The sequence below is a fragment of the Topomyia yanbarensis genome, chromosome 1 (assembly GCF_030247195.1).
Source record: "Topomyia yanbarensis strain Yona2022 chromosome 1, ASM3024719v1, whole genome shotgun sequence".
Taxonomy (NCBI): domain Eukaryota; kingdom Metazoa; phylum Arthropoda; class Insecta; order Diptera; family Culicidae; genus Topomyia; species Topomyia yanbarensis.
The window spans coordinates 84,051,440-84,123,528 of NC_080670.1; the positions used below are offsets into that span (position 1 = coordinate 84,051,440).

The following is a 72,089-nucleotide window of genomic DNA, read 5'->3' on the forward strand; positions in this document are numbered from 1 at the left end:
CGCCCGCCTTCCCGTCGTCGCCAGTAGTAGCAGATCGAGCATCAGCGCGCAGCGAAGTGAAGAGAGAGTAGCGGGAATAAAAGTCGGTAAATCTATTAATTTATTTGTTTGTTTACACTTTTTCTTGTGAAGCGAAAATCCGAAATTCTGTGGAAGCACCTAGGCCGCCCTGAAAAGAAGGGTTCGCCGGGCAAACAAGAACCCGAGTAGTGGGCAAACCCCTACTTACACTTTGTATCTCTCTGAAGACTGCTTGTGCCCTTGTAGGTGCTCCATGTGCGCGTAATTGATTTTTTATGCTCCAGTCAATTTTAGGTTCGTTCATGTTCCAAGCCCGGTCCGTCGTTCTGTTTAGTGTACTGATTAGAGGTATTCGGTGTTCGGTAAGTTGCTGTAACCATTCGGATGCTCTCCTGACCATAGGGCAGGCGAGTGGGTCTTCGACAGGGGTTTTTTTCCAGCCAGCTACACGCTTTAGTGACGAGACATCCAGTCATCACATAGTTGAGCGAGAGTTGACCACTTTCTGCGAGCAGTGATGGATATGGGGTATGGGGCTAGTTCTGAGTGCTCTCGAGATCGTCCGGATAGCCGTGTGATATATTGGTGCAATTCGTTTTATAACCTTTTCTCCTCCTCGACTATATAGACCAAATCCATGTTGAAGTTTCGATAATAGTATGCTGTTAGATACTCTGAACAGCGTTGTGCGGCTGCCACCAGCGTATCTACCACTAACTGCTTTGATAATTCGCAGTCGACTCTGGCATTCCTTAGCCAATCCATCGGCATGCTTAAAAAAAGTCAATTTCGAGTCAACTACAACTCCAAGGATTCTTGCATTTGTAACTTTTCTAATGATCACTTCTGGAGTGATTAGATCAGGCATTTTTTTTTGTGTTTTCCTCCCTGACATATATGGAGAAGTTTCGATTTGGTAGCCGAAAAATCTGCCCAAGTGAGTGCACCGTTGAGTGCAGTTTGAGCCTTTTTCCTAGCGTAACGTGGAAATTTGCTGAATGTGATGATTATCAAGTCGTCGGCATAGAGGATTATTTCAGCATCTTCCGGTACAGCTTCACAGATTGAGTTTATTGCAATGTTGAATAGCGTGGGTGCAATGACTGAACCTTGAGGGATTCCGTTTTCAAGCGATCGTTTACTCGAGAGAGAACCATCTACAAAGACGCGAAAGCTTCGTTGGTCGAGGAAATTATGGACATATTTCAGCATTCTGCTGCCAATATTCCATTCACTAAGAGTGGAGCTAATGGGGTGCCTCCAGGTCCTGTCGAAGGCCTTAGACAGATCCAACAGCACCACTTCAGCATGCAAACCGGATTCCATCGCATTTTCAAGTACCATTTCAAGTTGGGCTAGGTGACGATCAACTCCCATTCCAGGACGGAAGGCATATTGTTGATTTCCTAGTCGATTATTGGTTTCTATTTCATGTACTAATCGTCGATTAACCATCCGTTCAAGCACTTTCTAAACACAGCTGGTTAAAGAAATTGGTCGATATTCGTCTGTTTCGGTTCCATTTTTCCCAGGTTTTTGTATCGGTATAATGGTGGCTTCTTTCCATTCCTCAGGGATGGTGCCGCTCGCCCAAACGTTGTTGTATATATCAAGAAGAACAAGCTTTGCTTCAACAGGTAAATACTTTAGTAGTGGGTATCCAATCCGGTCGGGGCCTTCAGAGAGTCCCGCGGCTTTATTGAGTGCCCAGGACAATTCGCTGTAACTAAAGTTGGCATCAAGCGTCGAGGGTGGGATGTTGAAATTTGGGACTGTTTTTTCCTCCTTGGCCTTTCGATCCTGGAAAGCTTTAGGGTATCCTTTGGTTTCTGAAACAGCAGCAAAATGGTCTGCCAGGGAATCTGCCATTACAGCTGGCTCATCGGTGAAAGTTCCGTCTATTCTCAGATATCTTTTGTTTTTCCTCCTCTTTCCATTCAGGGCATTAATTTTGCTCCATAGTTTACGTGAAGTGGTATTCGGGTTTATCTCGCCTGTAAATTTCTCCCAACTAGATTTTTTAGCTTCTTCTATGGCCGTTTTTGCTTCCCATCGTGCTTTTTGGAAATTTACCAGTGCTTCAGTCCTTCTTACATCATTCGCATCTAGCCGTCGTAGTGTACGTAGTGCTTTTCTTCTACATTTGATTGCCTTTTTCACGGTTTCGTTCCACCAAGGCACTGATTTCGGTCCGGGGAATCCACTGGTTCGCGGGATCGCTTTTTTGGCAGAGTCAATTATTAGCTTGTTGAAATCGATTAACGTGTAATTTTCCCTCAGTTCCAATTTGCCACTAATTTCTTGTTGGTATTTTTCCCAATTTGCCTCATCATAGCGCCATCGCGCTCTGGAGCAGACGGTCGGAGTTGATCGGTTAGTTATTAGTCGAATCGGAAAATGGTCACTTCCGTGGTTATCATCTTCAACCTGCCAGCTTAATCTTGATGAGATCTGCCAGGATATTAGCGAGAGGTCTATTGCTGTCGTAGTACCATCGGCAAAACTGATCCTGGTATGGCTGCCATCGTTAAGGATAACTAGTCCATGGTCTTCACTGAATTTTTCAATAGTTTTCCCTCTTTTATTTGAAGATTTGGATCCCCATATAGTGTTGGCAGCGTTAAAGTCACCCAATAGGATGACTGGTTCGGGTAGTTGACGAAGAAGTTCAAATAGCTCTTCTTCTAATTTATTGCAGGATTGATGTGGGGGAAGGTATATATTGGCTATAGTAGTTTTGGATCCAGTGTCTATTTGTACGGCTATCGTCTGTATTTCTGAGTCAATCCGCAATCGATTGTGGGGAATACCTTTTCGTATTCCTAGAGCTACACCACACACCTAGAAAAAAAATAGTGTAAATTTACGTCTCCTGACCATGACATATACGAGCATCAAAAATGACTTAGTTTTACGTTTGATTTTAATTTTACATGACGTTTAATTTCGTAAATCATGTAATTTTACTCCACATACAGCGTTTGTTCTGAATGGTAGGAAGTGTAATTTTATGTCATTGCGCATGTAAAGTATATGTTTCATGTAAAATTAAATGGAACACGGTAATGTTCTGTCATTTCGTTAATTACGGTTTGTTGAATTGTATCATGTTTGCAATTACGTCAACGATAAAATTCAGATTTTTTTGGTGTGCATGTTTGTAATTGTGTACTGGTCCTTAAGCAAGATAAATGTCATAGTTCTTAATAAAGGGGGCAGAATTTAATGGGGTCATGGTTTCTTGTAGGGCTAGTATATTGGGAGAGTATTGTTGTATCAGTAGTTGCAGTTCTGGTAGTCTGTGTCGTAGTCCGGCTATATTCCACTGAAGTGCGAATGTGTTATCAACAGAATTTTCACATCTTTTCCTTCCTCGATTATTGATTGGTGTGGCCATTGGTATGCCGCTGAATTTTCTTTTTGCCTTTCTTGGTGATAACGAGAGTTTCGGTTTCCGATTCGTCTGTTATGCTCATATAGTCGTTGTTCGTATCCGAGTTTATAGTCCCTGATGTTTCCATTATTGTGGTTTGCGCAGCAGTCAGCTGATTTTTATTTTCCTCAGTGTTTCCAGAGTCTCCGCCAGTCACCTTTTTCAAAGGCGGTTGCCGAAAATCAGATCCGTTTATTGTTTCAGGAGATACCTCTTTTGCCCGTTTGTTGCGATCCTTTTTCTTGTCTTGACTTCCTTCTTTCGTTTGACATTGGCAGTAGGTGCGTTTTTTCAGCTCGTTGAGTACTGCTGTTAGTTGGTTCTGTAGAGCAGCTAGTTCTACCTTAAGCCCAGCAATCTCCTTGTCCTTGCTGTCTAGTTGCACATTTAATCGTTTGCTAACGTTTGAATATGATTTTGCACTGTCGCGGCTGTCGTAAAGCTTTTTAGCTTCTGCGAAAGATAGGCCTTGATCAGTTTTCATCCTGACGATTTCATTCTCCCGTTGATAAATTGGGCAGTTACGATCGATCGGCTTATGGCCTTGCTTGCAATGGAGACAGTTAGAAGTTTCTTTGCATTCATCGCTTTTGTGTTCTTGAGCGGAGCAGTTTTGGCATCGAGGTAAGCTTTGGCAGCGAGCCTTCGTGTGTCCGTACTCCAGACAACCAAAACACAGCATCGGTGTGGGATAGTAACATCGCGTTGCTACTCTGAGCGCACCGAAGTAAATGTACTGTGGCCAGGTGGTTCCTTGTATCGTTAGTACCATTGAAGGTGTATTTATTCTAACCTTGTCAACCATTTTAGTAATCCGACGCACAGCAGTGACACCTTGTGAAGCTAGTTCAGCAAGAATCTCTTCCTGTGACATTTCGTTTACTTCCGGGCAATTTACTATGCATCTACTGTAGTTTAAATTGGGATGTAAAACAATTTCGACCAGTGTTCCATCAAACAATTTTTTCATTTCGATCAGTTTGGTAGCATGAATTTGTTTTCTCACCTTGATTATATATTTGCTGCCTTTTGCTTCAGTAGTGGCAGTGTAACAGTCTCCAATTAATGATTGAATAGACTTACCGACAGTGAAGGGGTGATTCTTCGGTAGAACTCCATCATTGGCGGCTTTGAGAGAAAGTACAATCACCTTCCCATGTTTTCCCTCCGGGTCCATCCATCTCGGGCAACCAGCACCATAATCATCCGGCGAGCGAGGTTGCCCGTACTCCGCGGACGAGGCCATTCGGCCTGGCAGCACTATTTATTTGGTCTAATCAGTAACGCACTACACCGACAGACTTACGCGGGAAATTTCAGTATCGAAGCGCACACAGACAGCAACAACAAATTTGTTTTACGATTTTGCACTACCGGCAGCACTAGAGCGCAGCAAAAAGCTTTTCTCGAAATATTAACTATGTATTCGTACTTTCCTCCTCAGTTCTCTTCACTATGCTGATTGTCACTACACCAAAATCGTATCGAGTTTGTAGTTTTATCTGCACTTCTTCACATTCACTTATTTGGCGGTTTTTTCTTATCCCGGCAGCGTCACTTTTTTCGCATTCACTTGTGTTAGCAGATTTTTGCCCTCCCGGCGGCGTCGCCCGCTTGAAAGCGGGTAGCGGAGGCTTTCCCGGTCTATGCCGGTTGTCACACTCGCGGGAACCGACTTGAAATCACTACAGCTTTACTGCACTTCACTTCCGAAAGAATATACTGTCCGACCGATTAAGATTGGTTTGCTCGTATAGGCTGATTCAAAGCGTCCGTTCAGCTCGCTATTCAAACAAACTCTGAATAATCATAGAAACAAACATGTAGTGGACCTATATATAAACTTTTCATTATTTTATTGTTCATTTGCTGCACCATTTTGACGGCTCTGTGCGGGATGGGCTGAAAATTTTCACTTTTCCGAGTCGTTTTCGAAAGATTTTTCAAAACACTATTTTTCCGTTGATGATGAATGTCCTACATATTCCAAAATTTAATACAACATTGGTACAAATATTTTCGACAAAATGCCGAAGAAATTAATTAAATCCATTCAGTACAACAAAAGATATAAGCGTTCAAAATCTTACATCATTTTTCTTCCGAAATTTTGAAAAGGGATCCCTATATTGAAAGGTAAGTCGTTAGTCACGACAAAAATTGTAAATGAAGCCATGCCATATAGCCTAAGTAACACTTTTAAATATGACGGCAAACAAACTGTTACAAATATTCTCATTTTGATCGTTATTTAAATGTTATCGGAGCTTGCTTGTATTGTTTCGTAATTTATAATTTTCTAGCATATCTTGAACGATTTGCATTTCCGCTGTAGTACAAAATTTCGTTTAATTCTTTATGATAGAATAGATATGCACAGGGTATGAAATAGCTGTGAAAGCTGAGACAGATGACTTGGCAAAATTACGCAAAAAGTTGAATACGGAAAAATCGCTCAAATCGTGTCGGAAGGGGGGTTGTGTAAGGTATTGGATACTATAATTTTTTTCGATGCAAAGATTCTTTGTCTTTTCAGTCAGGCGCCACATCGAAATCTTGTTTTGTGGTATACACCATAACTCAAGATCTACTGGACAAACGTTGAGACATTTGCACAGTTGTTTTTCACAGCATTTCACAAGTAATTAAGGGAGCTTTTATTTTTTGGTCGATTTTCGATTTTTTCGTAGTACTTTGAAACCAAAGTCCGATTATTGCTAAAACAACGATTAACATGTTATTGTAAAATAATACTATTGTGGCGTTTTCTCTCTTCCTAAATAGAAAGACGTACACCCGTTGTTGGTTAGACAGTGAATGTTTTATTCAATTACCTTGTCTACAATTCTTCCTACTGGAGGCGCTTGGAGTCAGTTATGTATATCTATTATGTAAAGAATGGTCAATGCAACGTAAGAGAGAATAACCTGAAAGAATGGGAGAGAATTCGGAGAAGGCAGTTTGCGCGGAATGTGCTTGGGAACTAAGAGTTGGAATATGAGCAGGACACGTTTTTGTCATGTCAGAATTCTTGAGACCTTTGGGTCTTTACCCCGCTTGCGCGTGCATTTGCATTTGACGCGTAAGCAGTTCAATATTGTGGGAATGAATTATTTTCTCACAGCGTGGTTCAGCTAGTGAGGTCTTTCAGGATGTATGGTTGCTGTGGGTTCGGGAATATGTGCTGTGCACATATCACACCATCCCCCTAAAGGAATTTGTTCGTAGAACAAAGAATGTTCATAACTTAACTCCAGGTGCCTCTCACAAAATTTATTATGTCTCGGTTAGTTGGGTACAGAGTTTAACCTTTGGTTTGTTGAAAGTTCTATTGTAGCATTATAATTTATTTGTCGTTCGATCACTGTTATCTGTAACGAATTTAAGGCTTAAGGTTTTCACTGTATTTTTACAAGTCGTCTGATGCTCCATCCCCCTTAAAGGAAAATTTTAGCTTTTAAATTTTAAAAGTCGGGATTTATGTACTTCGGAACATTTGTTTTGACTATTGATAATTGTGGCATTTGATATAGTTGTACTTATAACTTTATATGGACCTGAATTAACCGGATCAAGTTTAGTTCTATTCTCTTGTGCCAAATATACTATATCATTTATCTTTATATCAGTTGATTGAACATTTTTGTTTAAATTGCGAGTTCTGTTTTCTTTTACTTTTTTGATTGCATCTAATACTTGTGCATGCGCTACTTGTAATCGATAATTCATTTCATTTTTGTAGGATTCATAGTTATATAATGGAGCTATTTCTGTCGATATTGATTCAAAAATATTGACTTTACGGGCGAAAACTAGTTCGAATGGCGTGTAATTGTGATCAAGATTAGGAGTTGTATTATAGCAAAAACTGTAGTAAGGTATCCAGTTATCCCAATCATTAGTCCTATCGTTGCAGAAGTTTCGTAGGTATTCGTTCAAACACCTATGATTCCTCTCTAACGCTCCTATTGTTTGTGGATGGTAGGCGGCCGAGCAAGTATGTGTTATTTTTAGCATGTTGCAAACTTCATCAAAGATCGCTTTGAATTCTGTGCCTTGATCTGTTTTAATTTTAGGTATCGGTCCAAATATTAATATACATTGTTCAACTAAAGCTTTTGCCATAGTTGTTGCTGCTTTGTCTGGAACGGGTGCTAGTATGATAAATTTAGTAAAGTCGCATTGCATTGATACTGCGTAGCGATTTCCATTTACTGAAAGTGGAAATGGTCCGATAGTATCAAACGATACTACTTCGAATGGTTTTGTTGGTGTTGTTGTTATTACAGTATGTGTTTTTATTTGTGGAAAGTGTTTGTTCCTTTTACAGAGTTCACAAGTTCCAACATAGTTTATTATTGATTGTTTCATGTTTTGCCAGTAAAAAATTGGTCTTAATTTTTTATAAAGTCGATTTATTCCTAAATGTCCCCCTAGGGGAGTGTTATGGTACTGATAAAGAATCTGATTTATTTCACTACCAGTTTCAATAGTTTTAGGCTTTTCGAATAATAATATGGCAACATTCCTAAGAATTTTGTTACCTATTTCCTTAAATAACTTTACGTCGACGTATTTAAAAATCACATCATTTGTTGCAATAGCGAAATGTTTGCCATTTTTTGAGCTAAATCTAATAGCATTTCTTGCATTTCGCCTCGTGGGACGATTTTTAGGGATCCCTTTATCGATAATTTTAAATGCTCTTTTTAGCATGGGCATTAAATTTAAATCGAGATCTAGCGCTAGAACTAGACTCTTTGAATAATTTTTGTTGAATAATAGTAGATTAATTGTATTTGTTATTTGATTAAATGAGAAGCTTAGCTTAGGTAAATCAAAGGTTTCTAAACTATTCATGGCGTCATACACACGAAATTGATCAGATTTCGGTGGAGCGGGTTGAACGATTTGTGGGGTCATTTTGTTTTTGGTCATTGACCTGGTAATTATGTACATATTTTTTAGCTCATGTATATCAACGTTCACTCTTGAAAGTGCATCCGATACAACGTTGCTCTTTCCTTTTATAAATTGTACTGTGAAGTCATACTCTTCCAAGTCTAGTCGCATTTGCGTAAGCTTGGATGATGGATCCTTCATAGTAAATAAATAAACGAGCGGTCTATGGTCGGTTTTTATGATAAATTTTCTCCCATACACATATGGTCGAAAGTATTTAATTGCCCAATGGATTGCGGCTAGTTCACGCTCGATTGTTGATTTGTTCGCTTCACCCTTTGTGAACGTTCGGCTCGCAAACGCCACAGGTAAGTCGACATCATCATACTCTTGAGCTAATACTGCTCCGCAAGCCAATTTGGAGGCATCAGTCGTAATAATGAATTCTCTCTTAAAATTTGGGAATTTTAGGATTCGAGGTAACAGTAGTTGTCGTTTGAGTGTGAGAAATGCTTCTTGACAAATTTCGTTCCAGATAAATTTTGTATCTTTCCTGGTAAGTTGATTAAGCGGATGTGAAATTTCTGCGAAATTTGGAATGAAACGCCTGTAGTAGTTGCAAAATGCAACGAACCTTCGCGTTTCGTCAGCATTTTTCGGAAATGGATAGTTTTTTATAACTGAGTACTTTGCCTTATCAGGTTGTACTCCTTCGTGTGAGACATGATGTCCGAGAAATGTTACTTCCGTTTTGAAGAAACAACATTTCTTCGGGTTTAGCTTTAAATTGCAATTTCTCATGCGCTCAAAAACATTTGATAGGTTCTTCAGATGGTGGCTAAGTGAACATCCGATGACTATTACGTCATCTACGTATAGGAATGCGCATTCAGGTGGTAGGCCACTAAGCGCCAGCGTCATCATTCGCTGAAAACTATTAGGGCTAATGTTTAACCCGAACGGTAGTCTATTGAATTCAAAGTGACCATTACCTGCGGTAAATGCAGTAAATTTTTTACAATGTTCTTGTAGCGGGATTTGATGAAATCCAGACATTAGGTCAAGCGTGGAGAAGTATTTCGCCCTGCCTAATTGGTCTAGTATTTCATCAATCCTGGGCAATGGGAACTTATCTGGTATGATTTTCTTATTCAGTTGTCTAAAATCGACAACTAGTCTCCACTTTTTATCATTAGAATTAGTTTTCTTGGGGACAAGAAGAATGGGAGAATTGTACGGCGATGTTGAGTTCTGAATAATGTTTTGATCTAGCATATTTCTTACTTGTAGATCAATTTCCAGTTTTTGTGACTCTGGAGTTCTGTAATTTTTAATGTAAACAGGAGATTTGTCATTTAACAAAATTTCTTGTTTATAGAAATTATTCGTGGATAGGTTATCGTCTTCTAACGCGAATATGTCACTATATTGCCTACAAAGACGTTCAAGGCCAGATCTGATTATTGGGTCGATATTGTTTAGTTGAAGTTCGCGAACTAATCGTTCGTTCCTTGTATGGTTTCCATTTTGTAGAATAGTTCGACTATGGAAACAAAAATTTCGTAGAGGTGTCATAGTCGGTATGAAATTTTCTGGGATGAGTATATTTTCGTTTGTTGTGTTTATGAACTTTACAAACTTGTTTTCATTATTAATAATGCAGTTTGCATACACTAATCCTGGAGTTAGCTCGTTTGATATGGTAACCATATCTTCTGGTAGATAAGGTAGGTTTAGATTTTTAATTATTTCACGTCGTGGAGGTATGATTTGCTTGGTGCGTGATTTTTCGTAAATTGGTATAGTAATGCGGGTGTTAAAAGCATTCATTATCAGGATCCAGGTATTATAATCGATACAACACTTATAAGAGGTAAAGAAATCCCTTCCTAAAATACCGTCGGTGGGAATTGGAAAGTTGTCGCTTACCATATAAAATTTGTGTTGAAGCGAAAACTCATCTATTAACAGATTAGTGGTGAGTCTTCCATAAGTGGTTATGGTACCGTTGCCTATTCCGGAAATAGTGCATGTGTCATTAGGGTTATAGTTTTGCTGATATTTTAATTTTGAGGATTTTATAACTGAAATATCTGAACCACAATCTATTATAAAACTACTACTTGGTTAGCCTCAAAAAGGTTTTGGAGACGCTTCGCAAATACAATTTTAAAATACAACTCGACAAATGCGAATTCCTCCAAAAGGAAGTAGCATTTCTCGGACACGTTGTCACCCCTGATGGAGTGAAACCCAATCCGGAAAAAATAAGCGCAATAAAAAATTGGCCATTACCCAAAGATGAAACAGAGCTAAGAGGATTCTTAGGAGTAGTTGGTTATTATCGCAAGTTCATTAAGGACCCTATGTATATATATATATATATATATATATATATATATATATATATATATATATATATATATATATATATATATATATATATATATATATATATATATATATATATATATATATATATATATATATATATATATATATATATATATATATATATATATATATATATATATATATATATATATATATATATATATATATATATATATATATATATATATATATATATATATATATATAAGATAACACCTTCGGTTCTTCCGAGTTCTTTTTAAAAACGCTGCTCACAACTGACTGACTTTATTGTTCATGAATTGATTACTTGAAACCTATTAAAATAACCCTAAACTCCTAACGCAACACTTCCCAAAGTGCGCGTGGTTGCTAACGTCGTCGTAGTCGTCGTCTCATGCTGAGCCGGCAGGCCGGTTGTCGTCATCCATGGCCTCGATAAATCTGCTAGCAATGAAGTTTTGTTCCGTGGTTCGCGTGGCTGAATAATTTGGATTTCGTCGTTAACTGCTTCCCCCTCAAGATTGGATCGTCTCGATGCAGTTTCGTTGAGATTAATTTTCTCCGGATTGTTTGTTTGTTGCTGTTCCAGGTTGATGGTTACGTTGGTTTTGTAGAGTTTTGTTCGTTGCTTGTTCCAACTATAGACTGCTATGCAGATGCCTAAAATGATGGAAAATAACCCCAAACTAGCAGATGTTTGGAGGGAATGTCGGTATTTGATAAACTGGAGTTGCTCTCGGTTTTTGAAGTGCAACTTCTTCAATTCCTGTAGGTCCATTTCTATTTCGAAATTGTCTTGTTCGATTTTGACTCCATCTATAGGTATCATTGTTGGCAATGCTTTCGTGGAGAATGCGTAGGTGCTAAAGTTTTTTGCGTCTAGAGAGATTGTGCAGTTCGAATAGAAAATCAGTATTGCTCCGGAGAGCTTTCTGTTATTCTGCACACAATTAGATGACAGGGTGACTGACGTATTTTTGATAATAACGTAATTGTCGGTCAGTCGCATCATACTGGTCGAATTCCGGTAATTCGAAAAAGGACATTTTCCCGGTAAACCGCGTATGATTTTGGAAAAACATTGGTCATCAGAGATAGTTTGTTTTCGTCGCAAATTGTATCTTCTCCGATTTGTTGACAATCATCCGTAAGAAAATAGGTGAGATTTCTGTAAATAGCCGCTTGATGCCACGGTAGTTTAATGATTCGGCCATTGGTTGGAAGTGGTTCTAATAAGAGATTGCTGAACGAGTACGGTAAGACTTGCGGAATGCCGATGATGAAGTAGAGGATTGGTCCTTTAAAGATGGTTCGCACGTCGAGATAATCGTAGGCTTGGTCTGGGTGAAGAATGGTTATATTCTGCTCTTCTAATCTATCTAAAATGAATTTCAATTCTTCTGATTCTAAAAAGTTCTTTGATATTACATTAATTTTCGCAAGTTGTATAACTTCGAAGATGGAATCAAAATGTTTTTGTATAAGTTCAATGTGGTATGAGATCTTGAATGCTTGTCTTATTGCCGTGATGTTTTGATTTATAAAATTATTGATAATTAACGATTGCCTAGCTGCTATTAGCTGTTGTTTAATTATTTTTTGCTCGGTGTTAACAGAATCTATAATTTTATTAATACGTTTTTCTATGTGTTTGTTCAATGTTACTTGGATGTTGTTTTGTTTAACAAGATCTTGGTTACTTTCTCTCAGCTCTTTAATGTCGCTATTGATTTCGATAAGGTCATTCTCATCTAGATTTCCTGATACTGCTTTGATAGCTGTTCCTAACAGATTAAATGCTCCTCTCTTCTGTCTGATTAATTTACTTGGCAATATTTTCTTGTATGATTTTTTTACATCTATTAACTTTGATTTCAGCATATACGTCAGGTCTGTGTAGTCAGTGAAAACTCTAAGTCCTGCGAGTAATAGTTCGATGTTGTCTAATAGTGGTTTGTACTTGTCAAGGTCGACGACGTGGTAAACACGATGTCGTCCTGTTTTTATGAGTGTATTGCCTGTCTGGAGAGTCAATAGTCCGGGATTTCTCGTGAGGTCGTAAAGTTGTATGTTTTGTGAAGTCGTTGTCACAATAGTCAGGGTGATTAGGGTCATAAGGTGAGTCAACATTCTGTAATTTATTAAGAGAAAAGAATTTTGTGTGAACTCAAATGCGCCGAATATTTTCTTTATGCAGCTCTCGGCCAGAGTGGTCCTCAAAGGTTTTTCCCTTATCTTGGACTACTGTGACTGGGAGAAATCGTTCCTGTCCCTTATTTCTCATACCTAGTACTTTATTGTACACGGTTGCATCCTCTGGTATGATTGGTGGATCCTCTCTCCCCCTATAATGGTAGCCCAAATTTTTCGATTTTGTTTTCTTTGACTGTTTAACTACTTCGTCAAAAAATTTATTTCTATTTTCCAACATTTTGTGAATATCCAAAGGCCTTTCCTCTCCATCCTGTATTCCGTAAAAGATTTCTCTTGGCTTTAATTTCGTTGCGGAATGCACAGTGTTGTTATACGACGTGCATGCAATTCTGAAAATTTCTTTATCGGTTAGGTCAGGATATTCCGGTTTAATGCATCGGAAAATTTCACCCAAGGTTGAGTGAAACCATTCGACTGTTCCATTACTAGAACTGTGGTTTGGAGGGGTGAAATGAATTTGGATATTTAAATTTTCGAAAAGCGATCTGACTTCGATGGATTTCATCGAAGGTTCATTATCTGAGATCATTAAATTTGGGGTACCATAAATGGAAAAATATTTCGTTAGTCCGCTCCTCACGTCGTTGATGTTGCGAGATTTGATGGGTACGATTACAGTGAATCGCGAAAATTTGTCTATGAATGAAAGAAATATGTTAGGCTGTTTAACGAAAATGTCTAAATGTACTATTTCTAGGGACTTTTTCGGATTTGGTGTTGATCCTAATTTTATTTTGTATGGATGACGTTCATACTTGTTTTTGTTGCAGATACGACAGAGCCTAACAAATTGTCGAATCTTGCATTTCATCGCAGGGAAAAAATAACGGTTAGCGATTTGTTTGTTATTTACCCAGATGCCTCGGTGGCTACTAGAATGTGTCTGTTCGATAATTAGGTTTTGGTCTTCTGCTGTTTGAAAATCGATTAAAAATTTCTGGGAGAAGAATATCTTGAACGGTTTGCCTCGGCTGAAGTAATTTTTGTAAACTATTTGAATTGTTTGCATCAAGTTTTCGGGACAAAAGATACAGTTAGATCTTTTTAGATCCATTTTTTCTTTAAACATTTTGATGAGGTATGGAACTCCGAATGTGATTTTCGTAATAGTTCTTCTGAACATTCGAGGGAATATTTCCTCATATTGCTCATCTTAGTTATCGCCAGTTTTCAGAATAATTTGAATGCTGAAACTATTGATGGGTAATTTGGTGCAAGGTATGTAAGCTGAATCATCTGTGTCAGTGGAATGTACCTTTGCATCGTCCGAAGAAACGTCGTGTTGGGAATCAGATGAGGTATCAGTTTCAGCGTCGTTAGCGTTCAATTCTTCTCGTACTCTCGAGAGACTGTCGGCTACAATATTTTGTTTTCCTGGCCTGTATTTGATTTCAAAATCAAATTCACCCAGGGAAAGACCCCAATGAATTAATTGGTTACTGGTATCTTTAAAATTCAAGCCAAAAGTTAGCGGTTTATGATCAGTGTAGAGAACAAACTTTCGGCCATAGAGGCACAGACAAACAGACGCAACAGCTCGAAGAAAATTCTAAAAAAATCATCGCCCACGGTATACTAGCGACATCTGTTGAACACATTGCACAAAATGTGATTCTGGCAACCATGGGACAACATTTTTTTCAATGGAAGTACTGGCAACAATGCCCACACCGCTTGTCAATTGCAAGATAGTAGATGAAAGGTAGGAGCACAGACAAACAGATGTAACACGAGATGAATTTTCATCGCCCACAGAAAAAACGGTCGATTTAAATTATGAAAAATCCGCCATTTCACCGAGCGTGGCGCTTGTGAAGCGATTTTGACACATAGCCATAATGTGTAACGTCGTTATCGCAAGCACCCGAAAACCAAGATGAAGGAAAAGAAAGGTGGGAACATTTGTCACTTTTAAGTGTATTAGTTTTATACATGTCAAATGGAACAAAGTGTCCGCGACCCATAAAATAAGTTAACATCGTAAACTAGACACCCAGATGGTGCTAGTTACTGACGAGATGAATTCGAAACACAAAAAATAAAACTTAATTTAAGTTAGGTTTTGTGCCTTTAACGCGCAAAGTGGTTTAATCCAATTTTCCCTTATGGGAATTAATATTGCATAATGCAAGGCGTTTGGCTCCCGAGCCATAAGACAAGAGTTCGTTTTCGTTTTCTCGTCAGCAAACCTGAGCCTCTGTGCTTGCTTCCCGGGACATCACTCGGGACAAGTCAGTTGCTTTGAACGTTCACATGTGTCGTGTGAACTGTTTGGAATTTTTTTGTGTCTAACTAGTGCTAATTTGGGTACTAGTTTAGATACATCGTCTAACTAGACACCCAGATGGTGCTAGTTATTGACGAGATGAATTCGAAACACAAAAAATAAAACTTAATAAACATAAAGATCCGAACGAGCGTCCTGATTCTTTAGCGCACGATGAAAAGAGAGAAAAGGCCGAACTTCACCACGGATCTTCCGATTCGAACACTTAGGGACACTTTAAAATATAAAAATAATTATGACTGAACCGAATCAAAACCTCTGGCAACAGAAGAGCCCACTACCGTTTGTTTATGTTTTCCGTTTGTTTTATCGGTTTTATCGAAGAAATATGGCAATAGTACTTATACTTGGAACAATGTGACATCTTGTATCGTCTTGCCCGAAAACATAACCGCCATTTTCATTTTATGCAAACCAAAACAAACAAAATGGTCCAGAAATGTGAAATGCATTCCTGTCGAAGTGTTCAAGGCAAGAATTGTTCAAAATTATTTCGTATTTTCCTGCACGACGCTGATCGGTGAGCAGATACATTTTAGGATCTTGCCAATTTAACTGATTCGGCGTAACGAATCTAACCGGATGCATGCAATGGATTCGAATTTGTCGATCCGCGGAACTGACGGAAAAATTCAACTTTGGCATGGTGCAGGAGTTACGAAAACTGAAGATACGCTTAGACCATATTCAATCTAGATATATTTAATGATCCGTCGCAACCCAACTACATCGCCGAAAGGGTCATTTTCAGGACCAAAAGAATTAAATTATATTTCCCTACGGCGATTGCTCATTACCATCCAAGACGAAGCACCCACTGAACAATTGGAGACCCAGCCAATTTTCAAGCGAATGAGCTTTCTACCAACCGGAACGTTCTCCAAGTTGTAACAAAATTAAACTCTTCCATAGCCTACATAATGAGTTTTCACCTACAGAAAGCGTTAAAAATGAAATCGTTGATGCGAATTGATCCTGATATTGGCAAGGAAATTTTAGGGGTTGTATCTCCGTGATCTTGATCCAATGATGACCTCGATAGCACAGCCGACTCTTTATAAATATGCTACATAGCCTTGTTCTTATAGTAAAAGTAAACGCTAGCATGGAAAATAAAATAAAAAGTACAAGATGTCTCCGGCATTCCAAATGAGCGACGGCAAAGAAGAGTAAATAGAGACAAAAATCAATCATACGACCAATTGACGACAAAAATTCTTTTCTTCACACGAAAAGAAAAACAATTTTGTTGTTGCTTAATTTCCCGTAACAATAAATGGTTGTGTTGGGTTTTAAAAATGAAGTCGTAGCTCTGCATTCTTTAAATTTGTCAATTGCAATAATTATGCCATGGAAAATTTAAGTACGTGACATAGGCGATTTTTCTATTTCGTTCTTCAAATATAGCAACTGCAACAATGCTCCTACCACAGACAAACAGACGCAACAGCTCGAAGAAAATTCTAAAAAAATCATCGCCCACGGTATACTAGCGAGATCTGTTGAACACATTGCACAAAATGTGATTCTGGCAACCATGGGACAACATTTTTTTCAATGGAAGTACTGGCAACAATGCCCACACCGCTTGTCAATTGCAAGATAGTAGATGAAAGGTAGGAGCATTGTTGCAGTTGCTATATTTGAAGAACGAAATAGAAAAATCGCCTATGTCACGTACTTAAATTTTCCATTGCATAATTATTGCAATTGACAAATTTAAAGAATGCAGAGCTACGACTTCATTTTTAAAACCCAACACAACCATTTATTGTTACGGGAAATTAAGCAACAACAAAATTGTTTTTCTTTTCGTGTGAAGAAAACAATTTTTGTCGTCAATTGGTCGTATGATTGATTTTTGTCTCTATTTACTCTTCTTTGCCGTCGCTCATTTGGAATGCCGGAGACATCTTGTACTTTTTATTTTATTTTCCATGCTAGCGTTTACTTTTACTATAAGAACAAGGCTATGTAGCATATTTATAAAGAGTCGGCTGTGCTATCGAGGTCATCATTGGATCAAGATCACGGAGATACAACCCCTAAAATTTCCTTGCCAATATCAGGATCAATTCGCATCAACGATTTCATTTTTAACGCTTTCTGTAGGTGAAAACTCATTATGTAGGCTATGGAAGAGTTTAATTTTGTTACAACTTGGAGAACGTTCCGGTTGGTAGAAAGCTCATTCGCTTGAAAATTGGCTGGGTCTCCAATTGTTCAGTGGGTGCTTCGTCTTGGATGGTAATGAGCAATCGCCGTAGGGAAATATAATTTAATTCTTTTGGTCCTGAAAATGACCCTTTCGGCGATGTAGTTGGGTTGCGACGGATCATTAAATATATCTAGATTGAATATGGTCTAAGCGTATCTTCAGTTTTCGTAACTCCTGCACCATGCCAAAGTTGAATTTTTCCGTCAGTTCCGCGGATCGGCAAATTCGAATCCATTGCATGCATCCGGTTAGATTCGTTACGCCGAACCAGTTAAATTGGCAAGATCCTAAAATGTATCTGCTCACCGATCAGCGTCGTGCAGGAAAATACGAAATAATTTTGAACAATTCTTGCCTTGAACACTTCGACAGGAATGCATTTCACATTTCTGTACCATTTTGTTTGTTTTGGTTTGCATAAAATGAAAATGGCGGTTATGTTTTCGGGCAAGACGATACAAGATGTCACATTGTTCCAAGTATAAGTACTATTACCATATTTCTTCGATAAAACCGATAAAACAAACGGAAAACATAAACAAACGGTAGTGGGCTCTTCTGTTGCCAGAGGTTTTGATTCGGTTCAGTCATAATTATTTTTATATTTTAAAGTGTCCCTAAGTGTTCGAATCGGAAGATCCGTGGTGAAGTTCGGCCTTTTCTCTCTTTTCATCGTGCGCTAAAGAATCAGGACGCTCGTTCGGATCTTTATGTTTATTAAGTTTTATTTTTTGTGTTTCGAATTCATCTCGTCAATAACTAGCACCATCTGGGTGTCTAGTTAGACGATGTATCTAAACTAGTACCCAAATTAGCACTAGTTAGACACAAAAAAATTCCAAACAGTTCACACGACACATGTGAACGTTCAAAGCAACTGACTTGTCCCGAATGATGTCCCGGGAAGCAAGCACAGAGGCTCAGGTTTGCTGACGAGAAAGCGAAAACGAACTCTTGTCTAATGGCTCGGGAGCCAAACGCCTTGCATTATGCAATATTAATTCCCATAAGGGAAAATTGGATTAAACCACTTTGCGCGTTAAAGGCACAAAACCTAACTTAAATTAAGTTTTATTTTTTGTGTTTCGAATTCATCTCGTCAGTAACTAGCACCATCTGGGTGTCTAGTTTACGATGTTTACTTATTTTATGGGTCGCGGACACTTTGTTCCATTTGACATGTATAAAACTAATACACTTAAAAGTGACGATTGTTTCCACCTTTCTTTTCCTTCATCTTGGTTTTCGGGTGCTTGCGGTAACGAAGTTACACATTATGGCTATGTGTCAAAATCGCTTCACAAGCGCCACGCTCGGTGAAATGGCGGATTTTTCATAATTTAAATCGACCGTTTTTTCTGTGGGCGATGAAAATTCATCTCGTGTTACGTCTGTTTGTCTGTGATAGAGGTATGGTCGAAAATATTTACTTGCCCAAACGACTGCGAGAAGTTCTTTCTCAAATACGGAGTATTTCTCTTCCGACTTATTAAGTGTTCTCAAAGCAAAAACTATAGGCTTGTCGCTTCCTACGGGCCCTTGAGAGAGAACTGCTGCAATGGCGAAATTTGAAGCGTCCGCTGTTAAAATAAAAGGTTTTAATTAAATACTTTAACCGTTGTCTTCCGTTTTAATTCCACTATGATGAACAAAATGCAAAATTGCACTTTTCTGTTACAGATACGTATTTCGGCTACGACTTGCAGCCTTCTTCAGTGTATTGTATCAGAAATACAATGATACAATACACTGAAGAAGGCTGCAAGTTGTAGCCGAAATACGTATCTGTAACAGAAAAGTGCAATTTTGCATTTTGTTCATCATAGTGGAATTAAAACGGAAGACAACGGTTAAAGTGTTTAATATAACATTCCACTAAGTCGCTCAAAACAGTGCTTTTGTTAAAGTGTTAAAAGGTTTTGTTAGGTCCGGATATTGTAGTATGTTGCAATTAGAGAGAATATTTTTGCACCTCTCGAAAGCTATTGTGGACAGTGTCATGCCACTCTGGACCATTATCATAAGAGATAAAATTATTAAAGAGGCAAATGATGTCCGCATAAGAAATCAGATACAGCTAAATTGGGCAGACATTAAAAAAGCTTTAAAGGATGAATTTGGTGATAAGCGAGATTTAGCCACGCTTATTGCAAAAATATCAAATCTGAAACAAGGCAGGATTTGAATACCTAATACCAACAGTGCAAAAATCATCTGGCAGATATTAACGCTAATATTCTCGCAAACAATGACACGAAACCATGTGCAAAAATTCTTATGACTAGCTATGAGACCATGGTGATCAACTCATTTATCGATGGTCTACCGGATTATCTATCACCATTAATCGAAATTTATAGGCCAAAAACCCTTTACGAGGCTTATGAAGGAGCTTTGGAGCAGTTTAATGTTAGCCAAAGTAGACGAGAAAAATTTAAATTTCAAGGTACAAATCAAATGAACAACCAGGCCCGAATTAAACCCCAGTATAGCAGCTACGGGTATCGCCCTCAATTTAACCAATCAGGTTTCAAACCACAATATGCATCCAATCCTAATAACTTTCCTCAAAGATCACAACAATTAGTACTTCCTATTATCAAACCCGACCCGTCAGGACAAAATAGATATCCCATAGGACAAAACAATTCTAAATAAATGGTTCCTTACCAAAGGACAGCCCAAGTAAATACACATGAAAGTTCGGAAGAAATTCGAATCGAACACCCCTACGCTGAAGATTCTCACCCACCACAGCAGTAAATTTACCCACAAATGGATGAACATGAAGAATTAAATTTTTGCATAAATTCGGATCAACAGAATCCCGAATGAAAAACAATTTCCTTCCATATCTAGAAATACCCAGGAAAACTGGCAGGCCTCTGAGATTTCTAATCGATACGGGAGCAAATAAAAATTACATAACCCCAGAGCTGGTACCTACTAATAGTACTGGGGCGGGATCTCAACACAAAATTGTAAACATGAGCGGTGCACTTTGCATTGTTCGATATACATACGTTAACCCTTTCGTTAGCTTTAGAAGGGACTCACCAAAATTGAAATTCTTCTTATTCCGATTCCACGATTTTTTTTGATGGATTGATCGGGTACAAATCTCTTCGAACTATCGGTGCGGTAATTGATACAGCATCAAACACCCTTGCTATAAATAATGATATGATACCTTTTAAAAAAAAAGTTCCCAACTAAGGAACAACTCAACTTCCACGAAAGCGAGACTTTAGTGAAAGAATTTCCTGTTCGAATAAAGGAAGGCGATTTCCTAATCGATCAAGACATTATGATAAGCCCAGAAGTCATTATATCCTCAGGAATATACAATGCTCACGACGGTAAAGCTACCTTCCCGTTGATGAACCTTGGTAATAAACCAACAGAGGTGTACATGAGGCCATATTTACAGAACTCCTTAATTTTGAAGAGCTTGCTTCTAAGCAACCTTATGAGGAAGAAAGAAAAGGCAAATTGTGCCTTAAAGAAAATATCAGAACGGACCATCTAAACACAAAAGAGGAAGAAAAACTCTTCAAAGTTTTAAATCAGGTTCCGGAGGTGTTCTACAGTAACAATGATAAATTCACATTCACCAATGCTGTAAGACACACTATCCACACGAAAGACGATTTACCCGTCTATTCTAAAATCTGCCATAGAGAAGAGGTTCAGCGACAAATTGTACAGATGCTAGACCAAGGAATTATTCGACATTCGAACAGTCCCTGGTCTTCACCAGTATGGGTCGTACCGAAGAAGACTGATGCTTCCGGTATAAAGAAATGGCGACTGGTAATCGATTATCGGAAACTCAACCAAAAAACCACCGATGATCGATACCCCATCCCCAATATTACGGACATACTTGACAAATTGGGGAGGTGTCAATACTTTTCAACCCTTGATCTTGCATCAGGGTTTCATCAAATAGAGGTCCATAGAAAGGACATTCCTAAAACTGCGTTTAGTGTCGAAGGCACTAAGAGTTTGTCCGAATGCCTTTCGGACTGAAGAACTCACCCGCCACGTTCCAGAGAGTGATGGACAACGTCCTCCTGGAACATATTGGAGTGCGCTACCTAGTGTACATGGATGATATTATCATCTACTCCACTAGTTTACAAGAACACTTGGTTAGCCTCAAAAAGGTTTTGGAGACGCTTCGCAAATACAATTTTAAAATACAACTCGACAAATGCGAATTCCTCCAAAAGGAAGTAGCATTTCTCGGACACGTTGTCACCCCTAATGGAGTGAAACCCAATCCGGAAAAAATAAGCGCAATAAAAAATTGGCCATTACCCAAAGATGAAACAGAGCTAAGAGGTTTCTTAGGAGTAGTTGGTTATTATCGCAAATTCATTAAGGACCTTGCAAAGATAGCCAAACCCTTGACTCAGACATTGCGAAAAGGATAAAAGATTGAGCATACGCACGAATTCATCTCTACGTTCAATCGATTGAAAAACATTAACTAGTAGCCACGTACTACAGTATCCGGACTATGCAAAGCGATTTTTACTAACAACAGACGCATCTAACTTTGCGTTAGGAGCATTTCTATCCCAAGGCCCCATTGGCCATGATAGGCCAATCGCCTTTGCTTCACGCACTCTAACGAAAACCGAGGAGAACTATTTCGCTATTGAAAAGGAACTCCTGGCTATCGACTGGGCGTGTAAGTATTTTCGACCATACTTGTTTGGCCGAAAGTTTACACGTTTTACTGATCACAAACCGCTCACTTATGCTCTGAATCTAAAACACCAAATGCCCGGTTGATCAGGATGAAACTACGTTTAGATGATTTCGACTACGAGATCCAGTACAAACCGGGAAAACAAAATGTAGTAGCCGATGGACTATCCCGAATAATTCGCCAGGAAGTAAACCTCAACGAACAGGACACGTTTTCTTCCTCATCATCCGACAAAGAAAGCGATAATGAAACTGTTCATTCAGTGGACTCAGACGCCGGACAATTAATTAAAATGACTGAAAGAGCGAATAATTATTTTAGGAACCAGATCGTGATTCAAAAAGGAGAGGCCAACGAAGAAAGGTATGAATCCGTCTTTCCAGGAGTTAACAGGCGTACGTTGACACGCGCCACTTTTGGTGTTCCAGTGGCAGTGAGGATTTTTCGCGACTATATTCACCCGTCACGGGTAAATTGCATTCTGTGTCCCGAAGAATGGCTCAACACACTGAAAGTGACTTATAAAAACCATTTTTCCCGTGCAAAGTTATTTAAGGTCATACTAACACAAACTATATTGCAGGACGTAAGATCGGAAGAAGAACAAGACAGGCTAATAGAGGACACCCATGACCGAGCCCACCGTGGTATCGAGGATAACTACCGGATAATTAGCCATCAATTTTACTTCCTTAAGATGAAGATAAAGGTAACTAAATTCATAAATCTCTGCCATACATGTCTAGAAAATAAGTATGAGCGAAATCCGTATAAACCTAAATACGCCTACACCACAGACAAACAGACGCAACAGCTCGAAGAAAATTCTAAAAAAATCATCGCCCACGGTATACTAGCGAGATCTGTTGAACACATTGCACAAAATGTGATTCTGGCAACCATGGGACAACATTTTTTTCAATGGAAGTACTGGCAACAATGCCCACACCGCTTGTCAATTGCAAGATAGTAGATGAAAGGTAGGAGCATTGTTGCAGTTGCTATATTTGAAGAACGAAATAGAAAAATCGCCTATGTCACGTACTTAAATTTTCCATGGCATCATTATTGCAATTGACAAATTTAAAGAATGCAGAGCTACGACTTCATTTTTAAAACCCAACACAACCATTTATTGTTACGGGAAATTAAGCAACAACAAAATTGTTTTTCTTTTCGTGTGAAGAAAACAATTTTTGTCGTCAATTGGTCGTATGATTGATTTTTGTCTCTATTTACTCTTCTTTGCCGTCGCTCATTTGGAATCCCGGAGACATCTTGTACTCTTTATTTTATTTTCCATGCTAGCGTTTACTTTTACTATAAGAACAAGGCTATGTAGCCTATTTATAAAGAGTCGGCTGTGCTATCGAGGTCATCATTGGATCAAGATCACGGAGATACAACCCCTAAAATTTCCTTGCAAATATCAGGATCAATTCGCATCAACGATTTCATTTTTAACGCTTTCTGTAGGTGAAAACTCATTATGTAGGCTATGGAAGAGTTTAATTTTGTTACAACTTGGAGAACGTTCCGGTTGGTAGAAAGCTCATTCGCTTGAAAATTGGCTGGGTCTCCAATTGTTCAGTGGGTGCTTCGTCTTGGATGGTAATGAGCAATCGCCGTAGGGAAATATAATTTAATTCTTTTGGTCCTGAAAATGACCCTTTCGGCGATGTAGTTGGGTTGCGACGGATCATTAAATATATCTAGATTGAATATGGTCTAAGCGTAGCTTCAGTTTTCGTAACTCCTGCACCATGCCAAAGTTGAATTTTTCCGTCAGTTCCGCGGATCGACAAATTCGAATCCATTGCATGCATCCGGTTAGATTCGTTACGCCGAATCAGTTAAATTGGCAAGATCCTAAAATGTATCTGCTCACCGATCAGCGTCGTGCAGGAAAATACGAAATAATTTTGAACAATTCTTGCCTTGAACACTTCGACAGGAATGCATTTCACATTTCTGGACCATTTTGTTTGTTTTGGTTTGCATAAAATGAAAATGGCGGTTATGTTTTCGGGCAAGACGATACAAGATGTCACATTGTTCCAAGTATAAGTACTATTGCCATATTTCTTCGATAAAACCGATAAAACAAACGGAAAACATAAACAAACGGTAGTGGGCTCTTCTGTTGCCAGAGGTTTTGATTCGGTTCAGTCATAATTATTTTTATATTTTAAAGTGTCCCTAAGTGTTCGAATCGGAAGATCCCTGGTGAAGTTCGACCTTTTCTCTCTTTTCATCGTGCGCTAAAGAATCAGGACGCTCGTTCGGATCTTTATGTTTATTAAGTTTTATTTTTTGTGTTTCGAATTCATCTCGTCAATAACTAGCACCATCTGGGTGTCTAGTTAGACGATGTATCCAAACTAGTACCCAAATTAGCACTAGTTAGACACAAAAAAATTCCAAACAGTTCACACGACACATGTGAACGTTCAAAGCAACTGACTTTTCCCGAGTGATGTCCCGGGAAGCAAGCACAGAGGCTCAGGTTTGCTGACGAGAAAGCGAAAACGAACTCTTGTCTTATGGCTCGGGAGCCAAACGCCTTGCATTATGCAATATTAATTCCCATAAGGGAAAATTGGATTAAACCACTTTGCGCGTTAAAGGCACAAAACCTAACTTAAATTAAGTTTTATTTTTTGTGTTTCGAATTCATCTCGTCAGTAACTAGCACCATCTGGGTGTCTAGTTTACGATGTTTACTTATTTTATGGGTCGCGGACACTTTGTTCCATTTGACATGTATAAAACTAATACACTTAAAAGTGACGAATGTTCCCACCTTTCTTTTCCTTCATCTTGGTTTTCGGGTGCTTGCGGTAACGAAGTTACACATTATGGCTATGTGTCAAAATCGCTTCATAAGCGCCACGCTCGGTGAAATGGCGGATTTTTCATAATTTAAATCGACCGTTTTTTCTGTGGGCGATGAAAATTCATTTCGTGTTACGTCTGTTTGTCTGTGCCTACACCTTTATTCCGGAAAACCCCTGGACATCCTACATGTCGATCTATTCATCTCATCACCTAATATTTTTATCACGGCAGTAGAAAAACTGTCTCGTTATGCGATTCTAATACCTATCAAATCTCGCTCCATTCCCGATGTGAAGAGAGACATGACCAAATTAATCAAAACATTTGGCTCACCGAGAATGATAGTTTGTGACAATGAGGCAGCATTTAAATCCATTGAGTTGCGTGGTCTTCTGCAAAGACTGGATATAGAAACACATCTTATACCTCTAACACCACTAACAACCTTTTTAATGTTTTGTTAATTTACAGATAATCTTGCTGACGCTGTTGATAGCAGCAATCGACCCTTACAATACACAAAAACTACAAATAATAGGAATTCCAAACGACCCAATCATCCAAATAAAAGTTACAGATTGTAAAATTCAAATGGGATCTCTAAAAATCATTCGTCCAGTTAACTTAACTAAGATAGAAGAAAGCATCGAAATCATAACAAATTCCTTTTATAATGTTGGAGACGTAGACATCCCTACAACTCAATAGGAATTGCTGGGCTCACTGGTGGCAGCCCGCCTGTCACTCAGTTGACGCACCGAACAGCATCCAGTTAGCTAGTCAGAAAGTGATATACCATACTAGCAGTAACACGCGTATTTTTCCCACTCTGTTTCGTCCGCGTAATATTTTAATAAAGTATATGTTTTAACGTGTGGATCGTGTAATCTTCTCTATCGGTCACCTCCGAACACGCCCCACAACAGTGGCGACGAAAATTTAGTAAAATTGGCGATCGAAAGCCAATATTTATCACCCACGTGTAAACGGAAAGCATGGCGGAATCTAACCTCAATCCGGAGCAGCATCAGCCGGGAAACGGCTTGCCAGGCAGTCCACTACCGCCAGGAGTAAACCCAAAACACCCGGGAATGCAGCAAAATCATCAGCGGCATTCAGCTCCATTTTTCAACGGTCCACCATCAGCGCAGCAATCTTTAAGTACCAGTTCGTCTTCCGCCGAAGCATCCTACCAGCTCTTTCAGCAGCTAATGCAGCAGCAACAGGTATTCATGCAGCAGCAGCAACAACAGTTAATGCAGCAGCAGCAAGATTTATTCCGGAGTGTCATCTCATCAATCAGTATTCAGGTCCCTTCAAACCCTGAAATGATTCTCGATTCACTAGCAAACAATATCAAAGAGTTTCGCTACGATCCGGATGAAAACATAACCTTCGCTGCATGGTACGGCAGATACGACGATTTGTTCGAGCAAGATGCTGCACGGCTGGACGATGACGCGAAAGTCCGCTTGCTCATGCGAAAACTTGGATCATCTGAGCACGAAATATATGTGAGTTACATCCTGCCGAAATTGCCGAAGGACTACAAATTTACTGATACAGTTGAAAAACTAAAAATCCTTTTCGGCGCTGCAGAGTCCGTCATCAGTAAACGGTATCGGTGTTTTCAGGTTACCAAACAACCGACCGACGATTACGTCACATATGCTTGTCGAATCAACAAGACCTGCGTTGAATTCGAGCTAAGCAAACTTAACGAGGAGCAGTTCAAATGTCTTATGTTTGTTTGCGGTCTAAACTCGGAAGGAGACAGCGAAATACGAACGCGGCTACTGTCGAAAATTGAGGAACGCGATGACATCACTCTTGATCATCTTTCGGAAGACTGTCAGCGATTGTTGTGCCTAAAGCGGGACACGGCAATGATCGAGTCATCAGCATCACCGTCATCGGTAAATTTCATCAAGCGAAAACAACAATTTTCAAAGCATCAACGGAAACCGCCAATGGAGACAGCCGGACCCGACAAAAACATTCCCTCAACGCCCTGCTGGTTCTGTGGAGGAATGCATTTCGTTCGAGACTGTACTCATAGGAGCCACAAATGCAAAGATTGTGGTATTGTCGGACACCGTGAGGGTTATTGTTCCACTGCCAAGCGAACATCCAAAGCCAGTCGAAACAAAAAGCACCCGGGATCGTATGCTACAAAAAGCGTAAGTCTTGTGATTAATACCGTCGATAAAAGGCGCCGTTTTGTTGCAGTGATGTTGAACGGTGTGAATGTGCGTCTGCAGTTGGACACGGGATCTGACATAAGCATCATTTCGAAACGTTTGTGGGAGAAAATAGGTAAACCACCCACAGTACCGGCAAACGAACAAGCCGCAACAGCGTCAGGCGACCGCTTGCAGTTTTTGTTTAAGTTCAGTTGTGACATTTCGTTCAATGACAAACAACATACCTGTCAGTTTTACGTTGTTGAAAAACCACTTTACCTTTACCATCCATCGATTTGATGGATGCATTCGATCTTTGGTCACTGCCCATTAGCACGTACTGCAACAACGTCACTGTTCCTTCTGTCACTTTGCAGTCACTCAAATCAGCATACCCGAGGGTGTTTAGGAACGAGCTGGGGTTGTGTACGAAAACAAAAGTGAAATTGGAACTAATACCAGGTGCAACTCCAGTTTTTCGTGCAAAGCGTCCAGTGGCTTATGCGATACATAGCAGTGTGGATAACGAACTCGACCGACTGGAACGAGCAAAAATCATCACACCGGAGACTTTTCGGATTGGGCAGCTCCCATCGTTGTCGTCCGAAAAACGAACGGATCTATTCGTATTTGCGGTGACTATTCCACCGGTCTCAACAATGCCCTGCAACCGCATCAATATCCGTTGCCGCTACCGGAAGAAATTTTCAACAAATTGGCTAATTGCACAGTGTTTAGCCGAATTGATCTGTCGAATGCATTTCTGCAGGTAGAAGTGGACGAAAGCAGCCGTGAATTGTTAACCATCAACACCCATCGGGGACTTTACCGGTACAACCGTCTGACACCGGGAGTCAAAGCAGCACCGGGAGCATTCCAGCAACTTATAGATACTATGCTGGCAGGCCTCCCTCATACGTGTGGTTATTTAGATGACGTCGGTGGTGGTGTAAATCCTGAAAATCACTGGGCGAACCTTCATGCAGTGTTTCAAAGGATCAGCGATTTTGGATTTACCATTCGTGTAGAAAAGTCCATATTCGCTCAGCCGCAAATTAAATATGTAGGTCATCTGCTTGACCGCAACGGTCTTCGCCCGGATCCATCAAAGGTTCAAGCCATCAACGAAATGCCACCGCCCACTGACGTTTCCGGTGTTCGCTCTTTCCTAGGAGCAATAAATTACTACGGCAAGTTTGTTCCTAGTATGCGCACCCTTCGGTATCCTCTTGATGAGCTGCTCAAGGCGGATGCAAAATTTGAGTGGACGGAAAAATTCTAGGCGGCATTTAACAAATTTAAAGAAGTGTTGAAATTCGATCTACTGTTGACACACTACAACCCTGCGCTTGATATAGTTGTGTCGGCAGATGCGTCGTCTGTTGGTGTCGGTGCAACATTATCACACAAGTTTCCGGACGGTACTCTCAAGGTGGTACAGCATGCCTCCAGAGCACTCACAGCAGCAGAGAAAAACTATAGTCAGCCCGATCGTGAAGGACTTGCAATAATTTTTGCAGTGACTAAATTTCACAAAATGTTGTTTGGTCGTCGCTTTCATCTTCAGACTGATCACGAGCCGCTGCTGAGGATTTTCGGTTCGAAGAAAGGAATTCCTGTTTACACATCGAACCGGTTATAACGTTGGGCTCTTACGCTATTGCTTTATGAGTTCACCATCGAGTACGTCCCGACAGCGAAATTCGGCAATGCTGACATACTATCCCGTCTGATCAACCAGCACGTCAGACCTGAGGAAGATTACGTGATTGCTTCGGTCTCTTTGGAGAATGACTTAAGGTCAGTTACACAAGATACACTAACCGTTCTCCCTCTGAGTTTTAGAATCGTACAACAGTCTACACAGTCCGATCCTATCACCAAAGCAGTTTATCGATACCTGATTGACGGTTGGCCTGAGACCGTTACTGATGCAGAGCTCAAGCGGTTTTATGCACGACGTGAGTCACTTACCACGGTACAAGGCTGCATACTATTTGGCGATCGACTTGTTATTCCTTCGCCCCATCGCAAGCGCAGTCTTCAGCAGCTTCATCGTGGCCACCCTGGAATCCAGCGAATGAAGGCGATTGCCAGGTCTTATGTTTATTGGCCGACTCTCGATAACGACATTGTTGATTATGTTAAATCCTAAGACAAGACGTGACAATAGGGGGGGCCGTTTTTGTTCCAATTTTACGTCAGAATGGTCCAGCTCCTGATTGGTTGATTCTGACTTTTTGCACCATACGCAATGTTACTGCAGGGATATCGAAATGATGTTTGGCAGTGTTGCTATATTTATAGGTAAAGATTTTCATTACTTTTGACAAATAAAATTATTATCGTTAAAAAAGTAAAAATAACTAAATTGAACTGAAATTGTGCGGCAAAGCGAAACAAATGATTATCATGCATTTACCGTATACGTGGTTAATTAACTTTAACAAAAATACGACAGAAACCACACTAGAATCTAAAATTATTCAGAAAATGGCTTCATCAAACCTTACTAAACACCCATGGTATGGAAAATCGGTTCCCTTCATCAATATAGTGGATTCAAGATATAAAATATTGTCGGCATAAAATAAATTAACAAGACTCCATTTTCATTAATAAAAATAGCAACACTGTTCAGAAGATTTCGGCAGGGTGAAAATGTGCGAAAAGAAGAATGTCGAAGGAATAATAAGAAGCCGATTGTCACGTCTTGTCTTAGGTTAAATCCTGCCATCGATGTGCGATGGCTGCGAAAACACCACCGAAGTCAGCGCCTTTGTCTTGGCCTAAATCAACAAAACCGTGGCAGCGTGTACATCTTGACTATGCTGGACCGATCGACGGGGAATACTACTTGGTCGTCGTGGATTCTTTTTCGAAGTGGCCTGAGATTGTGCAGACTCGCAGCATCACTACAGCCGCTACAATCAAAATCATCAGAGAACTGTTCGCACGCTTGGGAATGCCAGAGACACTAGTGAGCGACAACGGCTCACAGTTCACCAGTGCAGAATTTCAATCCTACTGTACGGATAACGGTATCGAGCATCTCACAACTGCGCCGTTTCACCCACAATCGAACGGTCAAGCTGAGCGGTTTGTGGATACATTCAAACGGTCAATAAAGAAGATTAAGGAGGGGAGAGCGACAATGCGTGAAGCACTCAGTACATTTTTGCTGACTTACCGGAGCACACCTTGTTTTTCTTCTCCGGATGGAAAATCACCAGCAGAAGTCATGTTCGGTCGTCCGATCCGTACCAGTTTGGATCTACTCCGTCCTCCACCAGATTCTGTGCAGTTTGAACAGCCTAGCGAGAGCCGACCCTTGAAGCGTGAGTTCAAAGCTAAAGATCCGGTATACGCAAAGGTCTTCGTTAAAAATCAATGGCACTGGGCTCCAGGAACAGTACTGGAACGTATAGGTCGTGTAATGTACAACGTTCAGCTCGACAATAGAAGGCTTGTTCGGTCCCATGTTAACCAGCTTCGAGATCGCGCTGTATCAGAGGATCTCAACGTATCGACATCGACAGATAGTACGAAACTTCCACTCAACATTCTACTTGATGCTTGGAATCTTCCAGTTCGTCGCACAACGGATCCATTAGCACACTCAACGCCAGTAGCACCTCTTACAAGCTGCTCTAGTTTGAGACCATGAGTCAACACCAAATACTCTGGTGAGAAGGCCTACCTTATCATCGGAATCATCGTCACAGTTATCAATATCGGCTTCGTCATCTTCAACATCGCCAAGCTCGACATCAGAATTTCAGTCTGCAAATGAAGCCGATTCAGCTGTTCAGGTACCTCGCCGCTCTTCGCGTGTCCGAAGAGCTCCGCAATGGTTCGAGCCCTATCTGCTCCTGAACATGCCCTTAGTAAATGAAAATACCATTATCATTTCAAACGCCAAAAACCAAACGCTTAGAACAAACTGCGGACCAGACAATAGATCCATAACTGCACAGTGCACAGTGGTCCGAATTCACAATTTAGGAAGACAAAAATGTTTGTAGATAAACCTTATGTTTTAGAGCTATGGTGTCTTCAGAACAAATAATCAGTATTGATTAGGCCATCGCCAGATGTAGATGGTATTAGGGCGGCTCTTACTGTTAGGGTGCTTCAAACATTATTTTCTGCTTGTGAGGAGATAGAATATTGCAGTCTTCAGCAACATTGTAGAGGAACTTACACCAAGCAACTTTTCCGAAGACGTCATAGTTGTATCTCCAAAGGTTTTTATTTTATAGCTATTTTAATTGAGCAACTTAGGGTGTTCCTAACAAAAACAGTTTTATTGCTCTAACTTTTTAATTTTTTATTTCTCATAAACGGTGTCTTTGGACAACTTGTAAAGCTTATCGAGACAATTTTTTTCATAATAGAAGAATTCAGATATCACTTTTAGAACCGAAGTTATGAGTAATATTGAATATAAAATAGGTCCTTTTAAAATATTTATATCTAAAATTGGGGCAAACAAAAAAAATTCTTCTTCTTGTTTTTCAAAGAGAATACTTTCGGGCATGTTTAGAAAAAAAATTGCGAAGGTAATATTTCTAATAAAAATTTAAATGAAGTTTGAAAATTGTAATTTTACTACTGAAAAATGCCTCATATAGAGTCAAAATTTCCCGAATGGGTCACCCAAATTAGGTGATATCGTAATTTCGATGGAAGATCCCTTTTTTTGGTAGTATGTGGCATTGCAAAACCAAATCCAGATGGGTTCCGCGAAAAAAATGTTTTTTATAATTTTTTTAAGCTGCGTACAAGGTAATCGTTTTCCAAATACGCTATGCTTGTCCCACATTTAATTTAGAATAATGTAAATGGCGGATCATCTTTTTATCGACGGCATGTTGTTGGGTACAAATAGTATGTGTGATATTTTTTTCGAACGAAAAAGATTTATTCCATTTTTTTATAGACAATTGTTTAAAAAATCTGCAAAAAAGAATTTTTTCGGATTGGAAAAAATCACGAACAATCTGTGACAATTTTATTGCTGATTAGTTCGTTAAAATTTAATTAGGTCGCCCGTAGTAACATTTTAAAAATAAGCGGGCTAAAATCATCAAATGTCAATATTATCACAGACTAACACACATAGAACTCGAAAACAATTCTTCGCCCACTTTAACGGCCATTTTTAGTTGGGACTGTGGTCGCATTTGAGATTATGGCGCCACTGATATATCGTCGATGTTGTGCTATCTTATAACAAACGCCATTTTGGGATAAACTTAGTTAGATATGCCAGGTCACTTGTCTAAAAAATCTCTACAAAGTCGCGTTTTCAGAATGTTAACATTCTGCTTGGTTATTGAGATATAGTGAGAAACGTGCTGAGAAATTTTTAATTTTTTGCTTCAAATGACTGTTTCTGTGCATTGGCTCAAGTTATCTTGATGTATAAGATATTTTTATGTGTAAAACTATCTGAGAAACACAATGGCATAATCATTTTCCAAACAAAAATACACAATTTCTGACAAAAATGCAGTTTAAGTTTTAAACCGAAAATGTAGCACTATAACTAAAAAACCTGTTTTAATCCACCTAGCGGTGCAATTGTGCCTTTCTCATTTCTCTAAACTATGGCACGGAGGCTTTTTATGTTCAACATACTTGTGGAAATGTCCATTACATTCTTAGTACACTTTGCACTTATACACAATGGCATGCCAGCCACGAACTTGATGAGCTACGTGTCGACGGTGAAACACTTGAAACAAAAAAAATCTAGAGAAAATTTTCAATAGGACGTAAGTAATAATGAGAGATTCTCTTTGAGGTCTTTCTCTTCTGTTCATTTTTCGGCCATTTCAACATTTACTACTCTACTCTTTGCATAATATTGTAGTAAAAACCGTCGGCTTTCGATATGTACTGGAAAATTAGTACAAAGTGTTATAATGACGTCGTAATAAACGAAAGAGAAAGTAAACAAAGAGAGGCTCTCAATGTTACTTACGTCCTATTGAAAATTTTCTCTAGAAATATCATACTCCATTAGCCTAATCAGCATTAGATCAATGTTATCTGCTTGCTAACTCATTTTGTCATGCGGGGGTGGGTATGTGAGGAGGACGAAAGTCCCATGAACGAACGACTCCCCAGCTTAAATTGGTATGCTTTGTGATATAGTGGTGGTTTAAAGATGATAGAGTTGAAAGGGAGGGGTATGAGGGCTGGATGGGGTGATGGTCTGAGGGCTGATTTAAGGAGATTTTTAAAGGAGGGGAGTGAACAGTAGAGGGGGGGGGGGGGTGTAACCCCTCTCCGTAAACCATCAACTACGCCCCTGTTAAAATCCAGAAACCTTATGCGAGTCGAAAAAAAAATTAGGTTGACGTTTTTCAGAGTGATAGCATAACCTTTCTATATGACAAAGGCAAAAATGTGCCAAAATCCAAAAAAGTGAATCGTGGTCAAATTTTTTTTCGAGTTTGCATCAAATCTCGACGTTTCATGCACCTTGAACACATTTAGCATCAAAAATAAAAATTCTATTTTTAATTTTTCCTATAGTTTATATGAGAAATTTCTGTGTGGCCGCACTCTGAAACCCGTAATTCCGGAACCAGAATTCCGATCGATCCAAAATTCAATAGCAGCCGATGGGAAGGTTGCACCTTTCATTTGAGACTAAGTTTGGGCAAATCGGTCCAGCCATCTCTGAGAAAAATGAGTGACATTATTTGATACATACGCACATACATACACACACACATACACACACATACAAACATACAAACATACATACATACATACACACACACATACAGACTTTTTCCGATCTCGACGAACTGAGTCGAATGGGATATGACACTCGGCCCTCCGGGCCGGGATTAGGTTGACATTTTTCAGAGTGATTGCATAACCTTTCTATATGAGAAAGGCAAAAATGTGCCAAAATCCAAAAAAGTGAATCGTTGTCAAATTTTTTTTCGAGTTTGCATCAAATCTCGACGTTTCATGCACCTTGAACACATTTAGCATCAAAAATAAAAATTCTATTTTTAATTTTTCCTATAGTTTATATGAGAAATTTCTGTGTGGCCGCACTCTGAAACCCGTAATTCCGGAACCAGAATTCCGATCGATCCAAAATTCAATAGCAGCCGATGGGAAGGTTGCACCTTTCATTTGAGACTAAGTTTGGGCAAATCGGTCCAGCCATCTCTGAGAAAAATGAGTGACATTATTTGACACATACGCACATACATACACACACACATACACACACACATACACACACACATACATACATACATACATACACACACATACAGACTTTTTCCGATCTCGACGAACTGAGTCGAATGGGATATGACACTCGGCCCTCCGGGCCGGGATTAGGTTGACGTTTTTCAGAGTGATTGCATAACCTTTCTATATGAGAAAGGCAAAAATGTGCCAAAATCCAAAAAGTGAATCGTGGTCAAATTTTTTTTCGAGTTTGCATCAAATCTCGACGTTTCATGCACCTTGAACACATTTAGCATCAAAAATAAAAATTCTATTTTTAATTTTTCCTATAGTTTATATGAGAAATTTCTGTGTGGCCGCACTCTGAAACCCGTAATTCCGGAACCAGAATTCCGATCGATCCAAAATTCAATAGCAGCCGATGGGAAGGTTGCACCTTTCATTTGAGACTAAGTTTGGGCAAATCGGTCCAGCCATCTCTGAGAAAAATGAGTGACATTATTTGACACATACGCACATACATACACACACATACACACACACATACACACATACATACATACATACATACATACATACATACATACACACACATACAGACTTTTTCCGATCTCGACGAACTGAGTCGAATGGGATATGACACTCGGCCCTCCGGGCCGGGATTAGGTTGACGTTTTTCAGAGTGATTGCATAACCTTTCTATATGAGAAAGGCAAAAATGTGCCAAAATCCAAAAAAGTGAATCGTTGTCAAATTTTTTTTCGAGTTTGCATCAAATCTCGACGTTTCATGCACCTTGAACATATTTAGCATCAAAAATAAAAATTCTATTTTTAATTTTTCCTATAGTTTATATGAGAAATTTCTGTGTGGCCGCACTCTGAAACCCGTAATTCCGGAACCAGAATTCCGATCGATCCAAAATTCAATAGCAGCCGATAGGAAGGTTGCACCTTTCATTTGAGACTAAGTTTGGGCAAATCGGTCCAGCCATCTCTGAGAAAAATGAGTGACATTATTTGACACATACGCACATACATACACACACACATACACACACACATACACACATACATACATACATACATACATACATACATACATACACACACATACAGACTTTTTCCGATCTCGACGAACTAAGTCGAATGGGATATGACACTCGGCCCTCCGGGCCGGGATTAGGTTGACGTTTTTCAGAGTGATTGCATAACCTTTCTATATGAGAAAGGCAAAAATGTGCCAAAATCCAAAAAAGTGAATCGTTGTCAAATTTTTTTTCGAGTTTGCATCAAATCTCGACGTTTCATGCACCTTGAACACATTTAGCATCAAAAATAAAAGTTCTATTTTTAATTTTTCCTATAGTTTATATGAGAAATTTCTGTGTGGCCGCACTCTGAAACCCGTAATTCCGGAACCAGAATTCCGATCGATCCAAAATTCAATAGCAGCCGATGGGAAGGTTGCACCTTTCATTTGAGACTAAGTTTGGGCAAGTCGGTCCAGCCATCTCTGAGAAAAATGAGTGACATTATTTGACACATACACACATACATACACACACACATACACACACACATACACACATACATACATACATACATACATACACACACATACAGACTTTTTCCGATCTCGACGAACTGAGTCGAATGGGATATGACACTCGGCCCTCCGGGCCGGGATTAGGTTGACGTTTTTCAGAGTGATTGCATAACCTTTCTATATGAGAAAGGCAAAAATGTGCCAAAATCCAAAAAAGTGAATCGTTGTCAAATTTTTTTTCGAGTTTGCATCAAATCTCGACGTTTCATGCACCTTGAACACATTTAGCATCAAAAATAAAAATTCTATTTTTAATTTTTCCTATAGTTTATATGAGAAATTTCTGTGTGGCCGCACTCTGAAACCCGTAATTCCGGAACCAGAATTCCGATCGATCCAAAATTCAATAGCAGCCGATGGGAAGGTTGCACCTTTCATTTGAGACTAAGTTTGGGCAAATCGGTCCAGCCATCTCTGAGAAAAATGAGTGACATTATTTGACACATACATACACACACATACACACACACATACACACACATACATACATACATACATACATACACACACATACAGACTTTTTCCGATCTCGACGAACTGAGTCGAATGGGATATGACACTCGGCCCTCCGGGCCGGGATTAGGTTGACGTTTTTCAGAGTGATAGCATAACCTTTCTATATGACAAAGGCAAAAATGTGCCAAAATCCAAAAAAGTGAATCGTGGTCAAATTTTTTTTCGAGATTGCATCAAATCTCGACGTTTCATGCACCTTGAACACATTTAGCATCAAAAATAAAAATTCTATTTTTAATTTTTCCTATAGTTTATATGAGAAATTTCTGTGTGGCCGCACTCTGAAACCCGTAATTCCGGAACCAGAATTCCGATCGATCCAAAATTCAATAGCAGCCGATGGGAAGGTTACACCTTTCATTTGAGACTAAGTTTGGGCAAATCGGTCCAGCCATCTCTGAGAAAAATGAGTGACATTATTTGACACATACGCACATACATACACACACATACACATACATACACACACATATACAAACATACATACATACATACACACACATACAGACTTTTTCCGATCTCGACGAACTGAGTCGAATGGGATATGACACTCGGCCCTCCGGGCCGGGATTAGGTTGACGTTTTTCAGAGTGATTGCATAACCTTTCTATATGAGAAAGGCAAAAATGTGCCAAAATCCAAAAAAGTGAATCGTTGTCAAATTTTTTTTCGAGTTTGCATCAAATCTCGACGTTTCATGCACCTTGAACACATTTAGCATCAAAAATAAAAATTCTATTTTTAATTTTTCCTATAGTTTATATGAGAAATTTCTGTGTGGCCGCACTCTGAAACCCGTAATTCCGGAACCAGAATTCCGATCGATCCAAAATTCAATAGCAGCCGATGGGAAGGTTGCACCTTTCATTTGAGACTAAGTTTGGGCAAATCGGTCCAGCCATCTCTGAGAAAAATGAGTGACATTATTTGACATATACGCACATACATTCACACACACATACACACACACACATACACACACATACATACATACACACACACATACAGACTTTTTCCGATCTCGACGAACTGAGTCGAATGGGATATGACACTCGGCCCTCCGGGCCGGGATTAGGTTGACGTTTTTCAGAGTGATTGCATAACCTTTCTATATGAGAAAGGCAAAAATGTGCCAAAATCCAAAATAGTGAATCGTTGTCAAATTTTTTTTTGAGTTTGCATCAAATCTCGACGTTTCATGCACCTTGAACACATTTAGCATCAAAAATAAAAATTCTATTTTTAATTTTTCCTATAGTTTATATGAGAAATTTCTGTGTGGCCGCACTCTGAAACCCGTAATTCCGGAACCAGAATTCCGATCGATCCAAAATTCAATAGCAGCCGATGGGAAGGTTGCACCTTTCATTTGAGACTAAGTTTGGGCAAATCGGTCCAGCCATCTCTGAGAAAAATGAGTGACATTATTTGACACATACGCACATACATACACACACACATACACACACACATACACACACACATACATACATACACACACACACATACAGACTTTTTCCGATCTCGACGAACTGAGTCGAATGGGATATGACACTCGGCCCTCCGGGCCGGGATTAGGTTGACATTTTTCAGAGTGATAGCATAACCTTTCTATATGAGAAAGGCAAAAATGTGCCAAAATCCAAAAAAGTGAATCGTGGTCAAATTTTTATTCGAGTTTGCATCAAATCTCGACGTTTCATGCACCTTGAACACATTTAGCATCAAAAATAAAAATTCTATTTTTAATTTTTCCTATAGTTTATATGAGAAATTTCTGTGTGGTCGCACTCTGAAACCCGTAATTCCGGAACCAGAATTCCGATCGATCCAAAATTCAATAGCAGCCGATGGGAAAGTTGCACCTTTCATTTGAGATTAAGTTTGGGCAAATCGGTCCAGCCATCTCTTGACACATACGCACATACATACACACACACATACACACACACATACATACATACACACACACATACAGACTTTTTCCGATCTCGACGAACTGAGTCGAATGGGATATGACACTCGGCCCTCCGGGCCGGGATTAGGTTGACGTTTTTCAGAGTGATTGCATAACCTTTCTATATGAGAAAGGCAAAAAGTTTTTTTTCTAGATTCCCTGACCCATTCCCTTCAAAATGTACCTCACCGATTGTTTATAGACTAAATATAATCAAATATATGAATAAAAGTTAATAAATTAATGATTTTTTTCTATGGAAAATTTTCCATGCACGATTATGACACGCCATACAAATTTTGTCATCAATACACACCTATGACACATTTATAGTAAAAAGTCGCAACATAGTAAACCGGTCTTCGTAATATTTGAGATGTTAATACAGAGTAGATAGATGCATCAATTGTCTTCTTTGAATTGTTTTTACCATTTATAAGTTACTATATATTCAATATCAAACATTAAAAATCATTTTTCTCGAATCATTTTTCTCGAAATGTGCTAAATGGCTCTTGTCATAAGATAGGACAACAGCGACGATATGCGCAAGTATACGGGGGATAGACCACTAGTGAAAAATTGTGCCTGAGCCTGAGGGATAACCCTTTTGTAAATTAATGGTTGGGACCGTGTATAAAAGGTGGAGCTAGTGTTCTAGTAAAATTCGCAGATCGATATTTTTTGAACGAATTTCCTAAAAGTGTTATGTCTGTTAACCTACGATATTATGGTTAAAACAAAAAAATTTTAGGTGCCCATCATGATTTGGTTTTGCAATGCAACATACTACCAAAAAAATTGAATCTTCCATCGAAAATGTGACAATTTGGGTGGCCCATTCGAGAAATTTTGATTCTATATGAGGAATTTTTGGTGTAAAATCACAATTTTCAAACTTCATTTAAACTTTTTTCAGAAATATCACCTTCGCAATTTTTTTTCTAAACATGCCCAAAGGTATTCTCTTTGAAATGCAAGAAGAAGAAATTATTTTTATTTGCCTCAATTTTGGATATAAATATTTTAAAAGGACCTCTTTTTTATTCAATATTACTCATAACTTCGGTTCTAAAAGTGATACTTGAATTCTTCTATTATGAAAAAATTTGTCTCGATAAACTTTACAAGTTGCCTGTAGACACCGTTTATGAAAAATAAAAAATAAAAAAGTTAGGGTAAAAAAACTGTTTTTGTTAGGAACACCCTAAGTTGTTCAATTAAAATAGCTATAAAATAAAAACCTTTGGAGATACAACTATGACGTCTTCAGCAAAATTGCTTGGTGTAAGTTCCTCTACAATGTTGCTGAAGACTGAAATATTCTATCTCTTCACAATCAGAAAATAATTTTTGCAGCACCCTAACAATAAAAGCCACCCTAATACCATCCACATCTGGAGATGGCCTAATCAATACTGATTATTTGACCTGAAGACATCATAGCACAGACTAACAGACATAACACTCGAAAACATTGCTTCGCCCGCTTTACCGGTCATTTTAAATATATTTGTAGTTAGGACTGTGGTCACATTTGAAATTATGGCGCCACTGACATATGAATAAGCATATGGGGGATAGACCACTAGTGAAAAATGGTTCCCAAATCTGAGGGGTAACCCACCAGCAAATGAGTGTTTGGGACTGTGAATAAAAGGTGGAGCTAGTGTTTTGGAAAAATTTCCGGATCGATGTTTTTTGCGGGAATTCCCTCATAGTGTTATGTCTGTTAGTCTGTGATCATAGCTCTAAAATATAAGGTTTAGCCACTAACATTTTTGTCTTCCTAAATTGTAAATTCGGACCACTGCGCACTGGAAATTTCATTCTAAAATTTTACAACTGCACCATCCATTTTAACCGACATACATTCCAAAGTTCTGAAAGCATCATGGATACCGAAATTTCATACGGGAGATCCCACAAAAGTCTCATCGAATGGAACTTACACAAACATCATAATATCGCAGAAATTGGAGATGTGTCAATTGGAAATCGGCAGAAGTTAGATTACGTTTATCTACAACAAAATCGCCTGCACATCAAATTATGGACGACATTCGGCGGGCTTTCATTAACGACGATATTTTGTTTCATCGTCGTGATTCTACTCCTGAAAAACTTAAACCCGTGTAATAGATACTGAACGAGCTGTAAAAACTCACCGGAAACCGAACCGGGACGGTTCGAATCTAGGGTGGGAGAAGTTGCAACAATAATCAACCCATCATCATGCATACAAGAATCATCGAATATATTGGAGCAGCTAGAATCCATTAAACAGCACCAACAACAATTATTAGCCTCGTTGGCATCCATATCCATACATATATATATATATATATATATATATATATATATATATATATATATATATACATATATATATATATATATATATATATATATATATATATATATATATATATATATATATATATATATATATATATATATATATATATATATATATATATATATATATATATATATATATATATATATATATATATATATATATATATATATATATATATATATATATATATATATATATCAATCAGACATCAATCTGAGAGGCTCTGAACTGATGGAGTACATAAGTAGTACAAATATCCATAATCTGAATGTGGGAAACCGACCAACTTTTGCGAGGTCATCACATCAGGAACGTTAGTTTAGTGGAATATCCACTGCACAAAATGCAACATACATATCAGTGTGGGAAATCCACGATCACTCTGCTTCATGATGTTTACAACATTGAGAAAACCTTCTCGCTCAAGCAATCTAGCTTGGGTGTATTCCTAGATATTGAGGGTGCTTTTGATAATGTGTCCTTCCAGTCTATTCTGGAAGCGACGCGCGGTCATGGGTGACCTGCAGGTTTCTCGGGTTGGATAAACGCAATGCTTAGTAACCGCATATATATATATATATATATATATATATATATATATATATATATATATATATATATATATATATATATATATATATATATATATATATATATATATATATATATATATATATATATATATATATATATATATATATATATATATATATATATATATATATATATATATATATATATATATATATATATATATATATATATATATATATATATATATATATATATATATATATATATATATATATATATATATATATATATATATATATATATATATATATATATATATATATATATATATATATATATATATATATATATATATATATATATATATATATATATATATATATATATATATATATATATAGAATTGGAAGGGTGGGAAAATAATAGCACAAAACAAAAATAAACAACAGGTAAGTTAAACTCACACGTAGTTCAACTTGCCTGCGAATAAGCCTAAAGCTCTTTACCACATAGGATAAGAAACTTTAGTATGTCTCTGAATTTCAGTTGTCCAAACATGGTTTCGTCTATATAAGGACGGCTGAAGACTCGAAATCGCAATTGTGCTACCGCTGGACAGTTGCATATCAGATGATATGAGGTTCCGTAGTCGGATTCACAAAGATCACATGAAAAAGACTCAGCGCACTGAATAGTTGCCATGTGATAATTGAGTTTGCTGTGGCCGGTTAAAGCCCTGGTCAGCATGCCGCAGTGGAGCTTCTAAAAATGTAGGAGATTTTTCGGAACCACTGGGCATGGTTGTTCTAGAAACGCCTTCGTTTGGCGACAAGTTTGTAGATTTCTCCAATAATTGCGGTGCTCGGACGAAGCCCAGGACCGTATTTTTTCCCTTATCCAACTTGTCGAAATTGGCAGCGAGGGCTCAGGACCGACGAAATCAATCGCTGAACCTGCCCTGGCCAATTCGTCAGCCCATTCATTTCCAGTAATACCGCAATGTCCGGGCACCTAGGCAAGGTAGATAGTGTTGACAATGCTTAGTTCTTCGATTTGGGTTCGGCACGCGATCATTAGCTTGGACCGGGATTTGTCTGAGCTAAGGGCCTTGATTGCAGCCTGACTATCGGAGCAGAAGTTTATAACTCTGCCGGACAAACTCAGTTGAAGGGCCGATTGCACCCCGCACATAATCGCAAAGATTTCTACTTGGAATACAGTACAGTATCTACCTAGTGAGTGAGATTGCTCCAATCTCATTTCACGACAGTAGACACCAGCACCAGCACGTCCCTCCATCAGAGAACCGTCAGTGTAACAGACCACTTGCGTTTATTGTTGTCTTTCCATAAAGCCAGACAACCACTCCTCTCGAGAGGGAATCTTCACGTGGAATGTCCTGTAAGGAAAACTACAAGTGAGTGTAGTATCGCTGGGAGCAAGAAAATCTTCACCATTTGTGACTACAATCGTGTATGACTGGTAGCAAGATCAACATGATTACTGTTCCAAAGCCCAGTAACCTGCATGCATCTGTATGCACATGATAGTGCTTATTGTTTGAGGTGTATGTGTAATGGTTTAATATTTAGAAGTGCCTCAAGAGCAGCAGTCGGAGTCGTGGTGAAAGCACCAGTCAACGCCATGAGCGCCATTCTTTGCAGATGGTTTAGCTTTGACTGGACTGTCACCACCTCTCCCCTCTGCCACCACACACAAGGCATCCGTATGACAGTATTGGACGTACAATTGTCGTGTAAATCCAATAAATGTATTTAGGTTTGAGACCCCAGGTCTTTTCAAAAGTTCGTCTGCACTGTCCGAAGGCCATGCACGCTTTCTTGACTCTGAACTCAATGTGAGCAGACCAATTCAGTTTGGAATCCAATATGACTCCAACGTATTTGACTTGATCTGCACACAGTAGCTCAGAATCAAAGAACTGCAAGGGACGAACCCCGGTTGTTATTCGCTTCTTCGTGAAAAGAACCATTGAAGTTTTGCTTGGGTTAACTGATAGTTTAACTTGTCGACACCACTGTTCGACAGCTCTTAATGCCTGTTGCATTAAGTCAAAGATTGTTCCGATGCAAAATTCAGTAATTAGTATTTGGTAATCGTCAGCAAACCCGTAGGTTGGAAATCCAAGCTCATTGAGTTTCTTCAACAAGCCGTCAGCTAACAAGTTCCATAACAAAGGTGACAGAACGCCACCCTGAGAACAACCGCCAATACTCAACTTCCGTATCTCAGCCTGTCGCAGTGACGAGCAAAGTATGTGGTTACTAAGCATTGCGTTTATCCAACCCGAGATACATGCAGGTATCCCATGACCGCGCGTCGCTTCCAGAATTGTCAAAAGCACCCTCAATATCTAGGAATACATCCAAGCTAGATTGCTTGAGCGAGAAGGTTTTCTCGATGTTGTAAACAACATCGTGAAGCAGAGTGATCGTGGATTTCCCACACTGATATGTATGCTGCATTTTGTGCAGTGGATATTCCACTAAACTAACGTTCCTGATGTGATGATCGATTATCCGTTCCAAAGCTTTCAGAAGAAAAGAACTTAAGCTGATAGGCCTAAAACTTTTGGCTTCTTCATAGCTTGAGCGCCCCCCTTTGGGAATAAATCTAACAGTTATTTCTCGCCATGCTTTCGGGATATACCCGGTAGCAAGACTGGAAAGCAAAATCTTTTTCAAGACATGTTTAAGAATATCAAATCCCTTTTGCAGTAGCACGGGAAGTATTCCATCTTTTCCGAGTGATTTGTATGGAGCAAAGCTGTCAACTGCCCACTTGACCGATTCAGTGGAAACCAATGTGCGTGCTAACGCCCACGAGTCCGAATCACCGGAATGAGATCTGTGAACATTGTTCAACTTCGGATCGATACAACCTGGAAAGTGTGTGTCGAAGAAACAATTAAGAACATCTTTTTCGTCCGTCACATAAACACCATCTCTGGTTTTTAAGGAGTTCATCTGAAAATCATTCGATTTGGAGAGAATTTTATTTAACCTGCTAGCCTCGTTCAGACTAGAGACATTAGTGCATAGCCTTTGCCAGCCAGTCCGTTCAGCAGATTTAAGACATTTCTTATATGCATGACGAGCTGACCTGAAAGCCCTGGAGTCATCACGCTGATGCCGCTTCTTCGTAGGATGCTAATATGAATGAGTTTGTCGTATCCACGACATCTAAGTCGTCTAGTTGACTAATTGTTGGAAAATATCCATGAAATTTAGTCGCCAAGTTTTCCAAAAAGAGGTCCCAGTTTGAGTATATATATATATATGTATATACAGTAAGATTCCGTTTTTGGCATGCTCCCTTTTTGGAACACTCCGATTTTGGCAACAAATGGGTTCCGGTTTTGGTAACATTTTTATTGGTCATAACAAGTCTTTTAGAAATGTGCAAAAGACATTTTTTGTATCAATTTATATCACATTTGACTTCATTTTCAAACATGGGAGTCATATTAACCCTCAAAGGCGCAAATCAATTTTTTTGATATTGTGAAAATTGTCTCATAGCTTCAATACGTTACTGTGATAATTTTGAGATGTTTTTCGCAATGTTGTTTTAAAACAGTGTTATTTATTTAAGGGTTACCTATGTTTTACACTATACGTGTTTTATTTAATCATTACAATAAATGTAGAGATGCATTATTTATGTAGGGGAATGTGTTCGGTTGTCGGAACACTTTTGTTTTTGGCTCACAACATTACTCCAATTAAACAATATATGGGAATAAGCATACCAATAGAAAGCTAGAGGCCTTAGCTAATAACTTATTGAAGAATTTAATTTCATTTGTCAACTTAAAAAAGTTATTAACAATTTAGTAAAATGATAACTGTTTACCATTTTGAAAAATGTGGTCGATTGCCGGCACCCTAAAAAAATTTACTAAAAATGGAAAAATATGAATGATGATCATCACGATTCAAAGGGAAAAGGAAATTTATTCAGTTCAATACCCATCAAAGGCATTATGAACATCATTCTTCATCAGAACCACAATAAGTGTATGTAAAAAACTAGTACGAATATTACGCACTGCTAATGCACTGACGGATCGCATTCACTGCCATTGAGTTCATTTCAGGCACTCCAGTTTTTTACCAAAGCTTCAGACAGATCAGATAGAAGTCAGTCAAAACGGGAGGGGGACTACAGGGTAACCCCGAGCCCCACCAAATTATCTGGTCGTGACAATCTGGTATACACGGTGCTACCTAGCGGTGAAAACACGACTAGGTGGGCTTTCTTCATGTAAATGTAAAACGCTAAACCGGAAGTTGCCTTCCTGGTTTTCAGAATGGTGCCAAAGATCAATCTCTGGTATCTATTCGTAAAACCCGTTCCAAAATACCCATATTGATTAGGTTATTGAGAGCATTTGCCACAAAAAATGGAGTGCCGACAACCGACCACGTTTGGGTGCCGACAACCGATTTTAGTAACCTTTTTGAAAACTGATCAAAGTTTTCTAACTTGTGGCGAACATTTCGGCGCCATTCAACGTTGAATAACAAAATAGAATAAATTCACATCGTAAATATTCAATGCGCATACTTTTTCGATCGATTTCTTTCTGTAACACTAAGCAAATCATCAAAAAAAAAAACTTTTGAGTAGAGTTTCATTTGTTCAAAAAATATATTGGTTGTAGAACAGAACATTCGAGTCTGCTTCAGCAATCGGCACAAAAAGATCGCGCTAATATATAACACAAACAATATTTATCAGAATGTCCATATCTGGTTTCTGTCAAAAGCTACATAGGGGTGCCGACAACCGACCAGTGCCGTCAACCGACGACTTTCCCCTATAATATGGACAAGTTGCAAGTGATTTTTACAACAAAAATGGTTTTCTTCAAACCTAAATATCTTCAAGCATTGCAGTTCGATTTTCAATCTATCAATTCCATTTGAAAGATCAACGATAGGTTAGTTATGGAGAAGCAATAAATTTATTAATTTTTTAAAAGAGCTGTGTTTTTTAAACAAAATTGTTCAATAATTTTCAGAAAGAAGACATAACAGCCCCAGGAGCGAAATCAACACTACCATTCAGTGAATTGTTCAAGTCTTGACGTTCAGTGGGCCGAAGAAAAGCGAATCGAATTAAATGCTATTTTACATATTCGTAATGAGGGGAATTGCACTCGAGAAGTGCGCGAAGATTGTGAGAATTCTACAGGACGGCACAGTGGGCAGAAAGCTACTTTCGACGCTCAAATCCTCTAGCGCCCTGGGTATGTATCCTGAAGAATTTGTGCCTTCGAAAAAGTATCTTGGATGCAAATGAGCATTATTTTGACAACTGACTGATAAACGTTTCTTGCAAAGAATAAGCACAGCCTTATGACTGAACTACATATGACTTATGACTGAACTACGGAAAACTGCAGAAAGGACTAGACACAGCAGTGATTTAAATAAGATTACTTTATAAATTACTTGATAAATTTATTCTCAGTTCGAAATATATTTGAATTCGAAAACAAGAAAATATTTGCATATATTTTGGTTTACTTAAAAATTCTCTAGCGAAGTAGGAACTATTTAACTTGAATTATATTTTTTTCCTCATTTCATTTGTCTGCAAAAGGCCCACCTTGCTCCACTTTTTTCTCTTCGTGGTTATAAAGGTAAAGCTTTTTACTAGTCACAAACAAAATTCCAGCTGCCGCCATCAGCCGCTTCGTGGGTTATTACAAATTTTGTGGAACATATTTTTTTAATATTTTTTATGAAAACAACCTTAAAATGTCATGATAACATTTATCACTCTTTTAAGCATTTTTAATATTGTATATTTTCGAAGAATTAGGAATAAAACATTTATTTCTAGATATATTTTTCATAAACAAATGTTGAAATTCATTTTCTTGAGTATTTTTTTAAATGTCATGTAGCGCCATCTACATAGGTTTTAAAGTATAAATGTCTTCAGTACATGTGTTAGAAATATCAAAATAAACAACTTTGCCGAAGAAAGTTTTTTGATAGAATATCAATTATATATATATACAGGGAGGTTTTTTTTTATTCATTTCGTTTATTTGATAGGCACAAATGCGTTAGCTTGGCGGTGCCAAATTCTTTTGTTTTTACATTTTGTATATTTTAAAACTAGGAGGTTACAATGTTGAAATATTTTTTTAAAAAAGAAAAATTTTACAGCTATCTTAAGACTAGAAATAAGATTCTATATACAAGAGAGGGAAAGATTTTTTTTTATGAAAAAATTTTAAAACAAGGAATTCAATAGTAATAATTTTTAGGAAATATTTACAGTTATCTTAAAACTAACAATATAGTTTGGTACACAAAAGGGGGAACAAATATTTATGAGAAAATTCGCAGGTGTTTTAATACTAGGGATACAATTCTATTTACAAGATGGGGGACAATAGTTTTAACAAAGAGGTAAAATTACAACTATCTTAAAACTAGGAATACAGAATACAAATTTGAACTTTTTTAGCGGAGACTTATGCTTGGTCAAGATATTCAGAGGGGGGCTGTAGAAGCAATTGTATCAAGGACAGGGGAGAGAAAGCGTAGATGGTGACCGGGAGAGAAGAGCAAAACTTGCAACTTTCGCTCAAACGGGAGATCAGCGAAAGATTACCGCCTCAGTCTAGTAGGTCGGATTGGCGGATGGTATTCTTCGGACCCGCGGGGAATCCTTCAAAAGTCATCGGACCTTGAGTCGCTCTCGCTTCAGTTTCCGTAGTGGTAAGTGCGACGCCCGTTACATAGTTGCAGTCTGGAGCTGATCGGTCCCACAAGGCAAGAGAAAGCTTCTAAAACGAGAAATAAAAAGAGAGGGGCTAAATTGGGATATTTGTTGTTTTTATGAAAGTATAAATAAGGGACATATAGGGGAAATCACGATTTGCCAGTATATCTCGGACTGGAACATTGGGTGGTCTACCTCGGGCCCGAAGGGAATCCTTTAACTGAGACCTGGCGTCCAAGTACCCGGCGCATACCCAGACAACGTGCTCGATGTCGTGATAGCCCTCGTCACAAGCGCACAGACTACTCTCCGCAAGCCCAATACGCCGCAGATGCGCATCCAAGGTGTAGTGGTTGGACATAAGTCGGGACATTACACGAATAAAATCCCGACCCACATCCATCCCCCTGAACCAAGGCTTCGTTGATACCTTTGGGATAATGGAATGTAGCCATCGTCCAAGTTCACCATTGCTCCACGAGGTTTGCCAACTGTTGAGTGTCCTCTGACGACAAATACTAAAAAATTCGTTGAAGCAGATTGGTCTTTCGTATATGTCACCATTTAATGCGCCCACCTTTGCTAATGAGTCGGCCTTTTCATTGCCCGGGATAGAGCTATGAGAGGGGACCCAAACAAAGGTAATTTGATAAGATTTTTCAGATAACGTACACAAGGACTCCCGTATCTTCCCCAGGAAATATGGGAATTGCTTTTTGGGCTTCATCGCACGAAGAGCCTCGATGGAGCTGAGGCTGTCCGAAATGATGAAGTAGTGATCTGTGGGCAGAGTGTCGATGATCCCAAGGGTGTACTGAATTGCAGCTAACTCTGCGACGTAAACTGAAGCGGGATCATTGAGCTTGAATGAAGCGGTGATAGTATTGTTGAAGATACCGAAGCCAGTGGACCCATCGAGATGTGATCCGTCAGTGTAGAACATTTTGTCATAGTCGACTTCTCGGAATTTATTATAAAATATATTGGGGATCACTTGCGGGCGTATGTGGTCCGGGATTCCACGAATCTCTTCCTTCATGGATGTGTCGAAGAATACAGTAGAATCAGAAGTATCTAGGAAACGAACACGGCTGGGAGTATATGAAGAAGGATTAATGCTCTGTGCCATGTAGTTGAAGTACAAGGCCATAAATCGGGTTTGAGAATTAAGCTCGACGAGCCTCTCGAAGTTTTCAATCACCAACGGGTTCAGAATGTCGCATCGGATGAGCAATCGATATGAGAGTTCCCAAAATCGATTTTTTAGCGGAAGAACGCCCGCCAGCACTTCGAGACTCACGTATGGGTCGAGTGCATGCAACCCAAGGCAATGCGCAAGCAACGATACTGGATTCTCTCCAGTTTGATGAAGTGTATGTTCGCAGCGGAGCGGAAACAGAAACACCCGTACTCCATCACCGACAATATCGTTGTTTGGTATAACCTGATCAGGTCTCCTGGGTGAGCACCCCACCATGTTCCAGTTATTGTTCGGAGAAAATTGATCCTTTGTTGGCATTTCTGTTTCAGATACCTAATGTGACATCCCCAGGTACCTTTAGAGTCGAACCAGACCCCGAGATATTTAAATGTGAAAACCTGGTTGATCGTTGCACCCATTAATAGAAGCTGGAGTTGCGCCGGCTCACGCTTCCTAGAAAAAACAACCAACTCAGTTTTCTCCGTGGAGAACTCAATACCCAGCTGAAGAGCCCAAGCAGACAAATTGTCCAAGGTATTTTGTAATGGTCCTTGCAAGTCGGCAGCTTTGGGCCCTGTAACAGAGACCACCCCGTCGTCTGCAAGTTGCCTTAGCGTGCATGAATTGGCAAGACAATCGTCAATGTCATTCACGTAAAAATTGTAGAGCAGGGGACTTAGACATGAGCCCTGGGGAAGACCCATGTAGCTAAATCGCGATGTTGTTAAATCGCCATGCGAAAAGTGCATGTGCTTTTCAGACAACAGGTTTAGCAAAAAGTTATTTAAAATTGGCGAAAGACCATGCTGGTGCAGCTTCTCTGACAGAATGTTGATAGAAACTGAGTCAAAAGCCCCCTTAATATCCAAGAAGACTGATGCCATCTGCTCTTTGTTAGCATAGGCCATTTGGATTTCTGTAGAAAGCAACGCAAGGCAATCGTTCGTCCCTTTGCCTTTGCGGAAGCCAAATTGTGTATCTGACAGTAAGCCATTTGCTTCAACCCAATTGTCGAGGCGAAACAAGATCATTTTCTCGAACAACTTCCGAATACAGGACAGCATTGCAATCGGCCGATATGAGTTGTGGTCGGAGGCTGGTTTTCTTGGTTTTTGGATGGCGATGACCTTCACTTGCCTCCAGTCATGAGGGACAATGTTACCCTCAAGAAACTTGTTAAATAAATTCAACAAGCGCCTTTTTGCAGTGTCAGGCAGATTCTTCAGCAAGTTGAATTTGATTCTGTCTAACCCTGGGGCGTTTTTGTTGCATGATAAGAGAGCAAGTGAGAACTCCACCATCGAAAACGGTGTTTCGTTCGCGGTATCGTGAGGAGACGCGGCGCGGTACGTTTTCTGTACCGGGACAGAGTCCGGACAGATCTTCTTGGCGAAAGCAAATATCCAACGGTTTGAATATTCCACGTTCTCGTTGGTACTATTACGGTTACGCATACGTCGAGCCGTACCCCAAAGAGTGCTCATCGCTGTTTCTCTCGTTAACCCGTCGACGAACCGGCGCCAATAACTACGTTTTTTGGCTTTCATTAGACTCTTCATTCGCCTTTCTAACGACGCGTACTGTAGATAGCTGGCGGGTAACCCGTCTTCCCGGAAGGCCTTATATGCAGTGGACTTTTCCGCGTACAGCTCTGAGCACTCTTTATCCCACCACAGGGTGGGAGACCGTCCATGGGTATTCGCGCTGGGTACTGGTTTAGTCTGAGCTTGATTCGCACTGTCGAGAATCAAGCCAGCCAAAAACCTGTACTCTTCCTCCGGAGGAAGTTCTTGAGTGGATTCGATTTTAACGGATATCGCGGTCGCGTAACTCTTCCAATCAATGTTCCGTGTGAGGTCATACGATACATTGATTGTTTCCGATGGTCTTGAACCGTTAGCAATTGAAATCACGATAGGCAAATGGTCGCTACCGTGGGGATCAGGGATCACCTTCCACATGCAATCTAACTGTAGCGAAGTCGAGCATAGAGATAAATCCAACGCGCTTGCGCGTGTTGGTGGTGTAGGAATCCGCGTCATTTCTCCCGTGTTTAAGATGGTCATGTTGAAATTATCGCAAAGATCTTGGATTAATGTTGATCTATTATCATCATGAAGACAGCCCCATACCGTACCGTGCGAGTTAAAGTCTCCCAGAACTAGCCGCGGTGCCGGTAAGGATTCCGTGATATTACAAAGCGTTCGGTGCCCTACCGAGGCTCTAGGAGGAATGTAGATGGAAGCAATGCAAAGGTCTTTACCTTTGATTAAAACTTGACAAGCGACAATTTCAATGCCTGGTGTCGAAGGGAGGTTAATTCGGTTGAAAGAATAGCACTTTTTGATCCCCAAAAGTACTCCTCCATAGGGGTTTTCTCGATCCAGACGAATTATATTAAAGTCGTGGAAGTTGAGATTTATATCGGAAGTTAACCAAGTTTCACATAATGCGAAAGCATCACATTTTAAACTATTTAGTAAAAATTTAAAGGAATCGATTTTCGGGAGGATACTTCTGCTGTTCCACTGTAGAACAGTGATCGAATCGGTGACCTCGTTCGATGACTTAGCCATCGAAGGATACGATCGCTGCAAGGAGGGGCCATTTAGTAGTCAACTGCTTCAAAAATGTTTGCACTATAGGGAGAAAACGTATCAGAAGGCTTTTAAGAGGATCAGTAACATTGAAAGCTGTGAAAATTAAGTCCACTATGTCAGAAAATTTCATTAGTCCGCTACTGGACTGAGTATCTGTTTGAAAAAAGGGGACACTTGGGGTTTTTGGTGTCCCTGGAAGTGGTGGGTACTCCTTGTTAGAATTAATATTTCCAAGTCCTGGAGCAAATTGCTTCGGCTTTTGTGCATCACTTCCGTTGGATTTATTGATTGCGGTTGGCGCACTCTGAGTGGACGACACCTTGGCACCCTTACGAGGCAATGTAGGGGAGGCTAGATTTCTCCTCTTCCTGGATTCCCCTGGGTTAACCAATGATGTTCCCTCTTGTGGGTCGTCAGATTCTTGCTCAACGCCAGCCAAAAGAGCAAAGGAATTTTCGGAAGGGACAGATGGCGAAGCATTCTTTAGCATTTCTGCATAAGAGTGCCTCGAGCGATCCTTAAGGGAGCGCTTAATTTTATCCCCGCGCTGCTTGTACGCCGGGCATGACTTAAGAGCATGCGGAGGGCCCCCGCAGTAAATACACTTCTCAATTTCTCCACCGCAAGCGTCATCCTCATGCTCTCCCTCGCATTTGCCGCACCGTTTTTTATTGCCACAATAAGTGGCTGTGTGGCCCAGTTGCTTGCAATTGCTGCAGTTCATTACCCGCGGTACAAATAGGCGAACAGGTAGGCGAACCTTATCCAGGAGGACATAGTTGAGAAGAGCAGATCCGGAGAAAGTCACCCGAATCGAGTCTGACGGAGAATAAGTTGTCTTATCATCTTCAGTTTTTGCGGAATACAATTGCTTGCATTCCAGAATTTTCACCTTTTGAAGTGAAGGGTCCTTAAAGCAGCCAACCCCGTACTTCAACAGGTCTTCGCACTTTAGACCCGGTTCGGCGACGACCCCATCGATCTCCACAACTCTACAAGGCACATACACTTTGAATTGCTTCGTAAAACGCTCGCTGCGAGCAATCTGGTTTGCCTGGTCGAGGTCATTTACTATAACGCGTATCTTATTAGCTCGAACACGTGTTATCTGAGCCACGGACGGGTAGTTGGCAGTCAGCTCCCGTGAGATTTCTAGAATATTGGGCGATTTCGTGTTGGGCCGGAAATACACCACCCAGGGTCCAGTCGAACTGGCTGGGTATGTTTTAATACGGGGAGGACTGGGGGAATCAGGGGAGGGAGTAATTTCGGGTTTATCCGGTATATCCATGGGAATATCATTCCCATCCAATGTTACTTCGCCCTCGGCCATTTAGGCACGAGGATAACACGTGGTGTAAACGAGAGATAAAACTTATATTCAGGGGAAAGGGCAGAAGTAGAGACCGATCGGGGAAAGGGAAATGAAAGAAAAAAAAAATAGCCTGGGCACCGGCGAACAAAGACTGCCTCGAACAATGGTTGACCTTCACTGACAATTTATTCTTGTTCACTTTATGCACAGCACCAGAAAACGAACTGCTTCGATCGAGAGCTCGGAGAGTTATGATATACAGGGAGGTTGGTTCATGGTTAAGAAAATTTCGAGTGGTGATTAACTGTCATAATTGGAGAAACAAATTGTTCTACGCATACCATCCAATCCCCCCCGTGGGGAGAGTAGTGGAGCGACGAGTGCTGCATCTGATAGCACAAGTGTCCCCCAGCAGTGGTAGAAAATAGCACTACCAACGCACTGGACGGGCCACTATCCGCGATGCGCAAAGTGGTGGAGCAGCTCGATTCAATAATCGAGTTCACTAGCGCAAAGCAAAATATAAGCAAGGAGCTGAAGCAGAGCCTCCTGGTGCTCCGGAAAGCTGTTCGTGTCGCAAGACAGGAACAGCAGGCTTACGCCAAGAGGGTGAACTGTCGGGAGAAGTCCGACAGAGAAACACAGACAGTGGCCTCCAACAGGGAGGAAAGAGAGAAGGTCGACATAGGTACCCAGACAGTGGCCTTCAACTTATATGGAGCAGCCATGTCGCTCGAAGCGGCGGCCGAGTTCCCCTCGAAGGGTAAAGGCAAGGGCAATCGCATGACGGCGTCGAACGCGAAGCGCCCTAGGAAGTCACCAGGCGAGGGTGTAAAAACCGACACCACTCGGCGTGCAACCGTTAAGGCCAAACGTCGAGGTAAGCGAGGGCGAGAGTGACTTCGCTGAGCAGAGTGATAGTACCAGCAACCCGGCGCAACTGGGGCAGGGGGGCGTAAACCACTGGACGCTGGTCACTAAGAAGAAGCCGGCACCGACACCGGAGGTACCGCGGCCCGCGAAGACGGCCATGGACAGAGGCGAGGCCTTGTGGTTAAAAACCGACTAGGACAAATACACCGGCGTCCTAAAGTCGATGAGGGCGGCCGAAAGCCTCTTAGCCCTTGGGCAAGACGTGCGTAGCGTGAGACGCACCGACACAGGAGAAATGCTTCTGGTGCTGAAGCGAGGCGCACAATCTAGTGCGGTGTACATTGCCTTGGCCCAAGAGGTCCTTGGCGAAGGCGCCCAGGTCAGGTCGCTAGGGGTGGAAATGACTCTCCAGTGCAAGCATCTGGACGAGTTCACGACCGCAGAAGATGTCGTCACAGCCGTCAAAGAGCAATGCGACGTGACAATCGAGCGGGCCTCTGTGCGTTTTAGAGGGGGACCCTCTGGCACCCAAGTAGCCTACCTAAGGCTACTGAAGGCGGATGCCAAAAAAGTAACCGAGAAAGGTAAGCTGAAGATCGGCTGGTCGGTATGCCCAATTAGCATACCCCAGCCGCCTTCAGTGGATAGGTGCTATTAGTGCCTTGAGTCCGGCCACAAATCCTAGTGCAAGGGCATAGACAGGAGCAAACTATGTCGTCGCTGCGGCGAGGAGGGGCATAAGGAGCAGGGTTGCACTAAGGCGCACAAGTGCCTCATCTGCACCGCTAAGAAGCAAGCCCATAAACATGCTATGGGCGGACCTTCGTGTCCCTTCGGTGAGGCAAATAAGAAGAAGCCGTGAACGTCACACAGTTAAATCTTAACCATTGTTCAGCAGCCCAACAGCTGCTGTGGCAGTCGGTCTCGGAGTCGAGGACAGATGTCGCCCTCCTATCAGACCCGTACAACATCCCTGCCGGCAACGGCAATTGGGTGTCGGACGGGTCTGGAATGGTGGCAATCTGTACAACGGGACGGTTCCCGGTTCAAGAGGTAATACACTCCTCTGCCGAGGGTGTTGCGATTGCCAAGATCAATGGTGTGTTCTATTGCAGCTGCTACACTCCACCAAGGTGGCCAATAGAACAGTTCAACCAGATGATCGACAGGCTCTCGTTAGACCTAGTGGGCCGGAAACCGGTATTCATAACGGGAGACTTTAACGCTTGGGCAGTGGAGTGGGGCAGCCGCTGCACAAATAGCAGGGGCCAAGTGCTAATGGAGATGCTTGCGAAACTCGATACTGTGCTAGCTAATAATGGCTCCGCTAGTACATTCCGTAGAAACGGGGTGGAGGCGTGGATTGACGTAACATTTGCCAGCCCGAGTCTGGTTCCAGGCATGGAATGGAGAGTAGACGAAGGCTGCACCCATAGCGATCATTTAGCAATCCGCTTTAGGATCAACTATGGTGTGCAGCATCCGAGGGCGGGAGATCCCTGTCAGATACGCGGGTGGAAGTTCAATCACTTCGACAGCGAAGCTTTCACCGCGGCCCTGGGACTGGAGGCCAACACCGACAGTCTAAGCGGGGATGCGCTGGTAGCTGTTCTATCACGCGCGTGCGACGCCACTATGCCGAGAAAAACCCTGCCAAGAAACGGAAGATGCCCGGTATACTGGTGGAGTGTCGAGATTGCAGCTCTACGATCAGCCTGCCTCAGAGCTAGACGTAGGATGCAAAGAGCTCGCACCAAGGATGCAAGAGAGAACCGCCGTGAACTGCTTCGAGCTGCGAAATTGGCCCTTAACAAGGCCATTAAAAGCAGCAAGAGAGCGTGTTTCGAAAACCTGTGTAAGAGTGTCAACGCGAATCCGTGGGGTGACGCCTACAGAATCGTGATGGCCAAGACCAAAGGGGGCTCCTCACCCCCAGAACGGTCTCCGGACCGGTTGGCGACGATTATCGAAGTACTCTTCCCGTCTCGAGCCCCTGGCCACCTGCACTACGAGACAGTTCGGGCACGGCCGAAACGGTGGCTCCGGTGACGAATGAAGAACTACTTGCAGTGGCTAAATCCCTAGCAATGAACAAAGCTCCAGGGCCAGATGGAGTTCCAAACAGCGCTCTCAAGGCAGCGATCATAGCGAACCCGAACATGTTCAGGCTAGCTATGCAGAGGTGCCTTGACGAGTGCCGTTTCCTCGATAGATGGAAAAGGCAGAAATTGGTGCTGTTGCCGAAGCCCGGGAAGCCGCCAGGCGACCCATCGGTGTACAGACCAATCTGTCTGATCGACACGACTGGCAAACTGCTTGAGAGCATTATCCTCAACAGGCTAACCCCGTACGCAGAAGGTACGGACGGCCTGTCAAGCAACCAGTTTGGCTTTCGAAAGGGTAAGTCCACAGTGGACGCTCTCAACTCAGTGATAATGACTGCCGAGATAGCGATCCAACGAAAAAGGCGAGGCATTCGATACTGTGCGTTAGTGACACTTGACGTGAAGAACGCATTCAACAGCGCAAGCTGGGATGTCATCGCGCTCTCGTTACACCGGCTTAGCCTACCGGTGGGTCTGTACCGGATCCTGGAAAGTTACTTCCAGAACCGCGTACTGCTATACGAGACCGATGCCGGTCAGAAAAGGGTTTCGATTTCCGCCGGAGTCCCGCAGGGCTCGATCCTAGGCCCGGTGCTATGGAACCTCATGTATGACGGGGTTCTGAGACTGAAGTTCCCTCCGGGGGTCAAGATCGTCGGCTTTGCTGACGACGTAACCTTGGAGGTCTACGGGGAGTCAATCCCTGAGGTAGCACTAACCGCAGAACATGCGATCAGCATGGTGGAGGAATGGATGAGCGCGAGAGGCCTGGAGCTCGCTCATCATAAGACGGAGGTAGTTATCGTCAACAACCGCAAGTCGGCACAACATGCAGTTATCCATGTGGGAGAAGTCGCGATCACTTCACAGCGAAGTCTGAAGTCTCTCGGAGTCATTATAGACGACAAGCTGACCTTCGGCAGCCACGTCGACTATACATGCAAGAGAGCGTCGACTGCTGTTGCGGCTCTATCGAGGATGATGTCCAACAGCTCAAAGGTGTGCGCCAGCAGACGTAGGTTACTGGCAGGCGTTGCCGTATCTATCCTCAGCTACGGCGGCCCGTCATGGTCAAGCGCACTGAGGGTAACCAGTTACCTACAGAAACTGGAGAGCACCTACCGCGTGATGTGCCTCAGAGTGATATCTGCCTACCGCACGGCATCACACGATGCATCCTGCGTGATAGCGAGCATGATGCCAGTCGGGCTGGTCGTTCGGGAAGATGAGGAGTGTTTCGAGCTACGTGGAAATAGAGGAGCCCGCGAGCGCACCAGGGTGACCTCGGTCGCCAGATGGCAGCGTGAGTGGGACAACTCCTCGAAAGGTAGGTGGACCCACCGGCTGATACCTAGCATATCGAGCTGGGTGGGAAGACCCCATGAGGAAGTTCACTTCCACCTGATACAATTCCTGTCAGGCCATGGCTGTTTCCGACAGTACCTCCGCAGGTTCAGCGGATGTGTCAATCGGTGGAGAAGTGGAACGCAGTCTCGGCTGTTACCACCCAGATTGCCTGTAGGCTACAGGTAATCTGGCGAACCGAGCAACAGACGACGGGCACGGCTAACTAGTTATTAGTTAGTTGGAGCGAAAAAGGCCGAGCGCAGAAAAGGGAGTGAATGGTCTGTTCATGCTGAGGCAGGTTTGGCGCAGCGACTGGCAACCGCGTAAGGGGTAAACCCAGCCACCCCGAAGCAAGACAGAAGAGCGAGTGTATAGGCGTATAATTAGACTGTCTCATGCTAAGATGGGAGGGTCGTAGCGTAGTATGTTGGGACTTAGCTATCGATGCCTCGTGGCGTGGCAGAGGAGTCAAAGGGTGAGCATCCAAGTCAGTCTCACACGGTATGTTAAGGGTGAGCACAAAAGTCAGCCTCACATGGTATGGTAGAGGCTAGCACAAAAGTAAGCAAGGAATGAAAAAGGTGAGCACACAAGTCAGCCTCGCATGGTATGTCAGAAGTGGGGCCTAAGAAAAATGTCCCACATGGGATGCCAGGGGGAGTGACAGAGGTATAATAGAGTGGCACGATTGATTGAGAGTGAACCAGGTGGTAGGGTGAGCACCCAAGTCAGCCTCACATGGTATGGGTGAGGCGAGCACAAAAGTAAGCCTAGCAAGGAACGAGTAAGGTGATCACACAAGTCAGCCTCGCAAGGAACGAAAAAGGTGAGCACAAAAGTCAGCCTCATGTGGAGTGTTTTAGAGTGAATCAAGGTGCGATAGAGAGAGCACCCAAGTAAGCCTCATACAGGACGTATGAACGCGTGAGTGAGAGTGAATGAGTACATTAAGTACAGCCATCCCCCAGAAGTAATACCGACAGGTAGTTCCTGGGAAGAACGATGGCGGAGCCCAATGGAGTTTAGTCGGTATTAATGGCAGCGTCACCATTCGAGCCCGACACGCCCCCAGTACACCCCGTGCGGTAGCTTGGACACCTACCAATAGCACGTGTACTGGGCTAGGACGTAAAGGTCTTTCCATTGTAAAAAAATACCATCCAATCTCAACCGTCATACGTCTCCCAACCTTTGAACGGAACGGATCGTTATGCTTCACAGTGGTGTTCGGTGTGTAAGTTTCAGTGAGTGAAGGTCATCCTTTGTTCGTTCGTTAGCTGCCGTTCTGCTGGTGGCGGTAGTAAATCCAGTACATTGTTTTCGCTGGTGCGAAACAATCGACGTTGTTTGCAGATAAGTTTTGTTTGATTTTTTTTCCTCGTTTGCTTTCTTTCCTTTTCCCTTCTTTTACTCTACCTTGTAATCAAATAATAAGACACATTCCCGTTTATATAACGCTCTGCCCTCGTGCTTAAATGGTCGAGTGCGAAATACAATCTGATGTTATCATGGAAGTCTCTGATCCCCCTAAGACTCGCATTGCTCCCCGTATAAAGCAGTACTCACAAGGTTCCTCTGGGCCATGGGTGGTATATTTTCGGACCGGAGAGAAACCGGTTAATATATTAAAACTTTCTCGAGATCTGACTGCTAACTATCCGGCCGTAACTCAGATAACACGTGTTCGGGCAAACAAGATTCGTGTTCTAGTGAATGATCTCGGCCAGGCAAACGCGATTGCTTGCTGTGAGCACTTTAGGCAGGAATTTAAGGCGTACGTGCCTGCCGTAGAAATCGATGGGGTAGTGTCCGAACCGGGCCTGAAATGAGAAGAACTGTTGAAGTACGGGGTTAGCTGCTTTAAGGACCCCTCACTTCAACAGATTTAGATCTTGGAATGCAAACAATTGTATACCGCAAACACCGAGGGAGATATGACTACCTACTCTCTATCAGGCTCGCTTCGGGTGACATTCGCAGGGTCCTCTCTTCCCAACTAAAACTCCTTGACAAGGTTCGCCTACCAGTTCGCCTGTTTGTACTGCTGGTCATGAGCTGCAGAAATTGCAAGCAGTTGGGCCACACAGCCACATATTGTGGATATAAGAAACGATGCGGCAAGTGCGAAGGAGAGCATGAGGATGATTCTTGCGGCAAATAAACTGAAAAGTGTATTTGCTGCGGGGGCCCTTCGCATGCTCTTAAATCATGCCCTGCGTACAAGCAGCGCGGGGATAAAATTAAGCGCTCCCTTAAGGAACGCTCGAGACGCTCTTATGCAGAAATGCTAAAGAATGCTTCGCCATCTGTCCTGTCCGAAAATCCCTATGCTGATTTGGCTAACGTTGAGCAAGAATCTGACGACCCTTAAGAGGGAACATCTTTGGTTAACTCAGGGGAATCCAGGAAGAGGAGAAATTCAGCCTCCCCTAGATTGCCTCGTAAGGGTGCCAAGGTGTCGTCCCCTCAGAGTGCGCCAACTACAATCAATAAATCCAACGGAAGTGATGCACTAAAGCCGAAGCAATTTGCTCCAGGACTTGGAAATATTAATTCTAACAAGGAGTACCCACAACTTCTAGGGACACCAGAAACCCCAAGTGTCCCTCTTTTTCAAACAGACACCCAGTCCAGTAATGGACTAATGAAAATTTCTGACATAGTGGACTTATTTTTTGCAATTTTCAATGTTACTGATCCTCTTAAAAGCATTCTAATACATTTTCTCCATTTAGTGCAAACATTCTTGAAGCAGTTGACTGCTAAATAACCCCTCCTTGCAGCGATCGTATCCTTCGATGGCTAAGTCATCAAACGAGGTCACTGATTCGATCACTGTCTTACAGTGGAATTGCAGAAGTATCCTCCCGAAAAACGATTCCTTAAAATTTTTACTAAACAGTTTAAAATGTGATGTTTTTGCATTATGTGAAACTTAGTTAACTTCCGATATAAATATCAACCTCCACGACTTTAATATAATTCGTCTGGATCAAGAAAACCCTTACGGAGGAGTACTTTTGGGGATTAAAAATTGCTATTCTTTCAACCGAATTAACTGCCCTTCGACACCAGGCATTGAAATTGTCGCTTGTCAAGTTCTAATCAAAGCAAAGACCTTTGCATTGCTTCCATCTACATTCCTCCTAGAGCCTCGGTAGGGCACCGAACGCTTTGTAATATCACGGAATCCTTATCGGCGCCGCGACTAGTTCTAGGAGACTTTAACTCGCACGGTACGGTATGGGGTCTTCACGATGATAATAGATCAACATTAATCCAAGATCTTTGCGACAATTTCAACATGACCATCTTAAACACGGAAAAAATGATGCAAATTCCTACACCACCAGCACGCGCGAGCGCGTTGGATTTATCACTATGCTCGACATCGCTACAGTTAGATTGCATGTGGAAGGTGATTCCTGATCCCCACGGTAGCGATCATTTGCCTATATTTCAATTGCTAACGGTTCAAGACCATCGGAAACAATCAATGTCTCGTATGACCTCACACGAAACATTGATTGGAAGAGCTACGCGACCGCGATATCCGTTTAAATCGAATCCACTCAAGAGCTTCCTCCGGAGGAAGAGTACAGGTTTTTGGCTGGCTTGATTCTCGACAGTGCGAATCAAGCTCAGACTAAACCAGTACCCAGCGCGAATACCCATGGACGGTCTCCTACCCTGTGGTGGGATAAAGAGTGCTCAGAGCTGTACGCGGAGAAGTCCACTGCATATAAGGCCTTCCGGGAAGACGGATTACCCGCTAGCTATCAGCAGTACGCGTTGCTAGAAAGGCGAAGGAAGAGTTTAATGAAAGCCAAAAAACGCAGTTATTGGCGCCGGTTCGTCGACGGGTTAACGAGAGAAACAGCGATGAGCACTCTTTGGGGTACGGCTCGACGTATGCGTAACCGAAACAGTACCAACGAGAACGTGGAATATTCAAACCGCTGGATATTCGCTTTCGCCAAGAAGATCTGTCCGGACTCTGTCCCGGTACAGAAAACGTACCGCGCCGCTTCTCCTCACGATACCGCGAACGAACCACCGTTCTCACTTGCTCTCTTATCATGCAACAATAACGCCCCAGGGTTATACAGAAACAAATTCAACTTGCTTAAGAATCTGCCTGACACTGCAAAAAAACGCTTGCTGAACTTATTTAACAAGTTTCTTGAGGGTAACATTGTCCCTCATGGCTGGAGGCAAGTGAAGTTCATCGCCATCCAAAAACCAGGAAAACCAGCTCTTATCGACCGATTGCAATGCTGTCCTGTATTCGGAAATTGTTCGAGAAAATGATCTTGTTTCGCCTCGACAATTGGGTTGAAGCAAATGGCTTACTTTCATATACACAATTTGGCTTCCGCAAAGGCAAAGGGACGAACGATTGCCTTGCGTTGCTTTCTACAGAAATCCAAATGGCCTATGCTAACAACGAGCAGATGGCATTAGTCTTCCTGGATATTAAGGGGTTTTTGATTCAGTTTCTATCAATATTCTATCAGAGAAGCTGCACCAGCATGGTCTTTCACCAATTTTAAATAACTTTTTGCTAAACCTTGTAACGATTTGCTTTACGAACTCTATGCGGGCTCACACTTTCACTGCGGTTTACGGTACACAAAACAACACTAGAGCATTTGGGTCGTTTTACCGTGGTCTCCTGGAGAATTTCACTTAGTGGACATTCTTCCCTCAATACGTGGTCTCTGGGCAAATTTATAAAAACAAACTAGCGGACTAAATTAACTCAAGGACGTTACATAATTATAGAAAACAGCTTATATAGACAAGACCTTACATTTATTTAAACAGAAAACAAAAATACTTGCGCATAGTAAACTTTTATTCTTCTTAACGTGCAGAAAATCGTTGCGGCCGGGACGAACGTTGGTCGACTTGCAGCTTCTGGCTTTCCGGGGACTGGGCGACGATCGGGAACAGGAACAAGTACAGCTGACAGGGTACTTAGACCGGGTACTTCCGTCGGTCGAGATCCAGTTGTGGCGGCAACTCGGCCGTGTAACGGTGGCCTGCGTTTCCGAAAGATGGTCCAGGAGTGGTACACTGTGCACACAATCTTTTCGCGCGTCTTTTCACTATCGAGTGTGGTTTACAGCTGGTTTAATATAAACTTCGCACCGGTCGTCTCCTGTAATGGCGTCACAATGTCGCACTCGCACTTGGTGAAAAGTTTTTCCTAGGCCTTTGCCAGCGGAACACTACACTTTGACCCCACTCGATTGATCCGGCCAGAAATTAACAATCGTGTAGTGATTCTGGCGGATCGTGCTTCGGATCTTTCAGATCCCACTACAATTTACCGTATCACTAGTGAAACGCACTATCCCAGTATCACGAAGGGACTACGCTGCCGCGGGTCATCACTCCTCGGACCGAACTTTCTTAATTGATCCCGTTTTCGGCGCGGGAAGCCCTTTTTATTTCCCCGTGCCCCCGGAAACCATCTCCACTCGCGATCGATGACCTCTTCTCGTATATCGCGTAGCAAAAGCAAAACATTATTTACAAACATGTATGGGTTGGTGCCCCGATAAAAAGTTTGTTTGAATTTTTAGATCGGATTGGTTTCATGCATAACCTTTACATTGTATAATTTTCACAAAACAAACAAATGAACAAAAAATGTAAATAAACTATCTGACATATAATATAAATAATTGAGTAAATAAATAGTGTAAATAAATCAATATGGAATAAATAAATAAATAAATAACAGGGAAATAAATAAATAACAAGTAAATAAATAAATAAATAAATAAATAAATAAATACTGACGGGCACCAACCGAAGACTACTAAACATGGAATAAACATCCTACAAACATGTAAACATGGAAGCTATGACATTTATTTCACATTTATACATTTACTGACAATATTTACAAATATAACAAAATTTCTAGGGGTCTATATTAAGCTGGCCCAGTGACCACGGATTTATTGTGACCAGCGAAACACAGGTCACAATCTTCCCGGAGTTGGGGTAAAAAAAAACGAAGTGTTTTTTTTCATCCTGTACTGCCGACGTTGAATGCGACTACTTCTCCTCCAATGTCAGTTTTAACTCGTAAAATGATTTTTCCAAAGGCCAGAGGATCTCTTTCCTACGAGTTACGCGACTTTAGAGGAGTGAGCCTGTCCACTCTCTGTCACGGACAATATGCAGGGATAAATGTCAAAATCGGAAAGAATAGTGCCTTCAATCAAACATTAAATGTCCTGCCAAGTGTCAATATCGCGATTTTTTTGTTGCGTCAGATTAAAGTTTTCAGCCATCATCACAAGCGTTGAACGAAATCACAAACTAGTTTATCCTGTCAAAACCAGTTTGGACCATACTTAATGCAATCTACAGTGTTTACTATGAGTACGGAAGATCAGATCAACTTGTTCATCTCCACCACTCGATGTACTGTCTCAAGTACTTACTTGGACCACAGAATTTTCACACACTTTTTCATTCATTCTATGCCTTTCATTCTCCCCCACAATTACTCAAATCCTCGTACACACTCTCACACACTCTACTTTTATTAACCTACTCACGGTACAACTAAATCTAGGGCGCCCTATAACTAATAATCAGCTGTAACTCTCACACGAGAGTCAGTGATTTGAGTAAAATCGAATGAGTAACTCGAAACGGTATTTTCCAAAATCCAACCGGTTCACGATTGCAATTTTTCACTAGAAAATACCCAGAGTTGACTCATTCGAACTAAGCGTAATAATATCGCACAGATCTACGCACACATACTTCAACATGTATGCTGCTAGCTGTCAAAACTGGATCAAGTACGTCGCAAGGCAATGATGACGAATTTGATGGTAAGACAAAAACATAACAAAAACAATTGAGGTAGACACGGACTGTTTGGTGCTGGCGATTTTGGACCGTTTTCTTGGCAAGTATATTGTTAATGATGATTTTTTCTTTACTTTTAGGCATGTTATTGACGATGAAAAATAGTTCCAGGAAAGCAAAACTAATTACGTCGATGAACACAGAGCTGGTGGAATCAAATGAAGAGCAGAAGCAGTCGGAAAATGCAATTCTCCAATGAATGCAATGAGCCGATGAACATAAAGTGCGTCTCCCGTCTTTCGATACCACTCGACGTTCGGCAAGGAATTCTATTGCATGGACAAAAATGCTGATGGATGTAGTGTATTTTTCTTTGTGTTACGAAACAAACGATATAAAAGCGTTATGGCCCTTTTGTGTTATGATGACATCCGAAAACAAGCAAACAGTTACCTAATCCCGTTCGCATTCTCTGTCACCAGCCGCTAGAAAAACTTCTCGTGCGTAAGGTCGATTATCGTTGGGGAATGGGTAAACAATTTGACATGACCTTACGTACAACTTCGAGGCTGCGGGCTCCTAGAAAGTCGGAGGGTTCCGCCAGCTAGACTTCGAAACATTTATGCGTTCGGGGGTTGCGGACGGCGATTTTCGTTCGCTCGAGATCCGTTTTTTAGACAAAACGGGCAGAAATTTGTAGGGAATCCCCGAAGGCCACAGTTCGCGCAAAGAATAGCACGCTGCTTGTCACACATTGCCATGTGATGGCCAACCCTACCGCAATTGAAGCAGGTGTTGATCGGTGGAGGGTTATGTCGGTTTATAACCTCCTCAAGGGTAAGTTGGGGACGAGCTGAGGTAGCAGACGGTCCTGCTTGTGGCTGGTTTGAAGTATGCGACGGTCCTGAAGGTGGGTGGGAATTCGAAAATCTCTGGTTGTTTTGAACAGAAGACGGACCTGATCGATTCGAAGAATCTTGAGTATAGGACTGGGTATTGTTATTCCTATTTTGGTTGTGATGTTGCGAAACTGCTGCTGTAGTTCTGTCAGACACTTGTGGCTGAGATTGTAACTGGTTATTCTTTTCCTTCTTCTTTCCTTTCTTCTCTTGTACTTCAACGGTATTCACCGTCTTCTCGGTCCCGAAAACTTTGTTGTAGGCCGAGAAGTTCAACGAATCTAACTTCTGTCCCGAGGCCACAAGTGTCTGCAAATCTACAATCGGAATGAACGCTAACTGTCGCTTATAGTCAACGCGCCTATTCTGCTGTAAGATTTGGATTTTTTCGTAATCTGGAATCTGTTCGCTCATACTGCGAAACAGTTTTTCCATTTCGAAATAAAATTCGTGGAAAGACTCGTGTTTCTGCTGACGTCGCTGATAGATTTTCATCTTTATAAGCGCGTCCAAATCAGGATGCATGTATGTACGTCTAAGTTCGAACACCAAGTGTTGCCAGTTCAGAAGCCTGTTCGTGGAACTTTGAGTCATGTACCACTTTAAGGCTGACCCGGTGAACAAGTGTATGGCTGATTCGAACAACTCTCTTTCTGAAATCTGCTCAGCATGACTCAGTGCTTGGACGAGCTCTAGAAACTCGTTAAGCTTTAGACCTTGATCATCTCCACTGTACTTTCCAATGTTCCATTTTGAAACAGGCAAAGTGTGTCGATGATAATACGGAACTGAGTACTGATTATGAAAAATTGGGTTTTGTATTGATGTTGGATTATGGACTGACTGCGAATATTGCGGTGCAGTTTGGTACTGTGGGTATCGAATTCTATCCGGTAATGGTTCTGGTCCCAAATTTCTATTGGAAGTTTGTGAGAAAATGGGAAAATCTGAATTATGAAGAGAATGATGGATAGGGTTATTTGTATTTTGTTGATTTCTGTAACTAGTTATTTGCGAAGGGATGTGAGGGTACAATGGAGAATTAAACGAATTTGAATTTTGAAAATTGGAACGGGGTAGATCAGGGTCAGAAAGAGTTTGTGTACCTACATTCTTTCCTTCTTTGATTTTTTTAAGTTCGGCTTCTAAATCGAATATTCTGGCTTGTAGAGAATGGATCCACTCCAGATCCTCCATACTAAGAAAGGACCTTCGGGGTCTCGGTACTGGTTCATCATTTTGACCTTCCGAATCGCTAACTGTATCATACGGGTTTGAAGGGATAACAACACCATTATTTTCATCGGTTCCTGCGGTTCCCGGAACCAATGCTTCCGATTTATTTTGCAATCCCTCTACCATCTCCACCAAATCCACCAGCATATTCTGTAGATTACTGTGTAAGTTTGGTGATCCTCGCGAATTAGTTAGGATTACAGAGACACGTTTACCAATGTGCAATAAACGTGCCAAAGATTGGTTTTTGATTGCCTCCTCATTGCCATCCGACCAGTAGCCATTTTCGTTCAATATACTGAATTGACGAAAAAAAAAATTACATTAAAAATTACACTACCAACAATATGACACTTCACCCTATACTGAAAATATTACAACATCAATTTACATAACAACAAACAACAATTTACATAATACATAACAAATATGAATTGGTGGCGACAATTCACTGGTCTACCGTACCCGTTTCAACACTGTTTTCGCATTTTGTTTTGATCACTTGAAGACAATTTCTACCTAGAATTCTACTTTGTGACTCCGTTCTGTTACTGTGAGCGATGGTGCTATTGTACAGTTTATCATCACTCGCAAAAATCGGAAAATTCACTAACACTCTTTTCAATGAAATGATTTTGGGTCACAATCCGACGACTTCGCGATTATTGAAGTGAACGTTAGTTTACTGAAATTTCTCCGGGAGACCGTTCGAAAAGGGGATTTACTTTTGGTCTAGAAAGCAAATCACCTTTTCTTGATTTTGCGTTGGGCGCCAATTGTAACGATTTGCTTTACGAACTCTATGCGGGCTCACACTTTCACTGCGGTTTACGGTACACAAAACAACACTAGAGCATTTGGGTCGTTTTACCGTGGTCTCCTGGAGAATTTCACTTAGTGGACATTCTTCCCTCAATACGTGGTCTCTGGGCAAATTTATAAAAACAAACTAGCGGACTAAATTAACTCAAGGACATCACATAATTATAGAAAACAGCTTATATAGACAAGACCTTACATTTATTTAAACAGAAAACAAAAATACTTGCGCATAGTAAACTTTTATTCTTCTTAACGTGCAGAAAATCGTTGCGGCCGGGACGAACGTTGGTCGACTTGCAGCTTCTGGCTTTCCGGGGACTGGGCGACGATCGGGAACAGGAACAAGTACAGCTGACAGGGTACTTAGACCGGGTACTTCCGTCGGTTGAGATCCAGTTGTGGCGGCAACTCGGCCGTGTAACGGTGGCCTGCGTTTCTGAAAGATGGTCCGGGAGTGGTACACTGTGCACACAATCTTTTCGCGCGCGTCTTTTCACTATGGAGTGGGGTTTACAGCTGGTTTAATATAAACTTCGCACCGGTCGTCTCCTATAATGGCGTCACAATGTCGCACTCGCACTTGGTGAAAAGACCCCACTCGATTGATCCGGCCAGAAATTAACAATCGTGTAGTGATTCTGGCGGATCGTGCTTCGGATCTTTCAGATCCCACTACAATTTACCGTATCACTAGTGAAACGCACTATCCCAGTATCACGAAGGGACTACGCTGCCGCGGGTCATCACTCCTCGGACCGAACTTTCTTAATTGATCCCGTTTTCGGCGCGGGAAGCCCTTTTTATTTCCCCGTGCCCCCGGAAACCATCTCCACTCGCGATCGATGACCTCTTCTCGTATATCGCGTAGCAAAAGCAAAACATTATTTACAAACATGTATGGGTTGGTGCCCCGATAAAAAGTTTGTTTGAATTTTTAGATCGGATTGGTTTCATGCATAACCTTTACATTGTATAATTTTCACAAAACAAACAAATGAACAAAAAATGTAAATAAACTATCTGACATATAATATAAATAATTGAGTAAATAAATAGTGTAAATAAATCAATATGGAATAAATAAATAAATAACAGGGAAATAAATAAATAACAAGCAAATTAACAAATAAATAAATAAATAAATAAATACATAAATAAATAAATAAATAAATAAATAAATAAATAAATACATAAATAAATAAATAAATAAATAAATAAATAAATAAATAAATAAATAAATAAATAAATAAATAAATAAATAAATAAATAAATAAATAAATAAATAAATAAATAAATAAATACTGACGGGCACCAACCGAAGACTACTAAACATGAAATAAACATCCTTCAAACATGTAAACATGGAAGCTATGACATTTATTTCACATTTAGACATTTACTGACAATATTTACAAATATAACAAAATTTCTAGGGGTCTATATTAAGCTGGCCCAGTGACCACGGATTTATTGTGACCAGCGAAACACAGGTCACAACCTGTTGTCTGAAAAGCACATGCACTTTTCGCATGGCGATTTAACAACATTGCGATTTAGCTACATGGGTCTTGCCCAGGGCTCATGTCTAAGTCTCCTACTCTACAATTTTTACGTGAATGACATTGACGATTGTCTTGCCAATTCATGCACGCTAAGGCAACTTGCAGACGACGGGGTGGTACCTTGGACAATTTGTCTGCTTGGGTTCTTCAGCTGGGTATCGAGTTCTCCACGGAGAAAACTGAGTTGGTTGTTTTTTATAGGAAGCGCGAGCCGGCGCAACTCCAGCTTCTATTAATGGGTGAAACGATCAATCAGGTCTTCACGTTTAAATATCTCGGGGTCTGGTTCGACTCGAAAGGTACCTGAGGATGTTACATTAGGTATCTGAAACAGAAATGCCAACATAGGATTAATTTTCTCCGAACAATAACTGGAACATGGTGGGGTGCACACCCAGGAGACCTGATCAGGTTATATCAAACAACGATATTGTCGGTGGTGGAGTACGGGTGTTTCTGCTTCCGCTCCGCTGCGAACATACACTTCATCAAACTGGAGAGAATCCAGTATCGTTGCTTGCGCATTGCCTTGGGTTGCATGCACTCGACCAATACAATGAGTCTCGAAGTGCTGGCGGGCGTTCTTTCGCTAAAAAATCGATTTTGGGAACTCTCATATCGATTGCTCATCCGATGCGACATTCTGAACCCGTTGGTGATTCAAAATTTCGAGAGGCTCGTCGAGCTTAATTCTCAAACCCGATTTATGTCCTTGTACTTCGACTACATGGCACAGAGCATTAATCCTTCTTCATATACTCCCAACCGTGTTCGTTTCCTAGATACTTCTGATTCTACTGTATTCTTCGACACATCCATGAAGGAAGAGATTCGTGGAATTCCGGATCATATACGCCCACAATTCCGAGAAGTCGACTGTGACAAAATGTTTTACACTGACGGATCAAATCTCGATGGGTCCACTGGTTTCGGTATCTTCAACAATACTATCACCGCTTCAATCAAGCTCAATGATCGCTTCAATTTACGTCGCAGAGTTAGCTACAAATCAGTACACCCTTGGGATCATCGACACTCTGCCCACAGATCACTACTTCATCATTTCGGACAGCCTCAGCTCTATCGAGGCTCTTCGTGCGGTGAAGTCTTAAAAGCAATTCCCGTATTTTCTGGGGAAGATACGGGAGTCCTTGTGTACGTTATCTGAAAAATCTTATCAGATTACCTTTGTTTGGGTCTCCTCTCATTGCTCTATACCGGGGAATGAAAAGGCCGACTCATTAGCAAAGGTGGGCGCTTTAGAAGGAGACATCTACGAAAGACCTATTTGCTTCGAGGAATTTTTCAGTATTTGTCATCAGAGGACACTCAACAGTTGGCAAACCTCGTGGAGCAATGGTGAACATGGACGATGGCTACATTCCATTATCCCAAAGGTATCAACGAAGCCTTGGTTCAGGGAGATGGATGTGGGTCGGGATTTTATTCGTGTAATGTCCCGACTGATGTCCCATTACTACACCTATCACGACATCGAGCAAGTTGTCTGGGTGTGCGCCGGGTATTTGGACGCCAGGTCTCAGTTAAAGGATTCCCTTCGGGCCCGAGGTAGACCACCCAATGTACCAGTCCGAGATATGCTTGCAACTCGTGATTTCCGCTATATGTCCTTTATTTATACTTTCATAAAAACAATAAATATCCCAATTTAGCCCCTCTTATTTATTTCTCGTTTTTAGAAGTTTCCTCCTGCCTTGTGGAACCGATCAGCTCCAGAGTGCCACTATGTAACCGCCGTCGCACTTACCACTACGCCTGCATAGAAGGAAACTGAAGCCAGAGCGACTCGAGGTCCGATGACTTTTGAAGGATTCCCCGCGGGTCCGAAGAATACCATCCGCCAATCCGGTACTCGACGACTTACTAGACTGAGGCGCAAATTTGTTTCGCTGATCTCCCGTTTTAGCGAAAGTTGCAAGTTTTGCTCTTCTTTCCCTGTCACCATGCGCCTTCTCTCCCCTGTCCTTGATACAACTGCTGCTACACTGATGTGGAAATAACCCACCCTCTGAATATCTTGACCAAGCATAAGTCTTCATTAAAAAAAAATCAAATTTGTGTTCTGTATTCCTAGTTTTAAGATAGCTGTAATATTTACTCTTTATTGAAACTCTTGTCCTCCATCTTGTAAATAGAATTGTATCCCTAGTTTTAAGATATCTGTGAAATTTCTCATAAATATTTGTTCTCCCTTTTGTGTACTAAACTATATTGTTAGTTTTAAGATAACTGTAAAATATTTCGCAAAATACTATTACTCCCTCTTGTATATCAAACTGAATCCCTTGTTTTAAAAATTTTCATAAAAAAATCTTTTGGCCCGCTCTTGTACACCCAGGTTATTTTACGCGGGGGATACGCACCGCGTAAAAAAACCGCATAAAAAACCGCGAAAAAAATTGCGTTAATTGGAAAATCCGCGTAAAAAATCGCGTTAATTGGAAAAACCGCGTAAAAAACCGCGTTAATTCGAAGATCCGCGCAAAAAAAAACTCTCAGCAAAAGAGAATATTTTTGGAAGTTTTTTTTGCGCGGATTTCGCAATTAACACGGTTTTTGCAAAAAATATTCTAAGTCCTTTTGAATGCAAAAGACAGAAGATTTTCAGAATGATGGAAGAGACGGGAAGATTCCTTATGGCCCGCACACCAACAATATGGGTATTTTCGGAATGGTCTTGAAGGGTAGGTTCCAGAAATTGATTTTTGAAATCAAAGATGGCGATTCCGGTTTTAGCGTATTTCGCTATAACCCAATCAATATGGGTATTTTGGAATGGTCTTGAAGAGTAGGTGCCAGAAATTGATTTTTGACGCCATTTTGAAATCAAAGATGGCGACTTCCGGTTTAGCGAAATGCGCTATAACCCAATCAATATGGGTATTTTCGGAATGGTCTTGAAGAGTAGGAGCCAGAAATTGATTTTTGACGTAATTTTGAAATCAAAGATGGCGACTTCCGGTTTAGCGAAATTCGCTATAACCCAATCAATATGGGTATTTTTGGAATGGTCTTGAAGAGTAGGTGCCAGAAATTGATTTTTGATGCCATTTTGAAGTCAAAGATGGCGATTCCGGTTTAGCGAAATTCGCTATAACTCAATC

General features: G+C 41.0%; 2 protein-coding genes across 2 annotated transcripts; one reads left to right on the forward strand and one right to left on the reverse strand.

Annotated features, from left to right (window-relative positions):
- Positions 1 to 3,398: 3,398 nt before the first annotated feature.
- LOC131696313 (uncharacterized) lies at positions 3,399 to 4,700 on the reverse strand. Its single transcript, XM_058984860.1, has one exon. It carries the CDS (start codon positions 4,698 to 4,700, stop codon positions 3,399 to 3,401), a length of 1,302 nt encoding a protein of 433 aa, XP_058840843.1.
- A 21,304-nt stretch (positions 4,701 to 26,004) lies between these two features.
- On the forward strand, positions 26,005 to 30,859 carry LOC131696314 (uncharacterized protein K02A2.6-like). The gene is given in 4 exon segments (XM_058984861.1): positions 26,005 to 27,325; positions 27,780 to 28,992; positions 29,038 to 29,170; positions 29,915 to 30,859. Coding segments are annotated over 4 exon segments (3,612 nt in total).
- Positions 30,860 to 72,089: the final 41,230 nt, after the last annotated feature.

Coding starts and splice junctions, on each gene's coding strand:
- LOC131696313 (XM_058984860.1), bottom strand. CDS start 4,700: ATGGCCTCGTCCGCGGAGTACGGGCAACCTCGCTCGCCGGATGATTAT.